Source organism: Panicum hallii, chromosome 4 (assembly GCF_002211085.1).
Source record: "Panicum hallii strain FIL2 chromosome 4, PHallii_v3.1, whole genome shotgun sequence".
In the NCBI taxonomy this organism is placed as follows: Eukaryota; Viridiplantae; Streptophyta; class Magnoliopsida; order Poales; family Poaceae; genus Panicum; species Panicum hallii.
The window spans coordinates 51,843,061-51,909,044 of NC_038045.1; the positions used below are offsets into that span (position 1 = coordinate 51,843,061).

The following is a 65,984-nucleotide window of genomic DNA, read 5'->3' on the forward strand; positions in this document are numbered from 1 at the left end:
TGGACAGGATATCTGCACCAACGTTGTGTTCTCGTAACACATGGTGGACCTCCAAGCCGGAGAACTTGCTTTCCAGCTTGCACACTTCCTGAACGTATGCCTCCATCGTCTCCTTGTTGCAATCCCATTCCTTATTGACCTGCTGAACGACAAGAAGAGAGTCGCCATATACAAGTAGTCGCTTGATCCCTAGTGATATCGCCAAACGAAGCCCGTGAAGCAAGGCTTCATACTCGGCTTCATTGTTGGATACCGCCCACAGGATCTGAAGGACGTATTTCAACTGCTCACCTCGTGGGGAGATAAGCAAGACACCAGCACCCCCGCCATCGAGCTTGAGGGATCCATCAAAGTACATGGTCCAGTGCTCTGGCTTGTCCACTGGGGTTGGGACTTGATTCTCCCTCCATTCAGCCATGAAGTCGACTAGAGCCTGTGACTTGATTGCAGTGCGTGGCTTGAAGTCGATTGACAGAGCCCCCAGTTCCACTGCCCACTTAGATATGCGTCCCGTGGCATCTTGATTATGAAGAATATCCGCCAGCGGGAAATCCGTAACCACAGTGATCTTGTAGTCGTCGAAGTAATGGCGCAACTTCCTTGATGTGATTAAAATTGCATATAAGAGCTTTTGAACTGCTGGGTACCGTACCTTTGACTCGGAGAGGACCTCGCTGACGAAGTAGACGGGCCTCTGCACTCCAAACGCATGGCCTTCTTCGCCTCGCTCGACTACAATAGCGCTGCTGACAACATGGGTTGTTGCCGCAATGTAGAGTAGTAGGTCCTCTTCTGGTAGCGGAGCGGTGAGGATCGGAGGCGACTGGAGATGAGTTTTCAGGTCTTGTAGGGCCCGCTCGGCCTCCTCCGTCCATTGGAATCTGTCTTGGCGTTTTAGGAGCTTGAAGAAAGGTAGTCCTCTCTCCCCGAGTCGGGAGATGAACCTGTTCAAGGCCGTCATACAACCTGTCAGCTTCTGCACATCCTTGACTGTGGCCGGAGCCTCCATATCAGTAATGGCCGTGATCTTTACAGGGTTGGCTTCGATGCCCCGGTTGCTAACAATGAACCCGAGCAGTTTCCCTGAAGGTACTCCAAAGACGCATTTGGTGGGATTGAGTTTCCACCGATATCTGCGTAGACTGCTAAAAGTTTCTTCCAGATCTGTGATCAAGTTATTGGACTCCCTGGTCTTGATGACCACGTCGTCCACGTAGGCCTCGACGTTCCGGTGCAGCTGATCCGCGAAACACATCTGGATCGCGCGTTGGTAAGTTGCTCCCGCATTCTTCAACCCGAAGGACATTGTTTTGTAAGCGTAGGTCCCGTACGGGGTGATGAAGGCAGTCTTGATTTGGTCCTCCTCCTTAAGCGCGATCTGGTGATAGCCTGAGTAACAATCAAGGAAACAAAGAAGGACGCAGCCGGCTGTTGAGTCGACAACTTGGTCAATACGCGGCAGCCCAAAATGATCTTTTGGGCAATGCTTGTTGAGATCAGTGTAGTCGACACACATTCTCCATTCATTATTTTTTTTCTTTACAAGAACGGGATTCGCTACCCACTCTGGATGGATTACTTCTTTAATGAATCCAGCCGCGAGAAGTTTAGCGATCTCTCGTTTGATGGCCTCACGCTTGTCGTGGGCAAACCTCCGGAGGCGTTGCTTTTTGGGCGTGGCCTTCGGGTCTACATTCAAAGCATGCTCGATCAACTCCCTGGGCACCCCTGGCATGTCCGCAGGTTTCCATGCGAATATGTCTCGGTTAGCCCGAAGAAAGCTGACGAGCGCGAGTTCCTATTTGTCGCCTAAGCCCGCGCCAACGACGGCGGTCTTAGACGGATCTCCCTCCTGGAGTTGGATCGACTTGAGGGCCACGCCATCAGTCGACTGGATGCTCGACTTGCTGGCCTTCTTGGAGGGAATTTCCAGCCCAGACTGGGAAAGCTGCTGCGCAGCCGCGAGTACTTCTCCCGAAGCATCTGGCACACGAGTAGTCGAAGCATATTGGATCGCCTCCTGGTTGCAGTCATATGACTTCTTCAAGTCGCCACGGAGGGTGAGCACTCCACCGAGCCCTGGCATCTTAAGAAGCAGATAAACATAGTGCGGCACTGCCATGAACTTAGCTAGTGCCGGACGACCCAATATTGCGTGGTAAGAGGAATCAAAAGTAGCCACCTCAAACTTGATAAACTCGGTACGATAATTCTCCCGCGTGCCAAAGGTGACTGGGAGGACCACCGTGCCAAGCGGGTGCGCCGCATTACCTGGGACGATCCCGTAGAAGGGAGACTTGCTGGGCACCAGCATATCCTTGAAATCCAGACCCATCTTCTTCAAGGTACTGACGAAGATGAGATTGAGCCCGCTTCCGCCATCGATGAGGACCTTGGTGAGCTTGACCTCCGCCACCACGGGATCCAGAACCAATGGGAACTTACCGGGCTCCGAGAAGCTCGTCCATTGATCGTCGCGAGAAAATGAGATGGGGACCTCCGACCAACGGAGCGGCCGTGGTACCGCCGGCTCGACGGACAAGATCTCACGAAGAAGCAGCTTCTGGTCCCTCCTGGAACCGAAATCCTCATCACCGCCGAAGATAACGTTGACGACCTTCGAGGCATCCTGAAACTTCGGATTACGCCCCTGGTCGTCGTGATCGTCATCCTCGGGTTCTTTGTCGGCAGGCTTCTTACTCTTCTTTCCACCACCGGTGTTACTGAACATCCTCCGAAGGTGGTAACAGTCAATGGCGGCGTGGCTAGCGCCCGGATGCCATGGGCACTTCTTCTGCAGGAGCTTCTCGAACTCCTCCTGCGTCGTCGACTTCTTGCCCCGCGAGGGACGATCGATAGCCGCGATAACATTATCTGGCTTTCGTTTTCGGAGTGAACCCGAAAAGTCCCGCTGGCTTGTGTCGTTGCGGTTGTCGTTTGAGCGCCGCAAATTATTATCTTGACGCCGCGGGAACCGCTCCCGCATCTTCTCCTCTTGTTCGGACCAATCGTGCATCATGTCACGAAGGCCCGCAACAGTCTTTGGCCTGTTCCGCCCGAAATCCCTGTAGATGCTAGGGTCGGTGATGCCGTTGTAGAAACAGTCGATGATGTCTTCTTCCGAGATGTTCGCGATAGTGGCGCGGACGTCGAAGAAGCGACGCGTGTAGGATCGCAGGAGCTCGTTACGTTCTTGCTTGCACTGAGCAAGATCATGTCGAGTACCTGCACGAGCGATCGCTCCCTGGAAATTGTCGATGAAGACTTTCTTAAGCCGTTCCCAGGAGTCAATTGTGTTGCTGCCGAGGCTCTCCAGCCAAGTGAGCGGCGCAGGGTCCAAAGCCATCGGGAAGTAGACGACTTTGGTGATATTTGAGCCCCCCGCGACGTCAATGGCTGTGGAGTAGCAACGAAGCCACTGCTGGGGAGCCTGCTTGCCGTCGTACTTGGTGATGCCAATCGGCTTGAAGCCCTCCGGGTACTTGTAGCTGCTGAAACGAGCGGAAAAAGCAGGAAATCGATCGCTACAATCAGTACCTTCATTCTCAACTTCTTCACGGGTCTTGTGCCTGGAAGAAATCACGGTGCGCGCATCGCGGCCTTCATTGATGTGTTGGCGCAGATCCTCCGGAGGGAGTCGATGATGGGCTTGTCGTGGCTGACCCCCTTGCGGTGGCTGCTGCCTCCCGCCAGGGGTCTGGCTCCCGCAAGCGTTGTCGTTGCTGGGTTGACGTCGAGGACAGCCGCCAGCCGCTCGGCTGTGGTTCTGACTTCGACTTTCACCCACACGCTCCCCCCTGATGGTAAGCGCCGGGTTGTGTTGATCCAACTGGATCCAAGCCCTCTGCGCGTACAAGAGTGCTTGACGTACCTCCGGGTCATGGCTGCGCTCGAGGATAGCCGTAACCCTGGCGATGTTGGCCACCGGAGTCCGAAACCCCCGTTCGCTGACGGCGGCGAACTCAGGATCGAGCTCACGATGCATAGATCTCCTACGCTCGTTGGCCCTCCTCCGCCGGATTGTGCGGGCCCTGTTTCTGGCCCTCCGCGCTTCACGATCGGCGTCGTTTTCGTCGCCGACGTTGGCTGTGATCTCATCCTCGGAGACCGCTTCAAAGTTGTCGATGGGAAAATCCCCATCGTCCTCGCCTTCTTCGGCCATCAGCACCTGGCGGGATGAAAGCTCATGAGAACTTTCGTCGACTAGTTCGGTCGACCCCTCAGCCTCGGTGGCCAACGGCCTGCCTTCTTGAAAAGGCAAGGGCTCGAGGTGGGCCACGAGTCGGCCCTCTGCCTCGAGTAGTTTGGGGGGCGTCATGCCCCTCCAGTACACCACGTGCCCCTCCGGCAGGGGGGTGACCACCAGATCACCGGTACCGGAACAACCCGAAGCCCCCCGACACGCGGTGGCCTCAAGCTTTCCGGTCTGGAGTAACAAGTCCAGGTCCTTCTCAGACATGGAGAAGGACCCAGAGTCGTGGGCCTCCTGAAGGTTAGTGGCCAAATCGCACAAACCGAGTTGATATCGGTTGTGCTGGTCCCTAGATTGGAACGAATCCAAACCAGGGGGAGTTGACGCAATACCAGAAGAAGTCGAAGCTAGATCGGACTCCAACTCGATCTGTGCTGTGGAAGCGTGGAGCGGCAAGTTGTCGAGCCCGTCGACGAACTTGTCAAGGTCGCTGCGGAGATCCGCAGCGGAGGTTTTTGGCTTCATGTCGACGAGGAATCGCCGGAAACTGCCCGCGCCATCTGCGATGCAGACCCATGAACCAAAAACGAACGTCGTACCCTGAGAGGGAACTGATCTGATGAATCCGAACGATGCCATCGAGCTCGCCGGTGGATCTTCGACGTGCACCCCTACCTGGCGCGCCAGCTGTCGGTGTTTAACCGGCTGCCCACCGCGGGGTATACCCAAGGTGGTAAGTTTTGGGTGAGGGGACGCCGAGATCAGGAACTCGAAGGTGCAAGGAACACAAGACTTAGACAGGTTCGGGCCGCACGGAGCGTAACACCCTACGTCCTGTATGGTTTTTATTGCCTTCTGTATAGAATGACCCAATGATCTTCTGTTTTGAGGGGGGTCCCTGACCTCCCTTATATATCCAAGAGGCCAGGGTTACAAAGATGCTAACCAACCCCCTCCGAGGGATCACACCCAAACTGATCTCGAGTAGATCCTCTCTGTGTTGGTTAGCTCTATCTCCTATTTAAACGGGATAAACAAGAGATAAACAAAACAAATAAGAGACAAGACGGGCTTAATCTCTTAAACTTCATAATATAATTATTTGAATAGATCCAAAGTTTCACATCATCTCATGCCCTAATGGAAGGCAGCTGGATAACACATACACAAAAGGCTGTAAGGCTCTGGTGCTATGAAATTAAAGGCATGATCATTGGGTAACAGCAACATGATATTTTCCCAAGAGAAAGTGAATGTTCAGTGAAGTAAGGACAAAAATTTACAGTTGAGCAGAAGTCATGCCAAAAGGTTTCCTCATGAGCAATGCATCAAGATGTTATCCTTGAGTGACGAATTCAGCTAAGAACTTTGCAGCCCTCGATTCATACACACATTTGAATTTAACATTCAGAATCATTGGTTTTCATTTTAATTTTGGGATTTCTTTATGCATCCAATTTTAGCTCCATTTTTCTCTGTTTCGCTTCCTTTAGAAATTGATTTTTTTCAGGAATTATATTATGATAAACTAAAAGTCATTTTATCTATCAGTCCATCAAATTTTCAGTGATCAAAAGAAAAAAAGAAGAAGGTGGTGCTAATCGCTGACTATCAGTTCGACAAGAAGAAAGGAGATCCATACATTTGGCAAGGTATAGCATACATTCAGTGAAGATAATACAGTACTTGCCTAATATGTCAGGATCAGCGATCTCTGCTATCTGACCGAACTACCGAAGTTTGAGCATCTTTTTTCTGAATCTCAAGAACAAAGCAACTGAGCAAGAATAATGCAGGACCATGACTTTGGCCCGTTTGGGACAATGCAAATATCTTGGCGTACATGGCCGTGCTGTTGTCCCTCGCAATCAAAATGGGCAAGAACCCCGTTAGCCTCGACGAGATCAAGGGGAGCTCCGTCTCCGTACCTGTCTATCACCAGCACCGTCAGGCATCAGCAGCTTGGAGTACCTACGGCGCCAAATTCTGGCCAGAGCGGAGGCAGGGCACACACTGCGACGGCAAGGATGCCGATTTTGCAAATCAATGGCGGAACTTAGAAGGTATTGGAGTTGAGATACAACGGGAAAATGGGGAGGAGAGATCTCAAGGAGGAGCCAACTCCATTGAGGCCGTCGCCGGACGGGAGGGAAACCCAAGCGGGAGCCGCCATGGTGGGGGAAAGAGTGGAAGGACGTTTTTACAAAATATAATCCGTTATAGGGGTTTTTATGTAAATTATTGGATCGCGATTATTAATCGCGATCCGATTTAGGGGGTTTTATGTAGATGTTGGATTGGCTGCAGGGGATTTTCTGCAAACAAAAAATATCCCGGCGACGGCGAAACCCCCCCGCCGCCGCTGCCGCCACGGCCGGCTGCGGGATCCCATAACCCCGGCTTGGTGCTCAGGCCACCGCCGCTGCACGCACCGTAGTCCTAAGCATCCCGAACGCTGGCCCGCATTCGAACGAGAACAAGGGAGGAGACGAGATAGATGATAGATGGAGGGCGGCGGCGGCGGCGGCCATGGAACTTCACGCCCGCGAGCTCCGGTCCGGTTTCCGCGCGTGCAAACATGGCCAGAGAAGCCATGTCTGAGGTTCTGCGGCTCCACATTTCACTCGGTGATTCGGTGACTCAGCGCAGGCGGGCGTTGCAGCTGGACGCCGCTCGCTTGCAGAGTTGCAGCAGAAGCTACGCGCGATGTAGAGGGATGAACGCTCGAGAGCAGGAGGCGCTGTTGAATGCGAACGCGGACGAGCGAACTGAGCTTGTACAGGAGGCAGAGCAGATAGAGTCATAGAGATTGGTAGGCAAGAAACAGCAACAAGTTTCAGTTAAACCTTGTGCCCTTGGTTTCTTCCCTGTCGGATGTTAGCATGCAGGAGCTGCCTATGCCGATTTGAAGCAACTTAGGGCAATGGTCTACTTGGTGGAATTCCATCAACACATTTCATGCTCCAGCTACGGAACAGAACCGAACTGAACTATAAAAATGGAAATGGTTCTAGCACAAAAGCAATAACCAACATCCTTTTTTATTTATCCAAATCCTGAACAAGTAGGGACATGATGGAAAAGCAGAGCAACCTGCATATGCAGACGGCCAGTGCTTCACTATCTTCACAGGGAATCGATCATCAACCATCCTCACTCCCTGATCCAGAATCAAGTTCAGCTGTTGAGATCTTGACAGTGTCCATGGCTCGTGCCCCTCCGGCGAACCTCTCGAACAGCACCGCTAGGTAGTCCTTGGTCGTCGTCTTCCCGTACCGCCTCGGCCTCTTCTCGTCCACCAGCTCCGGCAGCGGCTCGATCTCCTTCTCCGGGTCCAGCGTGTAGAACATCGCCAGCGACAGCCGGTCGTGCTCCGCGTTCGCCACCGCCCTGTGCACGGGGCTCGTGAAGAATCCGTTGCTCATTATCTGCAAGAATTGCGTGCCCGTAAGGTGTCAAGCAAGCAGAAAGAATCGGAGTAACATAGTCGCAACCTGCAGATACCTCTATTGCGTCCCCAACGTTGACGAGCAACGCGCTGGGAACGATGGGCACGTCGTACCAGACGCCGCCGCCATCGTTCGGCTTCTGCACCTGTAGCCCGCCGACGGTGTCGTCGATGAGGACGACGGTGATCACCGAGGCGTCGGAGTGGGATTTCAGGCCGAGGACGAGGTCCGGCCTGGGGCAGCGCGGGTAGTAGTTGAACCTGGCGTGCGTCATGGCGACGCCCTCGTTCATCATGCCGACGAAGCGGCCCTCGCGCAGGCCCAGCAGCCTGGCGAGGCTGGAGAGCACGACGTCGGCGATGCGCCGGCACCTGGCGGTGTACTCGCGCAGGACGGCGCTGAACGCAGGAGGCCGCGCCGGCCAGAGGCTGCCGACGACCCGGGACTCGGGCTCCACGATCAGGTAGAGCCTGTCGCACCAGTCCAGGATCTGATCCTCCGACAACACCACGTCGTTGCCGTACCCTTCGAACCTGAACTCCTTGCCGTTCACCAGGTTGGAGTACTTCTGCTTCTCCTCAGTCGGGAGGTTGAAGAAACCCCTTGTCACTTGCATCATTTCGGCGAGGAATCCTGGCTCAATTCCGTGACCAACAGCCTGGACAGAGGCTGAAACCAAATCAGCTCGGTCGGATCGATCAACCAGAAAATTGAAGAAAAAGACTCTACCAGGAAGAGGCCCCAGTTCTGCAGAGCGCACCGCAGCTTGGCAACCTCGCCGTCGGCGCCGCCGCCGTCGTCAGCAGCGGATAGACGGCTGAGGTCAACGATAGGGATGGGCTCGGGCATGGCTGCGGCAGCGGCGGCGGCGGGACGATCTTGGTCGCGGACCACGTACCGGCCCGGTGGCTCCTGCAGGCCGGCGGCCAGCTCCTGCACGATCGGCGGTATCTTCCATGGTTGGGCCATGGATGCTAGCTTGGTTGTCAATTGTCGTTCTTGTTGGTCCTCTGCCTCGGGCATCGAACTTTTTCTCAAGCCATGGACGGCACTTTGTTCCAACTTAATTTTAAAGAAAACGGTAGGATATAAGATGCAAACAGCATACAAAGACGCATGAAATATTTGAGCGAAGAAGTTGGAATCCGATGTTGATTGGTAGTATTTCTCCATATCCTCCGTCACCAACGCTATGATTCCCATGAACCAACCACTCAACTAACCACTAGCACATTTTATACTAAATCATTTTTTTATGTGACGAGTATTTGACTAATGCATATGAGATGCACTATGGATCACCAGGACTCTTGGCTTACCGTGACACTACTATAAAAGGAGCCAGAGGCCAAAACCCCATGTAGTTCCAAGAGCTTGTTATGAGGATCGTTCATGACTGCTGCATGATTCATGAAAATTGTGGTTCACCAGCATAACCATCAAGAAGAGCGTGAATGCACGATATTTCCACGGCAAACTTTGAGGTAGCAAAAGCACGAAGAACACTATACTGTAACATGCCCTTGTTATTATTAGTATGTAACAATGAACATACGTACGTAAATTCTACCCTTACGAGCATCTTCGAAGATTGAGCTGGCAAATCTTCCGAACTGACGAAGTCATCACAGTAATTAAGAATAACATACACGAAATGAAATGAATAGGACTAAACCGCTAGGTACCGATGCAAATAATGCCCGTGAAGCAAGACTGAGCTGGGATGGCCGTTGGGACCGCGGAGCAAGATGAACAGGAGGGAGAAACTATGCAATACGTGGCCGTTGGGCCTCTACGGATGGAAGCGGGTATACAGTTGTGTCGTTGGTGGCTTTGTGTGAGTGTATTTTTTTGGCTATTACTGTAGAAACAATACTTAATTTGCAGACACGTAGTGGCCATGTGCCAACAAAATGGTTGCATGTACACATAGAGTGCACTGCTGGCACTTAATTACCAGAAGAGTCGTACGCCTGTACCACCACGTAATCCTCCAACTGGGCAGCTCATTTACGCAACACGGGAGCATTGAAGGGAGCCAGCCCCCCCACGGGACACGCGTGCGTGCGCCCCGTCCTGCACCGTCAGCAGACACGTCGGCGGAGCCGTGCCCCGCGGAGGTGGGCCCCGCGCGTCGCGACCGGGCAGCCACACGTGGGCCCTGCGGAGGCCACGCCGGCTTCCACGTGGACGGCGTGGGGCAGCCCAACGGTAACAAGGGGGAGGCGAGGCGGGTCACGTGGCGCGCACCTGACCCTCACGGGCTAGGCGCACGGCGGCAACGGTCACATACCACCTCGCCTTGACCAGGAGGAGGGCGGCAACGGTCACATCCCGGACCACCCCCCGCCACGCCGCGCCAGCCGTCCGGTCCGGATCTGACGGCCGCGCGCGGGCGCCTCGTGATTCGCGCTGCCAGAACGGCCGTCTCCGTCCCTGGCCCGGGGCTTCTTCTCCCTGCCCCCCTTCTCCAGAGCGAGTGGGAGAGGAGTGAGGCGAGAGAGAGCCAGAGAGAGGGAGAGAGCCAGCCACCACACAACAGTGAGAGAGAGAGAGGAGAGGAGTGCTCATGGTGAGGCAAGAGGAGGAGGAGGAGCAGTAGAGTCGTAGCAGTAGGATCCATTAGGGAATAGGAACACACACAATCAATCATCCCCCATCGCCGCTGCATTGCATCCGATGTTGCATTGTTAGATCATCATCGTCCCCAGCTTCCTGACTTTTTTTTTTCTTTGGTTCTTTTCCGTCGAGTAATGGAGGCGCTGGGGTTCGTTGCTTGCCGCTCGCTGGGTTCCGCCGCCGCCGTCGTCGTCGCCGCCGCGCGGGCTCTGCGGACGGTGAGCCGCCCCGGCATGCTTTCCGTTGCCCGATCTTTCTAGATGTTTTAGGCCGTTCTTTCTCCAAAATACATTCTTTGATTCTTTTGTACTAATCCCCGATTCTTTCCTGCATATACAGCATAACATACACACATAGCCACCTCATAGACATTGAATTCTTTTTTTCCTCTTGTTTTTTACCCAAAGGAAGCTGACCAAATACGTTCCCGGACTAGATCCTCTGGTTTTAGAGTTCTCCTCTTTCTCTTGTACATCGATTCATATACAGCTCACCTTGCAAGATCCTCTAGCAGTAGCCACATACCAGAGAGAGACAGAGAGGGAGAGAGCAGAGTGAGGAGTGGATCAACAAACAGGAGGAGGAAGACGAAGACGAAGAGGAAGCCACAGAGGAGGAGAGGAGAGGACTAGGTTCTTCTTGCCGCAACGCATCCGGCCGCGTCTCCGGGATGTTGGCTGGTTGCTCCTTCTCGTCGTCGAGGCATCAGATGAGCACCGCGCAGCGATTCGACATCCTCCCCTGCGGCTTCTCCAAGCGGAGCAACCGCAGCGACGGCGGCGGCGCCCCGCGCGTCGCGGCCGGAGACGCCAGGAACGGCGGCGGCGGCGCCACCTGCTCCTTCCGCGCCCACCCGGCGCCGCCGGTCACCCAGGCGGTGTCATGGGGCGCCAAGCCGGAGCCCGGCGGCAATGGCGCCGGCGGCGTCTGGGAGAGGAGCAGCAGAGCCGTCAAGCGGGCCCATGAAGAGGGCGCCGGTGAGGAGTATGGAGGCCCCGTCGTCCGCGCCAAGCGGACCAAAATGGGCGGCGACGGGGATGAGGTATGGTTCCATCAACCCATTGCAGGGACAGTGCAAGCAGCCGGCGGCGGCGAAGGCGAAGAGCCAGAGGAAGAGAAGGTCTTCCTGGTGCCGAGCGCCGCAGCGTTCCCCCACGCGGGGCCGTCGCTGGCCGCGGCCAAGAAGGAGGAGTTCAGCAAGTCGCCGTCCAACTCGCCGGCCTCGTCGGGCGGCACGGACGGCGGCTCGTCCGCTGTGCCGCCGCCCGAGCAGCACGCGAGGAACGGCGTGCCGGCGCCGGGGGCGGCCGGGCGGGAGGCGATGGAGCTCGTGGTCGCGCTCACCGCGTGCGCCGACTCCCTCGCCGCCCGCAACCACGACGCCGCCAACTACTACCTGGCGCGGCTCGGCGAGATGGCCTCGCCGGCGGGGCCCACGCCGATGCACCGCGTGGCCGCCTACTTCGCCGAGGCGCTCGCGCTCCGCGTGGTGCGCACGTGGCCGCACCTGTTCGACGTCACCCCGCCGCGCGAGCTCACCGACGGCGCCGTCGGCGACGACGACGCCACGGCGCTGCGGATCCTCAACGCCATCACCCCGATCCCGCGGTTCCTGCACTTCACTCTCAACGAGAGGATGCTCCGCGCGTTCGACGGCCACGATCGCGTTCACGTCATCGACTTCGACATCAAGCAGGGGCTCCAGTGGCCAGGCCTGCTCCAGAGCCTCGCCACGCGCGCGATCCCCCCGGCGCACGTGCGCATCACCGGCGTCGGCGAGTCGAGGCAGGAGCTGCAGGAGACCGGCGCGCGGCTGGGCCGCGTGGCCGCCGCGCTCGGGCTCGCGTTCGAGTTCCACGCCGTGGTGGACCGGCTCGAGGACGTCCGCCTGTGGATGCTCCACGTCAAGCGCGGCGAGTGCGTCGCCGTGAACTGCGTCCTCACCGCGCACCGCCTGCTCCGCGACGACACCGGAGCCGCGCTCGCCGACTTCCTCGGGCTCGCGCGCAGCACGGGCGCCGCCATCCTCCTCCTGGGCGAGCACGAGGACGCCCTCAACTCCGGGCGGTGGGAGGCGCGGTTCGCGCGCGCGCTGCGGTACTACGCCGCGGCGTTCGACGCCGTGGACGCCGCCGGGCTGTCGGACGCGAGCCCCGCGAGGGTCAAGGCGGAGGAGATGTTCGCGCGGGAGATCCGCAACGCGGTGGCGTTCGAGGACGCGGACCGCTTCGAGCGGCACGAGAGCTTCGCCGGGTGGCAGCGGCGCATGGAGGAAGGCGGGTTCCAGAACGCCGGCATCGGCGACCGGGAGGCGACGCAGGCGCGCATGATCGCGAGGATGTTCGCGCCTGGCAACTACAGCGTGCAGGCGCAGGGCGACGGCGAGGGCCTCACGCTCCGGTGGCTGGACCAGCCGATGTACACCGTGTCCGCATGGACGCCGGTGGGCGACGGCGGCGGCGGAGGCAGCACGGTGTCCGCGTCCGTCTCCACCACAGCATCCCATTCTCAGCAAAGCTGAATGGGGGAAGAAGGTTAAGTGAAGAAGAAAGAACAGGGTTTTTCGCTGGTTCTTTTGCTGTTAGTGATCATTCCGTAGTTCATTATACCGTCTGACAATTCTTTTATACATCCAGAAGAACAAACAAAAAAAAAACAAAGGAGAAACAAAGATTCGTAGCTTTTGTTTTATAGTTTGATAGGATGAAAGATTCAATTGTTAGTAGTTGTAATTCTTTATTCTTTTGGCTGCTGAGCCCCCTGCAAAATTAGCTGCATGTTTATGTAGAAGCAAAGGAGTTGTAGATGTTGGCAGGGTAGCTCACAGCGTATATGGATGGATGTCTCCAGTTACAATACATCATATTATTACATGCAATTCTTTCGCCGTATTCGTTTAGACATTTGTAACTTGTAATCTCTGTACCGAGTCAGAAGGAAATGGGATCAAATACTATGGTCTTCATCTGAATTTTTGTTGCTGTCAGAAAGAAGGTATAATTGCTCCTGATCAACTGCTCTCTATAAATGATTAAATGATTAACTGGAACGCCATATGATCCGAGTCTTGGATTGTGCTGCCCCCTCCGTCCATGAACTTGATCCTACTGTTGGAGCGAGATTGTACTGCAGTCACCATTGTGAGGGGCTGAAAGTGCGATGAAACCATAGAGTCGTCATCGCATCATCTTCTTCGTATCTGCGTGACTTTTCATATCTGTTCAGGGTCTGAATGAAACGGAATCAAGTGATGTTTCGTCGTCCATGATGAAGCTGTTGTAACAGAAACATGAAATCCCGGAGGCTATGTGAACTGAAGCCGCCTGCTCTGCCTCCTCTCCACCTACTTTTCCACGGCTTTTGCTTCACCGTTTGTATCCGATCTATCGACAGCTAAAATGTCCAGTGCAGGAGCATTTTCCACCACGTACAAAAGGAATTCAGGCTGGCAGTTGGACTGGATCCTTCAAACACAACCAGTCTTTCGTGTAATTCGCATGGATTTGGCCCATTTCTAGGGTTGCGGAGAATATCAGCGATCCAGTTAGGCCCACCAGAGTTCCCCGTAAGGGATCTGATTCTGATGGTTAAAGCAGAGCCCGTAGGCTAAGTCGTCGTCATGCGTATAATAAAGTCAAAATGACATAATTTGGAACGGAACGAGTACAACAAAAGAGATCGGCTATCAAGCCAAACTGTTCGCCACACAGGCAGCATAGCATTAGCGCAGGTCGTTCCCCACAGGCCACCTGGAACAGGCTGCATATACTGCACCCAAAGAACAAATACGAGCACAAAATCTCATCAGGCTCACCGACCGTGGAATGGATTAACAGGACAGCGTTCCAGAAAAAACACTCCACATTTTCCAAACGATCAGGGCGGCCATACAATGCGCAGCGCGTTAATCCAATAAAACAGGAACCAGCAGCAGCTGAGCAGATGTGCCACATCCGAAACTGATGTGCCTGGAAACTAAATAGACATGAAATACAGACTAGGAAGCCTTTATGCCAGATGGAGAAATATGCAAGCTCTCAAATGTAGCAGCCAGGCCAACATTCGTCAGATCCACGGATTAAACGGCAAAACTGCCTCGAGATACAAATCAGCACATTACAAACAACTCGGCAATAGGCATTACGTCGACAAGTATGGCACAAACGTTTTAACCATCGGTAGTCTATTCTGCCTAGAAGACATCTAGCAAGACCAGGGTCGCGTAGCTGGAACCACTTAGGGCACAAGCTAACGAACCTATCACTGTGCGGTAGCATCTCTGGAACGACGATCAAACTAACAGCATCCCTCATGGGCATTCAACGCGATCAGTCCTACAAAACAGCGATAGAAGCTGTTGATTAACACTATCATTGCCAGATTTGGTCCTTTCAAAAGAAAGGATGAATGGAATGATCAGACTCTCAAATCACCTGGCAATCCGAACGCCAAGCACTTATCGCCTACCACGAGGCCCACCAGGTCCTGAATTCCCCCTTGGACCCGTAAAGCGAGCAAACTGCAGACGCAAATTGGACGAGTTGCGATCATGCTCATCAAACTTATAGCCTGCAAAATCAACCGTGGAGCTTTGTGATTTTCGTCGAGGCGAACACTGCATCTGTATATGTCGTTATTGATAGAAAATGAATTCACAAGCAGTCCACAACACATAGGGACAACACTGAACAGTCTGTTTTAACATATTCTTGCAAGATGCCACAGCTAACTCTGAATTACTTACTGATCTTACCAGAGATGTTGGAGACAAATGTCCCATGAAATCTGGACATTGGCCCCTTTCACACAGCCTTGCCCATTAATCATCTCTCTAGAATAAGATATAGGGTGGCACACATCATGAAGTGGACCGCTCTCACCCTCATAATCACATCATGACGTAATATCCATAACACTAAACTGGTGCCACACGAAGAACCAATTACTAAACTAGTCACGGTATCGGTGAGCCAAGGGTGTCCACAATATTTTCTGCTGTAGTGTTTTTCAAAACATGTGTGTGTCAATATAAAGATGGGAAGCATTATCACATGAAACTGAATCCACCAAGTGGCATAAGCACCAGTGACAAATTGTGACTGGCCATGCGGTGGGAAATTTTATAGAATTTTAGTATGGACTATAAAGGGAAGACCTACACAACTTGATTTGGAAAGGTTTTGGGTGGCCATTCTCCAAAACCAAGGAAGGATATATAGTTTGCTTGAAATAACTGTATCCCATAAGCTGCTCCAATACCGCAGCAAGAGAACCACGGCTGGGCAGTGCAGCTGCAGCCACAGCCACAGCCGGCGAAATAGCTGAAGCGAACGAGTATTAGGTTCGGGCCCTTGGTCTGTGGATCTTAAAGCACAAAGTAGCACTCAGGGGAGAAAAAAGGAGATAGCAAAGAAAGAAAGAAATAGTTACACCCTCCATTCTCTTTTACTTGTCGTTTGGACATTCATTGATAGCCCGCAATAAACAAATCTGACCATTAGTTTTTCTAATAGTATGCTACAAAAATAATAAAATTAACCTCATGAAAATACATGTGAGGACGAATGTTTGCCCTAACATTTCCATATGAAAGACCTAAACATTAATATGTAAAGTGGTGCTAGAAGGTTTTTAAAGGTTCTTGCATGCTTTCTAGGATGACCGCTAAAAGAGAAGGTAGGTTTCAGCTCAGATCTATACAAGATAAAACTTGAGGCATTCAAGGAAAATGGAAGCAGATAAGACCAATACCTGAACACATTGTAGTCATGGTTTTCGACATAGAAAAACAAAGAAGTAACTTTAACATTCGGTATATGACTAAATGCAACCAGAAGTAGTTTAGGAATTAACTTTAACAAATGATTTAGATTCAAATGAGCATAGTTTGGAAAGTATCTGTATATGTCAAGTTCATCAGTTTCACCTTGCAAAGCATCCATGGCAATAGCAGCTTGAGTAGCTTCAGCGAAATCAACAAAACAGAGGACAATAGGGTCACCACCAGGCTGCCAATAGAAAGTAGTAAGAAAAATGAATGAAATCAAAGAAGAGACAAAGGCTTGAAAGAAATCAAATAGTTAGCTTACATGTTTCGGTTCTTTGTTTACAAGCCTAACCTCACGGAAGCCAACAAATGGTCGGAAGATATCTGGGGGAAAAGTGAAGGACCAATAACTAAAAGATCGAGGTCTATCATACTTGATATTACCTGCAGTTCATGCAATGTATGTATAGGGAAAGAGAACAGCAGGAACTATATAGATTTAAGGATACGTGAAACTTCTCGACGTGTACAGCCAGTAGGAATGCCTTCAATGTATAAGGTGTTTGAGGCATCAGGTGGAAGGGGAGGCTCTTGCATTCCACCACCATAACCAATATTTCTGCTATCCATACCCCTTGCAGCCATCATTGAACGCTCATCAACTGGGTAGCCAGCATTGCCTCCCACAGCAGGCCTAATAGGTTCTCCAGCAGGTCCAGCACCATAGGATTGAATTTGCTAAAAAGTTCAAGAAAAGTGTTAGCTGACTGTGTGTTTGAGAGATGATAATGCCAACGACACAACAATTGATACCCCAGTACGCAGAAAACGTTCGTAGGACGCATTAAGAGCCTCGGTGTCTCTAGCAGCACGATACCCTGCCCTTTCTTCATCACGAGGATAATAGCCAGTCATGTCAGGTGCACCAGGTCCATCTATGGAGCGAAAAAATTAGTGGTAAATATAGATTCCAAGCGATACCGTTCACCCAGATTTTTGTGGAACATTTCAATGCAGATCAGGAATTAATGATAATGCTGTCTCAAGCTATTCCGAGTTGCAGCCCAATCTTAATTATTTCTTCCTCTAATTGTAAATGTTTAATCCCTTTCATTTTAAGTATCATATTTTCGTAAAATTGCTAGACCAAGTTCCCCTTTTAAACTGTGGAAATAAGATGGAGTAGCTCCTTTTTTGGTTACAACTTGACAAACAGACTCCGTCATAAACATTAGCTGTGGAGGCACTTAGGCCAGTGTGAATAGAAAGCTTGGTGAAAAAGTACTACGTTTTTAGTCTCTATAGATACTTCACCTTCCTGTTGCAGTTGGGTTTGGCCTACACTGGTGTACGTAATGAATCAATCAAAGTTTCCATACAGTTTGCTCTCACAACTCGCACCAAACAATCGATCCAAAATTATGAGCACAACATCATAGACCACTCAACATCTAAGCTACAGGATGAATCTATCAGTGGGCTTTAGGTGTCATCCTAAATCGGAAAGAAACACATAAGCCTCCGCAATAGGCAACAGCAGACTGCACCACAGCACCACTGAGGCCATGTTCGTTTAATCCCTAGCTGAGAGGGATTGAGGGGGATTGAGGGGGATTTGATCCCCTACAAGTCAGTTGGGGATCTAATCCCCCTCAATCCCCTCTGATACCTCCCATCTCGGGAATAACCGAACAAAGCTTGAAGTGATTGCGACGGATCGCGCAACTAGCCGGGTCCACTCCGGCAGATCCGTGAGAACGAATTCAACACTAAAAATCCGAATCCACCTGCTTCCGGCAGGAAGCCCAAAACAGACATCACCAAACTCACCGCATCAGCGGTGCACATCTCTCACCACCGAAGCAGCTCGGGCGGAAACAATGGAACTCGCGCGATCTCAGGCTCCAGCACGGGCGGAAGCAAACAATCACAGCGCATTGCACGCAAGCCGCGGCAGCGCACACGAGCAGCTAAAACCCTAAGTGCCCGGCGCCCGCTACGCCACGGTCAGATCGAGCGAGCAGGGCAACGGGCCGGCAGCTAAGGGTGCGTTTGGTTGGGGAGCCAACTTGAATGGAATGGCTCCATTCCAACGCGGACGACGACGCGCGGATCAGATCGCGGGGTCGGGCGCGCGGGGCAGAGGCGAACCTGAGAAGTCGGCGGGGCGGGGGCGCTTCATGGGCTGCTGGCCCCCGGCGGGCGCCATCTGCGGGGCGCCGCCCATGCCCGGGTGCGCCCCGGCCCCGGCCGCGGCGGAGGGCGGCGGCGGCTGCTGCTGGCGCGGGTCCGCGGCCGCGTACCTCCAGTACGCGTCGGCCATCGCGGCTGGTCGGTCGGCCCCCGCGGGAAGGTGAGGCTCGCCTGGGAGCGGAAGCGGGAGTTGAAGCGAGGCGAGCGGCGGGAGTGGAGCCGCGGGCACGGACTGGGGAATGACGTGTGGGGGGGAGGAAGAAGGACGCGCAAGGAATCGTGTGCTCTTTCCGCCTTTGCCTTTTTGGACGGGGGATCACGCCGAGGTCGTGGGCGGGCCTGATTGGCTGATTCCACGGCCTGCTGTCCCGTGGTATTTGGGCCTTTGGCCGGCCGTATGGCAACTGGGCCTCAAATAGTGCACAAGAAACGGGTTTTTCTCCTCCCACCCTCTAAAAAAACTAAGAAAAGAGATGGAGCTAGCGTATTAGACAGTAGAATTCAGACACTTGCAGCGCACGTACACTTATTTTTATAAACATACGTATATAAATTTTACTTCTATAAGCATCTTAGAACATTGAGCCGGCAAATCCTCGAGATTGGCGAAGTCACCAGGTATCTTGCTGTCGATGAGAATGTTGTCTACCACTGAAAGCATAACGCCATTAAATTCTAAAATTTTTGCTTTCATTAGTAGTCGAATCTAAGATCTAAAGTACTACTGAGCCTCTTATAACCACTAGGGTACCGTTACTAAAAAATCACCATACTACAGGCCCCTTTCGCTACTAGTTCACATCCTCGACCTTGTTCGCAGCATTGGCATTTCATCCAAGTCCCATAGGAAAGACTCGGTTTTTATCTTTTTCTTTCTTGAACTTAGAAAGGACAGTTGTTCTCCTATGTTTTGCCTCCTTGGGTTTGTGTCTGCGTACTTGTGTGTTCCGTTTGGAGTTCGGAAACCGGTTAACAAAAACTATGGGTGCCGGGCCCATCTTTGATCTTTAGCGAAAGTGAATCTAGCGTTGTTACGACCTCCACTCTGTTTTATCTAACGTAGTAATGTTTTCTCTTCTTCTTTTTTTATCTAGCGTTTTCTTTTGAAGGCAGTGTCAAGATCTTTTTCCACTGGAATCATGGATACAGTTGTTTAAAATCGCAAATATAGTGGGATTGAGGGGAGTCGTATATTTTTCATCCCCTAACAAAAAGATGTCCATGGCATGAAAAAATGGAACAGGTAATTACATTCATGTGCAGGGCTAAAACACACAAACACGCTGCAGTACCATGTCAACGGCTCGACGGCCATGAACGAACGACAGATCGGTCACTTTTGAAAGAGGTCAACTGCCCCCATCCGTGATCATCATTCACCGCAAACCCAGCAGCCCCCGTTGACATTCTCTCTCTCACTCGAAAGCTAGGACGGGACCCACCGGCCGCTGGCTCCCCCGGGCCCCACCACGTGCCCCGACCCACATGGGATTGGCTTCGAGTTACCGTTAGCGCGCCTCGTGTCCTGTTCCGTCCAGGCCGTGCGCGGTGCACGGGGGGGCAGGCGACAGCCAGTGGCGGCACGAGCAGCGGAAGCCCACGTGGCGGTCGGCGAGTGGTGGCCCGAGGGCGTGGCCGTGAGCGAGCGGTAGGATTCGCTGGACGGAGCCGCGTGGATCCTCTGAGCTCACCAGTCACCACGGCTGAGCTGATGGCCGTGTGCCCGCCCTTTGGAGTGAAAAAACTGTCGGGCTAATGACGTAATGAAGTATGTGGTCAAGCACAGCTGTTATGTTTGGTCATGTAGTAATTTGTTTATTGTCCAAGTAGCAGAGAGCTTGTTTACTGTAGTAAAATTAAAAAGCGAAGGTCGTCTTTGGAGAGAAAAAAAGCACAGGTCGACGGGGTCTCGATCACCCAGGCCCGTGCCAGTATTCCATCCTTTTTTTTTTGGTAGAAGAAGAAAGGTCCTCGGACAAGAAGGTCGTGCTCGTGTCACACTTGCATTGGTGCAGTGCAGTGCAACGCACCAACCCGGCCTGGCACCCAGCACTTGGCTAGATTCCTCGCCACACCAAACATATCCCAAAAGAAAATCATTTGTTTAAGGACTGGTAATGGACTTTGAGCTCCAACCGACGTCGCGTCCAGGATCTCAAAGACACCATCATCGCCACCGCCCGGAGAATTGATTGTTCCCCTTGCAGGCCACCGGCAGCAAATAAAGCACAAGTGCTCAGTGCACCGAGGAGAGCTTCTTCCTTTTTCAGTTTTTCTAACAAAAGAAACTAAATGATCACGGACGCATCCAGTAAGATGATGCACCAGCAGCTTGTCCTTGTCCACTTACTACTGCACTGTGACCACTTCAGCTCAGCTATTTCCAGCATCCTTTACATGCATGACCAATAACATCCCCAACTCAAAGTCCTGTACAAGATGTTTGCCGTCGATGATTGTCATAGTTCTTTTAAAAAATTGATTGTCATTGCAGCCTTTTGGCGAGCAACAGCCGTGAATGTACTGCCCAAAAAGCCCCAGCAGGAGCAGCCACATTACACGCACCATTTGCCATCCACTTTTGTCGAGGAGGATCGCAGATTTCCTGAACCGGTTCACCTGACACGACGTCGTGCAGTGCAATGCAAGCCGGTTACTTGAGAGAAAAAAAAAACCATCATGTTTGCTGCTGCTGCCAACCCAAAACGGAAGCAACGCCGCCACGGCCCCAGGCTCTGGATGGCCGCCGTCAGAAGCAAAGCAGCAGCGGCAGCTAGTAGAGTGCGCGCAGTGCCGGCTGCCAGTGGGTCGCTTTCCATCTTTGGTGGCAACCAGGCGGCAGGGCGGCTTTGCTCGTCACGTCCGAAACGGGACAAGCCGTAGAATCAGAAGTGGCGAGGCAAGCCGTGACCTTTTTTTTCCCCTTTCAAAAAAAAAACGTGACGTTTTTTTTCCTCAGGGGCGCCACGGTTCTGATTGGTCTGGACATCCGCTTGAGGGATCGGAGGGGCAACTTGTAGTGCTATCTGTAGCTACTTAAACCGATTCATCATCAGCAAACCAGAAAAGGTGATGCGAATCAGCAAAAACTAGCACACTTGCGCTAACAATTTGTTAGGTTACCAATATATATATATATATGATAGGAGAGGTTGGGCCCGGTTTCTTGGGTTCTGCCGTGCAATTTGCGTTTGCGTTATTGTTTGGAGAACTTTATGGAGGACATAATTCTGGTTCAACTTTGCATACCCCTCCCCACCCCCCCCCCCCCAAAAAAAAAGAATTAGGAACTCTTTCCTGAAGCAACTTTGTCCAACAACATTTGATTTTTTTAAAAAAAAAACATTGGATACTTGCATATGATCACCATTTTTTTAAAAAAAAAAGCTATGTCAAGCAGAACCTAAATGTGACTCCTAGCGTCAGGAATACAACACGCACAAAAAAGCTAAAGACGTAGCGAAATTAAATAGTGTAGCTCATAAACATCACGGTTTAGTCTGGAGCACCCCACTTGAGGGTGGGGAGGACCAACTTGTAGTGGTGGATCCTTTAAACTAAATCCAAGAAATCGAAAGGTCCATGACAACCAGAACAAACAAACTTGCATCGCCAACTAAACTACATAATTTGAGAGATTGGGCCCGGGTTCTTTCTTTGGCTTCGCTACGCATTTGTATTTGCATTAGTGTGTGGGGGAACTTAATAATGGAATGATTTGGAACTTTGGCTCCTATTCATTTAGTATATTATTTTAACTTTGCACATTGCCCTGTATTCGGGCTATTTTTTTTTGCCGTGACAATGCCAAAATATATATATATATATTTTAAAAAAGGATTAGATAGCCGCTATTTAGTGCATTGCCAATCAACAGTCTTAAAAAGGTCCTACTATATATGTCAAACAAAGCCTAAAAGTGACTCTTTTACAATGTCAACTTTGCGCATGAGCCTATTCCATAACTTCTTTTTTTTTTTGTCGTAATTGTTGGGGATGAGAACTCATAAAAAGCATATACTTTTTAGAAAAAAAGATTAGATACTCACTATTTTGTGCGTTACAAATGAAACAAATCCTCCACGAATACAAATACAACGCCAACAATGGGAAAAAACTTGGAGAAACTAAACAGCAAGCCCATGAGTCGGCACAAACCAAGCATGCCACTTGCTAAACCAGGGCACGCTTGTTCTACACTACACATGAATATAATCCAGCATCCATCCATTCCAGCCTAGAGGACAGGTGTACTGAGCAACAGTAGTAACAGACCGAAAGCAGCAGGGAAGCGGGAAAAAATTACCCGAACAGGATCGCAGGCACAGGCGTGCATGTGCCGTTTTTAACTAACGGTACGGCCGGGGCAGCAAGGCAGGGGCACCAAATCCCCAAACGTACAGTTCACTCTGAAGAAGAAACACTGCACCTAATTTGAAAGCGAACCCGACCAACCACATTAGAACACTAAATCCTAAACGACCCCCAAATCCTACACATCCTATCTACAAGCTCATTAACATATATATATATATAGTATTATTTTTTAATTGAAGACATCAAGTATTTGGTGATGGGGTGTAGCAAATTAGTAGACAAGAGCAACCCTCCAAGCTTACCTATAATAAATGGAAAGAAGGGCGTGAATAAGCAAAGCTTACCCACATGATTAGAGGCCTAATTACGCTGCTAATTACCACTCGACTCCCTCTCTAATTCTTCTACCACGACTAGCAGCACAGCTAGCCCTATCAAAAAGTGGGGGCGCCTCCCCACCAACGGAACAGACAGACAGACCAACACCGTGACCTCTCCTCCCCTGTCTCTCTCCCCCTCAAGCTCTCCCTCTTCCTCCCTCCCGCGGCGCGGCCGAATGCCGCGAGCTGGGCGGAGCTGACCCCGCCGCCGGCGACTCCGCTCGGCCGCCGCCGCAGCGACGTGGGTGAGTCTCTTCCTCTAGTGTATCTGTATATTCGAGGCCGGATGCGGCGGTTTCTCCGGCAGTTTTTCAGTCCGTCTCGGCCTCTCGGGCGAGACGCGGCTCGATCTGCGCGGCCTCTCGCCCAATCGGCTCCGCCGGAGCTTGCTCGGGCGGTTGGCCGCGGGCTCTGCCGCCGCCGCGCCGGCCGCGCGGGTTTCGCGGGCGCCTGCGCGCTCCCCGGGCTGGGAATTTTGAATTCCGAGTCGGTGTCCGGGTCCCGAGCCCGCGGGGTTTCTCGGTTTTTTTGTTTGGAAAGATTTTTTCTTTTTTTGCGGGACAAAGCCGCGGTTTTGGGGGCTCCGAGAGCTAAAGCTTTGCGTTTTTTGTTTCTTGCTTGCCTTTCTCGCTTTCCTCGCCGCAGATTCGGCTGCCGAGCGCGGAATGCCCGCGGAGGGAGGGCACTGAGGCGCCCAGATTCGGGAGCACGGGAGCCTCGCTTCGCCGGGGCGGCGGAGGTGGTTTGGGAGCGGAGGCTTCTCCGGATTCCAGCGTGTGGGACCTCAACGCGATGGCCGCCGCCGGCTGCGTCGGCGGCGGCGGCGCCGAAGCCAAGTACAACTCATACAAGGCGCCGGGCTTGCGCGGGGCCTTCCTGGAGGCGGCGCACGTCTCGTGCCTCGAGGACCGCTACGCGCTGGGGCCGCAGCTCGGGTGGGGCCAGTTCGGCGTCATCCGCTCTTGCTCCGACCTGGTCACCGGCGAGGCGCTCGCCTGCAAGTCCATCGCCAAGGATCGCCTCGTGTCCCCCGACGACGTGCGGGGCGTCAAGCTCGAGATCGAGGTCATGGCGCGCCTCTCGGGCCACCCCAACGTCGTTGACCTCAAGGCGGTATACGAGGACGAGGACTCCGTCCACCTCGTCATGGAGCTCTGCGCCGGCGGGGAGCTCTTCCACCGTCTCGAGGAGCGCGGCTTCTTCTCGGAGCACGAGGCTGCCGTGCTCTTCCGGTACCTCATGGAGGTCGTGGCCCATTGCCACAGCAAGGGGATCGTGCACCGGGATCTCAAGCCGGAGAACATCCTCCTTGTCAGCAAGTCGCCATCATCGCCTATCAAGCTCGCGGACTTTGGCCTCGCCACCTACATCCTGCCTGGTACAGTTGGTATCTGATCAATTCTATGCAAGGCGCACTTTGTCAATGCTAGTCTTTGGGAGCTAAAATCAGAAGAATCTGGGTTTTTTGTCAGGTCGAAGCTTGAGCGGCATGGTAGGAAGCCCGTTTTACATTGCGCCGGAGGTGCTGTCCGGTGGATACAATGAAGCTGCCGACGTGTGGAGCGCCGGGGTTATACTCTACATCCTCCTGAGCGGCATCCCGCCGTTTTGGGGGAAAACCAAGTCGAAGATCTTCGAGTGTATAAGGTCGACAGAGCTGCGGTTCCCTTCTGATCCATGGGATAGGGTTTCTGATTCAGCAAAGGAGCTGGTCACTGGGATGCTACGGCGCGATCCTAGGCAACGACTAACCGCCAAGCAGGTTCTAGGTGAGACATGGATTCATCCGTTTTCGTCTTTTCGAAACCGCCAATTTTAATTACCTGCCCTCAATATCTTTAGCTCGATTCATGATTCCTGACTATAAATCAGGACATGAATTCATCCGTTTTCGAAACTGTCAATTTTAAATACCAGCCCTTTTCGTGCGTCAATATCTTTAGCTCAATTCATGATTCCTGACTATAAATTCAGGCAATTGAACTGGCGACCATAGAGATAATCGAAAACATGGCTAGCCTTGTTTAACCCCTCAACAAATTTTGCCTTGTTTACGTTACAAATTGAGTAAAGCATTGTAGCTTCTCCGCTAAGCAGTGTGCTAGCGCCAGCTCAAGCTGCTGGTTTTCCTAATTTAATCTTGCAAGGCTGGGAACAGGATGAGTGTCATTGCAGTCATCACCATTCTGTGGTAGGGTCATGTTCTGGAAGATCCACTCCTACCGTACAGAGATTTTAAATTCCCCTTCTCTTCGCTCATGTTACTTTTTAAGGTTGCTGATTCATTCTTCCACCCTTCATGGAATCTGGTTTGGTTGGTTGTCATAGCATCATTTCCGGGCCTTACTGTACAGATCAGCCTGTTGTCAATGATGGCTTCTCCCCATTTTGTAGTAGCTGTTCACCATGTGGACTTTTATCTAAACAAATCTTCTTACGCAGAGCATTCGTGGATGCAAGAGCACGCGGACCAAACACAAGATTCCTGCAGCCATTGCCACGGCATCGGCCTCAGGAGGGAGGACCTCGGCTCGTGCTCCTTCTCCACGCCGCTGGCGACGCGGAGCAGGGACGTGAGCTTCAACACTGGCGGCCCCATCGCCTGCCAGGGCATGTCGGATGACGAGGCGTGCTCTCCCACCTTCGCCTGCAGGTCGTCCTTCTCGGCATTCGTCCCCGACATGGCCCCATCTTGCTCGATGTCTGGGTTCTCGTTCGGCGAGGCGAGCGAGCTCGGTGGTGGCGTGGCGTTCCCCACGCCGCCGGTGGCTTCCATGCCGAGCTTCTCGTTCTTCTGCGCGCAAGAATGCGGCGAGCCCGAGCCGTCGGGGTCACAGGGGGTGTCGGTCGCTGCTGCTGCTCCTTCCACGTCTCGGAGGATGTCAGAGGTGATGGGGACGGCGAGGCCTGTGACGAACCAGTCGCGGGGCGCCGGCATCAACAGCAGGCGGAACCACACGATCGGCGCCGGCGAGCGGGAGCCCCTGGACGTGGCGGTGGCGGAGTCCGTCATACGGTGGGCGTCGTGCACGAACCTGTCGACGACGCACTCGCTCCGGGCCTCGCTCGTGTGCTAGCACTTGGTTCCCTCGAGAGTCCTTCGGCCGCCTTTACCTGTAACGCGATGCAAGCTGAGTGTTGAGATGAGAGTGACAGTCAGAGGTAGAGAATGTAACCTGAAACCCGATATATATGATGTTGTTATAGTAATAGTAGTAGATTACCGAGTGATGTTCCTCAGTTCCTGCATGCTGAATGAGATGTGTTTTTTTTTTGACCTTGGTCACCGCATCGGCGTTTTTGGAACTCTTGAAGAAATCAGTATTCGCTTGCAAATGCACCTAAAGCTGTCTTCTAATCTAAGCGCCTTCTTGACATGCGATTTTGTCAAGATCCATAAGAGAGGCAACGAGCTTGTAGTTGGTGGCGGGCGGAGCCTCCTCCACTAGCGCATTTCGTCGAACACCAAATCCATGGTGAGCCAATGGCAACAGAGCGTTTTGAACCGAAGTACTTTGTCGATATGCTAGGCACCAACATGAACAAAAAATCTCCCAGATTCACAGGATTCAGGCAGTTTATATATTTACTAAATCCATGGTTGAATCAACCTGTGTGCATCGAATAAAAAGATTACTGAAAAGAAATGCACGGAACAAGATTTAAGTGATTAAATATCTACTATACACGGGAAAACGATAAAACGAGTTCGTTTCCGGGCGCGGGCGGCGGCCTCCCTCTGAAGCGCTCGCGCAATTCGTCGAACGCCGCCATGGCAGCCACCGCTGACGCCGCCGACGAGGCCAAGCTCGAATCGTTCCTCCAATGGATGCAGGTAAGCTCCTCTCCTCTACCTCCCCTGCACCCAAAACCCAAAATCCCGACCACTCCCTTCCCAACGCAGGCCAACGGCGCCGACCTCCGCGGCTGCACGATCCGCGCGTGCGGCGGCGGCAAGGGCTTCGGCGTCTTCTCCACCGCCGCCCCCGAGCCGGGCGCCACCGATGGTAACGCTCCCCTCCTCTCCCCTCCCTTCCCGCAATCGAACAAGGCTCCATCAGGGTGCTGAAACGCGCGAGGCTGCGCCGGTGCAGGGGTGGTGATGGTGGTGCCCCTCGACCTCGCCGTCACGCCGATGCGGGTGCTGCAGGACCCGCTCGTGGGCCCGCGGTGCCGCGCGCTCTTCGAGGAGGGGGGCGTCGACGACCGCCTCCTCGTCATGCTCTTCCTCATGGCCGAGCGGCGGCGCCCTGGCTCGCTCTGGAAGCCGTAAGGCCGCGATTCGCATTCCCCCGCGCCTTCGCATCTGAGTTGTCTGAGCCGTGGTTGAAGTGCTGGGTCACTGCGTCTGTAGGTATTTGGATATGCTTCCAAGCACCTTCGGGAGCTCCCTTTGGTTCAGCGAGGAGGAGCTTGCCGAACTGGAAGGGACGACTCTATACCGTGCTACGGTGATCCAGGTTCGTCTGTGCACACTGGTGCTTCTAGACTTTTACTTGGGGATATTGGGTGGTTATCAAGAGAAAATTATTATTTCAGAGGAAGTCGATGCAGTCCTTATTTGATGAGAAGGTTAAAGGTCTCGTTGAGGAGCTTTTACATGCCGATGAGTCAGCAAGGTTCGTATTGAGTCGGCGCCATTTTGTTCTTATATTTATTCAGCAAGCATGCTGCATGCGACGTCTAGTTTAAATCATATTATGTGGGTCCTCAATGCACGGCATTGTACCGCATCCTATTTTACAGACAAGATTCCTGCAACGACATTGCATAACTAGTGTTTTCTGGGAGCATCACTTGCTTTTGTGTGATGTCAAGAGTTTCATGATCATCCACGGTGTTTGGAATTGATTCATGGGAAAACTTATGAGGCATGGATGTTGAATCACAAAGGTGTCATTTATGGAAAGTTTATACCTTGTTTAAGAGGCATGGATTTTAGTTTATAAGGTGTTCAAAATTCGTTTCTACTGGGGGTTTATGGTTACCATTATAGTTTATTGACTTGAGTCTATTTTGACCTGAATAGCCTTTTTCAGCTGCCCCTTCTTTTTCCCAAAAAAAGGGTTCCCAACTTTTATAGAAAGCATATCAATTTTGTACATGTCCACCTGAATTGCTGGGGTTACCTCCGTTACCTACCTCATCTAGTCCTCAATACACTAACAGATCTTTTGTAAAGGCTATTTGTATGTATGTTAATGATCCTATTGGCTATTGCATCTCTCATGATTTTATGGTTATTGATTACACTTAAGACCCATCAATTCACCAATTAAGCATCATTCAAATAATGGCACACCTATGTATGCCCTCATGCCTTTTGAATTTCGCTCTGACTGCAGTGTAATAATGCTGATGATTCTTCTAACTCTGTACGATGCATCGCCTCTTATGCTCAAATACTTGCCTGTTGTATGCAGCCAAGGAATTGGTGCTAGGTCCTACCTGCCAAGCTGTTTCTCTTAATTCTGCATGTCATCAAATTATGAGTTAGGTCTTTCTAAAATATTTTCAGTTATTTGGTTTATTAGGTGCATGGGTATCTATTTATTAGGTGCCTGGTCATTGTCTTTATTTCTTTAAATTAAGTTGCTAGGAGCCTGAAAACTGACAGAAGGTTGCATCAGGATTATAAGCAAATAAATATTGACTTAATTTCCTTCTGCCATCTACTATTCTACTCAATTAAGTGCCATTTGGCTCTCTTTTCCCAAAACTATAAATATTTCATCACTTGGGATGACAGATTATATTATGATGAAGCAAAAAGAAAAAAAAGGATTTAGATCATTCTTTCTTTATTTTACTCCCTCTCATCGAGTAAATTGGTGCTTCCTGGCCTTCTCTCCCAAACTAAGGCTCATTGCATTGCTGTAGCATGTTTGCTGAAAAATGTACTCCTTTTGATCTGGCTTGAAACTTTCTGGTTTGTTTAATGCTAACGCTATGAAAACTGTTATGCAGCTCAACTGAGGTGGTGTTTGAGGACTTCCTTTGGTATGTATAATTATTGTTTGCACTAAAAGTGGAAACGACATAGTATAAACTTCACTTGTGTCATTTTGCCATCTTAATTGATCTTGCCAATATGTGGACTGTGGACAACCCTGTATTAATAATAATGTTGTAAACAATACATGGGATTAGAGAACCTCCTCACACTGAGGGCTGGACGTACCTACATAAATCTGACAAAGACAAAATCCTCAAATACAGTAATCAAGAGAAGAAGCAGAAGGATCTTCTGTTGATACTATGTTAGTGTAGATTAGTAGATTAGTTAGGTATCATCTGTTACAATAGTATAACAAATAGGAGTATATTTTCACCAGAATTAGTAGTCTTGCAGGGAGTAGAGAACCTCCTCACACTGAGGGCTGGACATACCTACATAAATCTGACAGACAAAATCCTCAAATACAGTAATCAAGAGAAGAAGCGGAAGGATCTTCTGTCGATACTATGTTAGTGTAGATTAGTAGATTAGTTAGGTATCATCTGTTACAATAGTATAACAAATAGGAGTATATTTTCACCAGAATTAGTAGTGTTGCAGGGATATACTGTTGTATTTTCAAATCTACCATGGAATTGGATGTTCTATGTAGCAACTTACATAAATGAATCGTCCAAGCCAAATGAGTTATTACCGTATTAGTCATGCAAAAAAGTTTAAATGTTTTGACATCTAGCACAGGAGCTAGGGAATCTGTCATCTGTGTACTTGAAAAATGTGAAGGTGTCAAGGACTAGTTCTTTCCACAAATGTACAGAATCAAAAGCTTAGGAAAGTCTGAAAATGCCATATAGACATCCCAGTTTTCCTGTATCCAGTTCCTTTTCATTCTGATCAGCATTATGATTCATTGACAGGGCAAACTCAATCTTCTGGACTCGAGCACTGAACATACCATTGCCTCATTCTTATGTTTTTCCGGGGTTATGTGGCGATCAACACACAAGAACCGACGATGATGTTTGCGATTCTGGTCTCCCTGCCCACCAGGTCAATTTCAATCTTTCCAACCTAGCACACTTACAATTTTACTTTTGATCCAATTCAATCTGTTATCAGGACTAATCTGCAAATTTACTGCAACTAATGCTATCTCTCATTTTGGGATTACATCTGAGGGATCAAATTCTTTTTTGTTGCTGTGTCATGTATATATTGTTTTTAGTTATTTTTTTTTAAGAAAGTGACTCAAATTTCACAGATAAACGACGGAAAAATAGTAGAATGTAATGAAAGTGTGCAAGAGAAAAACTAAATAACGATGTTGCTGAAGTAGCATTGGCTTCTAAGTAGATTTCATTCTACTATTGTACAGCAATGCATGGCATTTTTTTGAAAGAGACTCGCATCTGCAGAAGACCACGTTAGTCTCATTCAACGCTTTCACTAGTTTAGTAGGGATAGTATCTTCTCCTAGTCCATACTAGCAAATCATCTTGGAAATAAACACGAAATACTAAAAATTAAGGTGCATTGAACAATTATCAGGAAGCCGTATGTAAGGAAATAGTTACCTTGAAATTGTAGAATGACTTGTATTTAGGAACAGCATTTTTTAAACCAAATTTATTGATACAATTTCTGAAATAAGAATAACATCAATTTTGGAAGTTATGGCTAAAATGGCTTTGCCACTTGTATATGTAGGCAAATCTACTATGACCACCATCAAATGTGCCTCAGGATTGTGGCAGTGTTTTGAAATTGAATTCAACATTTTGTCATGATCTTGAGTCTGAAGCCATTTTGGAGGAATATCATAATTGTAATTGTACCTATATGCTCAATTGTTTTTGCGTCATTTTCCTAATATAGCAATAGTTCAAGAAACTTCTTGAGACTCTGTTATACAATGTTCTACCAAAATGCTTGCTTGTTTTTGGCAGGAAACTGACGTCAAAGCTAAGGATAGTACTGCTGATGAAAATTCTAAACCAAGTAACACGGAGTCGATTTGGGTTGAGGGCCTTGTTCCAGGAATTGATTTCTGCAATCATAGTAAGAGTTCTAAACTGAATTCTTCAAGTATGTAATCTAACAAAGGTCTTTTAGTAGGCAGAGCATTCGTATGTCTGTTTTTCGATAAGAAATGCCTGTGGGTGTATTTGCAAGGAGTTATATGAACTATAAATAAAGTAAATATTTATCTGTCAGGCTAGCATCAGTTCCCCCCTATTCTAAGCTAGTTTGATTGTATTCACTAGATGTAAAGGCACTGGCAACATGGGAAGTTGATTCTGTGGGAAATGCTACTGGAGTTCCTGCTTCGATGTACCTTATGCTTGGTAACTTTTATGATCCCAACTTTTCTTTTCATTTAGTTCTCCAAATGATGAAGAATCATGTGTCTTTCCTTTAAGCTGATATTTTTTTGTAAAAGATAATGATCGTATTGTGATTAATTGTATGTATTCATTTCTTTCTCAAGCTGACAAAAGTTCTGTTGAGGCTGGAGCAGAGATCTACATAAATTATGGCAACAAAGGAAATGAGGTACTACTCACATAAATATGTGTAGATCTAGTGTTAGTGTGTTATTAGTTTATCACGAATCTTTTGTTCTTCTTTACTAGTTTTCCATTTTATGATACTTGCTATTGTATGACTTGGATTGGTCTATTTGTCCTGCATATTCTTATTTATGCTCTCTATCACACTTTTTTTCTAATATTAGTACACGCAACCGTGATACATGTCTGATTGTCTCCTATGGAACTATAGGATCCCTTACCGAAATTTCTTTTGAGCCGTATCCTTGGACCTTAGTTACAATTTGGACAAAATAATCAAAAAGGGATAAAATCTCAAATGAGTGGTATGCACTTCTTGAAGATTCTGTGGCCCTATTAATTCGATTGGTACATGGATTCAAAGATCCTTAGTTTTTTATGGATTTACTTCTCGCGCAAATGCTAAACTACTACTCTGGATTTTACAATAATCATGCTTATAAATGAAAATTTTTATGCACATCCATGTTTAACAGTTCAACAACTAGTGTATCCTTACTGATGAAAGTTGTATTTTGTATACTTACAGGAACTACTGTACCTTTATGGATTTGTGATTGACAACAACCCTGATGATTTTCTCATGGTAACCCTCACAATGATGTATGGGCTAAAAGTTAATAATTTTATAGGGCATGTTTACAATTTATCTTTTGTGATTAATAAATAAAGGTCAGGGCTCTTTTGTGGGAGGACATGCATGTAGTGTTAGTGTGAACATTGTGACTATTAAACTGACCAAGTAAATGTTTGGTAATTTTTCAAGAGAGGGAGGGAGGGAGTTTGGCTTAACGTTATGTGGTACCAACTCACTATATCAGTTGAAGGTTTAAAGGAAAAGATGAAATGATGCACTAACAGTATTTTTCTCATTCATTCCAGAGTCCATAGAGCTAGGAATTGAAATTTCATACAATGGCAGGTCTTTGTCTCGTCCTTTGTATATATTAATTAGAAACTTTATGATTATTCGATAGGCTGCTTGAAAGGCTTCGTGTGGTTTCAGGATCAGATAGTTCACGCTCAGTATTGTCCCTCTTGTGGCATACATACATAAGATGTATCTAATAAAGCAAGCTCTGGTCTACTTGATGTCTTGATGTAAATGCAGGTTCATTATCCTGTGGAAGCTCTTAGACAGATCCAGTCTGCTGATATTAAGATGAGACTACTGGAGATACAGGTACTGCCAAGTGATTAGCCTTCTCCCCTATTTATGCATTGCTTTTTTTTTCCTCGAATGCGCAGGAGAACTGCGCATCAATATATTAAGAAGAATGAAAAGGGGGGTAAAGAGCCCCCAAAACAAAAACTGTTACAGGATTTAAGGGTCTGTAACACACCCTAAGAACACACTATAAGCTGTCTCTCTCTCTCTCTCTAGAAACTAAGGCAGGACCAGACCACAAGACCTGAAAACAAAAACTAGGAGGTAGGAGCCAGGGCAAGGAGATGAGACACTCCTCAGAGCCCCTGCTACTGACCACTGTTGTGCTTCTTCCCTAAAAGCCAAGATGACCCGGGTTAAGTTGGGAGTCTATATTGCTTCTATTATGATATTTAGGTGCTGCTTACCCATAGACACCAGGGTATTTGGAATTGCCTAGTAGTAATAAATAGTTTGTGCTTATTAGTTACCTTACATATCTGAAAGAAAAAACCTGTGCCCTTTCATATAGATCGAGACATGGTATGTTTTCTGCTTTTGATTGTTAATTTTGTATAAGATTTCAAAAATTATCTATGTTCAGGATGGCTCAAGACCATGATGACTACACTTACCGGTTGAAGCCTTCTTACCATCATGAATTTCACTTAGTTTGCATTCCGTATTTGCAGAAGGGTGAATTGAGATGTCTCCTACCCAGAAGTTTGCTTGATAATGGATTTTTTGGTATTCATTCCAGTGAAGATAAGGATAACAAGAAAAATATCAGTCCTTTTTCTAGTTATAGTTGGAGCGGTCAACGCAAAGTTCCATCATATCTCCACAAAATTGTTTTCCCTCAGGAATTTATGAGTACTCTACGTACGATTGCCATGCAAGATCATGAGCTTCAACAGGTCGCTTCTTTACTTGGAGAGGTTAGTGCTTTTTCACTCTGTATTTTGAGCCAAGAGTTGACTCTTAAGACTATCACCTTGGTATTTAGATTCAGACTTTATTCTTGAGGCATCATCATACTATGCTTGCTGCAGATGCAATGCTCAGCGCTTCCTTTTCCTTCACTATTTATGAATTCTATAACATTGTTAAAAACCTACTGATTGATCTGTTGATAACTGTGTACTGTATTTTCTCTAAAAAAATAACTGTGTACTGTAAATTGCTGCAGATGCAATTATGAGTGCTTACTTTTCCTTCACTAATTATGAATTTCTATAACATTGTTGGAAACCTTCTGATTGTCCTATTGATAACTGTATACTGTATAGGCGCGTAGTTTCTGTGCATATAGGTACGTTTTCATAGCTATCTGTTGTGCCAAAATGGCAGAATCCTATGTAGTATTATTTAGGCATGTCTTGTTAGCAGGCATCCTCCTATGGCTTGTAACTGGAATCCTTGGGTTCCAAAAATCTGAAAACTAACTAGCATTGATGCTGGGCGCAACTCCATAGTTTATTGCATATATCTATTGTTTTTGGCAGCACAATGGATGATATTTATTTCATGTCGTTTGTCTGGAGGCACTAATTTTTGGCAGCACATCCATGATCCTTAGTTTGTGTCATGAAGTCTGGATTCATGAATAGGAACTTTATTCATTATGGATGTAGTAAATAATCTTGATGAATTGTGTTCCAGAAAATATTGATGAAGCAGTTGTGATCTCAAGTTTTTCAGCAATATTTTCATTTTCTAGTCTAACCTTAGCATTCACATAATTCTATATGGCCTATTCAACTTGCGTGTAGGTTTAAAATTGAACAGCTCAAAGAATTCATTCTGGATGCATTGCATCTAGCCTGGAAAAAAACGACAAATCATGTATTATGCTGGCAAATTGATTTCTAGGCGTTCGCTGAATTTGTTCTTGCAAGGTTGGATCTAGTGAAGATAGAGAACCATCTGATGCAGAGATCCAAAGTGCTGTTTGGGAGGTCTGTGGTGATCAAGGGGCACTGGGTTTGCTTGTGGATCTTCTTAGGGTCAAGTAATGAACTCATCTTTTTATTTTCCCATTGGTGTATTTTGGATCATATAGCTGTATCTAGTATGGCATCACGAATAACCCATAGATCACTCCATTCATTTTGCAAGAATGGCTGAACTTGAAGAGGGCTCTGGAACAGAAGAATCTGACACGCAACTGCTTGAGGAGTTCTATTCCATTCATTCAGAAGGCTACGTGAGGTGCAGATGAATTTTTGGTTTTGCTCAACAGATAGTTATTTTAATTTCAATATCTTAATTCACATGCATGTATGTTAATATACTTGTTTCCTGCAATGTACTACCGACCACTGTTGAAAATGACTATTTTGGGATAGAACTTGGTTTTGTATGGAGGAAGTGGTCAATAGTGAATAGCCCGAAATATCGAAGACATGGAGTAGAGCACAACTTTGTCTATAAACATCTTGTTTCATCATAATTATATGCAAAATCTTTTCCTAATCTGTTAACTATTAACATTGTTTTCTTTGTACTTTCTCGGTGGAAGGGATGAGAATAGCAAAAGGAAGTTGAAAATAAATAATCGTTCATGTATAGTGTACCGAAGAGGGCAAAAGCAGTTAACAAGGTTGTTCCTGAGGGAGGCAGAGTATCTTCTGGAGCTTTCTGCAAAAGAACAGACCTAAGAAACCTATCTGGTCTGCAAATTTAGAGTTGTCGTGGAAGATAATGTCCAGGTAAGTGTAAATATTTCAATATACAAATGTAATTTGTTTTATCATTTTTCACTGCATATTTTGCAGTAAAAGTCATTTTCTACCTTGAATAACAAAGCATACTTTCTATGCTCCCTAACTTTGCTTGGGATGCTTCATTGTTGTTGCTGTTGATAACTAAGCATGCTTTCATATTTTCTAGGATTGTCCATTTCAGTTGATATGTCTTACCAAGGTGATCTCTTTCTTCCAAGGGGAAAAAATAGGCTGTTTTGGTTGTTGTTTGATCTTAGTTTCCTCATTTAATTTGTGTGCCTAAAAATATGTGCCTAGGTTCCCCTATTTTTTGGGCAAAAATGCTCTTTGTGTTATGATAACAGTGCTAGTCAAAGTCTTGTATCCCATTTCACATACTCATGGTAATACAAAAAAATTGCGACTCTTCTTGGAAAGCAGTAACATTTTTTTTTTGAACTTCTGTACCTCATAGTAAAACAAGCTGTCAAGTGTTACTATCTACAAAGTTCTCATGCCTGATTTGCTTCAAAGTTATTCCTGAAATCGCATGAAAAGAATGTACAGTAATCCTTTTAATGATTGTGAATCAAACTTATAACAATTGCGGTGATAAATGGTTGCAATATATTTTCTAACTTGTTGACGCTTCTGTTTTTTACAGGCTTGCGGCAGTTTAGAATTGCAGAATTGTCAAGCTAATGCTAGTATCCGCACTTGATGGAGTATGACCAAAAGAGGCACCTGGCTGTAGTAATAGTTTGATGGGGGTTCTGACGACCTTCTCTGAGCACGGGAGGGAGCTATCAGGTGGCGAAGTTGCATTAGGTCCAGGTCTCCACCATATATCCTTTCCGGCAACAGCATAGGGGTTTTATTATTTATTTATCTCTACTCAGGAGGAGGCTTGCATTGCATTGGAGTTGGATTATTCTTTACCGTATCAGGGTAGCATATTAATACTTACCATATTATCGTCTTCGTATACACTGTACTGGGGGTGTTTGGATCTCAAGGTATAAAGTTTAGTCTTGTCGCATCGTCACATCGTATGTTTCGATACCAATTAGAGAACTAAATGAACTAATTATAAAACTAATTGCGGAAGCCTAGGGCTAATTTTCGAGACGGATCTATTAAATCTAATTAATCTATAATTAGCACATGTTTACTGTAGCATCACATGGGCCAATTGTGAATTAATTAGGCTTAATAGATTTGTCTCGCAAATTAGTCTATTGGTTTAGGGGCTATGCAATTAGTTTTATCATTAATCTACATTTAATACTTTTAATTAGCAACTATGTGACAGGGCTAAAAATTTAGCTCTGCCGGATCCAAACAGAGTCCGAGTATACTTCATTTTAGAGGAGGGTGCACGTTTGATGTCAATCCTTCAGTTTGATCCCGGCACTCATGGTGCAGAAGGGACAGGAGCATGGCTCGCTTCATGTGAGGACATCCGCTGCTCTACTCCATACCCGTGATGAAACCGAGTTTGGTCTCACAAGTGGCTCAGAAGATCATTCCTCTGCTTCGGAAGGCTCTGCTCCGGTTGGCTTGTAGCTTTATAAAGTTGACCTGAGAAACTTGCTGGGCAGGCGCACAGCTGCCGCCGCCGCCGCCGCGGCGTCGTGCCCTTCCCTGCCTCTTTTCTCCGTTCATATCACTTGAGATGTGGAACCAATTGTTCTCAGATGTTTTTGAGACTGGTGTTTATGCAGAGCTCACTACACTACAAGCGTGCGTTTCAGACCCTGAGATGTCATTCTACATTCAGGTGTGCAGATGCAAGTCAGCAAGTGGCGAGGTGGACCGGGATGGGAGGCGCCCACATGGCTGTGACGGTATGGAGAAGCCACATGCGCGGCCCTGATTCCGTGAAGATTCAATGGATCCTGACCGGGCTGCAGCTGCGGCCGAGCAGAAAGCAGCAGGTTTGTCCCGCGCCGCCCGCGCAAACGCGTCGCCAGGGCCGGTGCCGTGCCGATATTTTAAATTCCGGATTAGGCATCGCCTGACACCACCGTCGTTCCTTAGGCACGCGCTAATCGCCTGCCTGATTCCCGATCAAGTATCTTAAGCTGAAAGCTCGCAACAAGTCGCACGTGCGAGGAGCGCACCGGAACTTGTGCCGGCTCCGCCGTGGATCCCCGCCGCCCTTCGATAAGATCTTGTCCCTCCCCTGGACGGGTTCACGCACGTGACGTGAGCGCGCTTGCTCAACAGCTTATCCAGTATATGTCATCATCCAATGAACTGACCTCGTCAGCAGCATGGGTTGAAGCTGAAGTCCTGGGGGGAGGATGAGCATGGGCTCTCACCATCCACCTCCGGTGTGCTGAAACTAGCGAAAAAATCTGCCGGTTTCGCTTCAAAAAGAAAATTATATAGGGGTGCCAATTAGTGCCATTAAGGCCATCACTGATCCAAAATATACCATATCTTTTTATATATAAAAAAACTCTTTCAGTTTTTACAGACCTAAAAATAAACAGAAAAATGAAAAAAAGAGCCCAAGCGCTGTTCTCGTTAGGCGATAAGAAGACTAGATGATCGATTTAGGTTCCAACTGAAAAATTGAGGTAAGCAAGGCAAAATTCAGTAAAAATACTAGCCAGATTGCATTGACACATGTAGTTAATTTCTTTCACAGGCACTCTTCTCCCATGAAGTTTACTACACTGTTACTGCTATTTGAGAATACAAAGAGGAAAATGGAAAAAATAATATGTAGGAAAAAGAGGCAGGAACTAAATCTATTTGTTTTCTCTCTTTTTCTTCAAAAACAAAAACTAATATGACGAAGAAACAGGAACTAAATCTATTTGTTTTCTTTCAAAAAATGCTAACTCTAGGCAGAGTTGGTTTTCTTTATTTCCTCCCCCCAAAAGAAGAAGCGCAAAAGTGCTTTTTTGCAGGCCCTTTGCATTTCCTCTCGCTTACAAACTTGAATTTGAATTGAACATCCCTCCAAAAAAACCCCTATCAACTCAGCTTCTCCTCTTCCAATCTCCTATGCTTGAGACTTTAGAGTAGCAGCTGAATTTATCCGGCTTGAAGCTGCTCCATCCAACTCAGTAGTAGCTCCACAGCGTCATGTCGCTGCCGCAGCCCGCGGCGCCGGCGCCGTCGTCGTCCGCGTCCACATGCCAGCCGGCCTGCCAGTCGTTGCCCCCAACGGCGGCGGCGCCGCCCATCCCGTCGTAGTAGTACGGTTGGTCGAAGTCCATGTTCCCGCACATTGCCGCGTAGTCGTACGGCGCGGCGTCCTGCTGGTGGTGCATCGCCATCGCCATCGGGGCCGCCGCGTCGACCCCGGACGACGAGGAGGCGACCGCCGCCGCGGCGTCCTGCTGGGCGGAGGCCTCGGCGAGCTCGATGGCGGCGCGGCGGATGTCCTCGGGCGTGGCGAGCGTGGCCGGGTCGACGCGGAGCAGGCGCGCGGAGTCGGCGAAGTTGAGGCAGGCCGCGCGGCCCCGGAGCGCGAGCGCGGCGACGTCGTGCGCGCGCGCGGCGGCCTCGGCGGTGGCGAAGGTGCCGAGCCAGATGCGGGACTTCTTATTGGGCTCCCGGACCTCGCAGACCCAGCGCCCCGCGGGGCCGCGCCGCCGCACGCCGCGGTACACCGGGTGGCGGGTCTCCCGGAACTTGGTCCGCCCGGCGGGGCGCTTGGGCGGCGCGGACATGACCGTGGCGTACTCCTCGCCGGCGGCGGCCTCCGGCGACTCCTGCTCGTCGTACTCCATGTCTTGTGATCTTGTCTAGCTCGAATTGATCTTGGTGGCGATGGGGTCGGCTGGTGGCTGTTGCTTGCTCGGCGATGGAGTAGGAACGTGGCCTGGTTTATATAGGATTTGGTGAGGGGGGGGCATGGACATGGAGGGAGCGGGAGAAGTTTAAAAACCGGGGCGCGTGGCGGGAGATGGAGGTGAGCTGGAGGACGGCTGGTTGCGGGCGCGGCGTCGGGATTTGGTCGGGCAGGGAGTGGAGGCGGGCGTGGGGGGCGGTGGCGAGACGGCGGGGAAGCCGCGTTGGCGTGAGCATGGCGTCAGAAGGGATTCCTTAGCCAGGTGGGGTAACCGGGTAAGGAATGCAGCTCGCTGCGGATCGGGGGTTTTGGGGTGGAGCCCGCCATGGCAGCGACGGGGGTGGAAGGGAGGAAGGGAGGAAGCAGCTGCGGTGGGGAGTGGGGGAGCAGCTGGCCACGTGGAGATGGCGACAGGAGCTGGCTTTTGGTTTTGGGCGGCTGGGCTCAAGGAGTGGTATACTACTACTATAGTATAGTCTAACGATGACCTGCTGCTGTTACCATCTTGACTGATTGACTGACACCTTCATTCAGGCTTTAGGAGGGTAGGATCTGAACATGATACAGTATGCTGTCCGTATGAGGTGGTTTTTTTGGACGATGGTCCCTGCACAGTTTGGAGATCTTCCATCGTAAGCTTCGAGAGAGGAAGTGTTGTTATAAGTATCAGATCAGATATATATATATATATATAAATATATATAGCTGTAGATTTATGGAAATCTATATAATCGAGTCGTGAATGGAGGGCTGATCGAACGGAATCCAATCAAAATAAAAGTTAAGATTGGGATCCAGTCGCGTTCGGTGCGACGTGATGATTGATGCATACTGCGGCGACCGGCGGGCGTGCGCATGGGCACGTGATCGAGGGAGGCGGCGCCCAGTCCGGGGGTTCCGTCGGGTGGCTGCCGCTGCCATGCGCCCATGCCAGCTCGGAGACAACGGTTGGCCGCCCGTGGCGCCGCCCGCGGAAACGCGTGCTAGTCTCCGCTGCGTCCTGTCCTGGGTGCGTGGGCCGGCGCTCGCTCTACCCCGATCCGGCGGCCTGCAGCCGCGCGCGCGCGCGCACGAGGCAACTCCAGCTCTCCCCTCTCTGTCCTGTCTCAGCCGTCGCCGTCCGGACCGATTCAGCGGCGCGGTTGCGCATCCGCTTTGGATTCTGCCTGCCGCCACCGGTTGGGGTTGGGGTTGGGGTTGGTTTTGGGCCGACAGACAGCGGCCGCCGGGGCCCGGGGCTGCCACGTGCTGCCGCCCGAGCTCCCGCTCCTACCTGGGAGTGGGCGGCCTGACACGTGCCTGTCCAGGTGGGACGCCTGGAGCGGGGAGCGGGTCGACTGGGCCCAGGGTCGACGTGACGTGGCGGCCGTGCCGTAGTCGTAGCTCACAGTCTGACCGGGTGCGTGACGGGGACCGGCGGCGAGGCACGCGTGGATCGAGGGTTGGGCCGCAGCCCGCAGGGGTGAGTGAGGTAGACGACGATGACGGGCACCATCCATCTTCATCCCATGTTGGGTGTTTGCCGACCGTGGTCGGTCGTCATCCGCTCGCTCTCAGCGGCGACCGGCTCAACTCAACGAGCCGACTTCCATCCAAATCCGCTGCGGCCCGCCGGCCATCTCGTCGGACGCGCGCGGCCTGTTTCGCCGGCCTGCTACCACCACGGCCCGCTTGGCGCTTCTCAAGAGGCTACCAAGCCCACCGTCTCTTTCGCCTTCTGCTTCCAAGCCTTCCCTCCCCCGTCGCCTCACAGAGGCTCCCACCATGAACAGCACGTGAACACGCGCGCGGCGCCGCCACTCCACGGCCCCGGGTCCCGGGCCGGGAACCCACCATCTTCCCACTGCTCCAGCATCACCAACAGCTCCATCAAAGTACGGAGTACTAGTTTCCAACACGGACGAGGCCGTTGCAGAGTCGCGCGTCGCGCTGCGTTCCGGCGTGCGTCGCCCGGCGTTCCGAGCGCACGCCGAGGCCACGGCTGCGAGCGCACTGCGGCCGGTCTGCGATGGTCTCTGCGCGACGCGCGCGCACGCGGCACGCCGTCCGCTTCCGCCGCCGTGACCCGGCTCCGCGGCGGGTGGCGATGGAGGCGGCAAGGGGCGGACGCCGGAGGGTATTTGATTCACCGACCGGGGTGGACGGTGTTTCATTTACCGTCCACCCCCTAGGTGCCTGGGAGCCGTCCAATCTGTATTTCGCGATTGAGATTGAAAGCACAGAAACCTGGCCGGGAGGCAGATCGTGCCGCGACGGCGACACGGCCCGCCAAAATGTAGTTGAGCATGTACATCGCCGACGTCGCCGAGGGGCGCCGCCGCTGACGTCGCCAAAGTACAAGGCCTCCGCCGCCGCCACAGGACCTCGCCGCAGTAACACAGTCTCCCAGGTCAGAGCTATGCGCGAGTACACATCCAGGTGCGGGGACATCGCCGACGTCGTGTCGCCTCTGCGTGCACACACGCGCCGCCGGCATCTTTCCCCTCCTCCATAATCACCGCCTTCGACTTACCCTGTCCTCCATCCAAGTAGCTTCCAACACGGCGCGGCTGCCAGCGCACAGCGGCCGGCCATGGTCGCAGGCCGTCCACTTCCCGCTGCCATCTCCCGGCACTGCTATATCGTGTTCCGTCAGCCACCGAATTGAAATGTGGAGCCGCAGACGCAGGACCTCAGCCATGCCTCCGGTGGGCATGTTTGCACGCGCGGCGACTGGACCGGAGCTCGCGAGCGTGGACTTCCATGGCCGCCGTCGCTCTCCATCCATCATTTATCCCGTCTCCTACCTTCTTTTCCTTCGTCCGAATGCGGGCCGGGGGTCCGGCGCGGCGCGGGGGGGGGGGGGGGGGGGGGTGCCACGGTGCCGGGATACTTTTCTATATTTGCAGAAAACCCCCTACAGACAATATTTATTTACTAAAACCCCTTATATATTCATAAATCCCCCAATCGCGATCCGATTATTACAATGAACCCCCTAAAATGGATTATTATTTTACAAACAAGTCCTTCCGTGCTTCCTCCACTATGGCAGCACTGTCTGGAGCTTCGCCCCGTGCGGCGACGGCGTGAAGGCGTGAAATAGAAGCCGAAGGAGCACAGGCCGCCTCTAGCTCCACCTGCTTCGCCATCGCCGTGCGCTGGTGCCGCCGAGGGGCGCCGCTGACGTCGCCAACGGAGAAGGCCTCCGCCGCCGCAGCCACAGGCCCTCGCCGCAGTAACACAGTCTCCCAGGTCAGAGATATGCGCGAGTACGCCGCCAGGTGCCGGCGCATAGCCGACGTCGTAGTCCTGCTAGTCAGGCTGCTGGGCCTGCACGAGGGCTGCTTCGTCGTCATGATGAACGAGGGCGTCGCCATGACGCACGCCAGGTTCAAGTTCAACCACTACCCGCGCTGCCCCACGCCGGACCTCGTCCTCGGCCTGAAATCCCACTCCGACGCCTCGGTGATCACCGTCGTCCTCATCGACGACGCCGTCGGCGGGCTCCAGGTGCGGAAGCCGAACGACGGCGGCGGCGGCGTCTGGTACGACGTGCCCATCGTTCGGAACGCGTTGCCCCGTGCACGGGCGGTGGCGAACGCGGAGCGCGACCGGGTGTCGCTGGCGATGTTCTACACGCTGGACCCGGAGAAGGAGATCGAGCCGCTGCCGGAGATGGTGGACGAGAAGAGGCCGAGGCGGTACGGGAAGACGACGACCAAGGACTACCTAGCGGTGCTGTTCGAGAGGTTCGCCAGAGGGGCACGAGCCATGGACACTGTTAAATCTCAACAGCTGAACTTGATTCTGGGACTAGTGGTGAGGATGGTGTAATCGATTCCCTTTGAAGATATCCATCGATCTGTTTTTCGACAAGCTAGAAGCTACTGTGAAGTGAAGCAGTGGCCGTATGCATTTGTAGGTTGCTCTGCTTTTCCATCATGTCCATGTCTACTTGTTCAGGCTTTGGATTAAGAAAAAAAGGTTGTTGGTTATTGCTTTTGTGCTTGAACCATTTAATTTTAATAGTTCAGCTTTGTTCTATAGCTGGAGCTGAAATTCGTGGGGTGGAGCTCTCCCAAGCAGCCCCGTAATCAGCACTGTTTTTTCTTTACGCCTTTGAAAATGTGATGCGCGGCCATAAGAAAAATGTGATGCGCTGATAACTAAAACTAGTTCTATTGAACTCATTATGATTCCTCTAGTTCTATTGAATTCAATATGATTCCTGCAGCAAAAATAGAAGATCATTTTTAAATAACAGCTTAATGAATTAAAAGTGGAGTTGAATCTGGCTGCAGTCAAATAACAAGTACTAAAACTAAAATTAATACCTAACTTCGGATGTCGAATCCAAATCTTGGGCACCAATCAGGGTGTAAAATCCTTACTATAATGCATCATTGGAGGATAATATTTGATCCACTGCTCATGAGCAATGATGCCATTTAGCATCAGTTTTTTGGTCAACTGAAATTTTGGTTCTCAGTTCACTCAATCTCTTCATCTTGTTTTTTGTGAAATGGCATGCCCTTTTTTTCTTGAAGGAAACTATGGCGACCCTTAGGTTGCCTGAACTCTTATTGCAACTGAAAAACAGAACACTTACAACGTATCGCATCCAAACAGTAGTCATTTAAAGAAGCAAAAGAGCTACAAAAAGGAAGAGTACAGAGGAGTAACAAGAAGAAAGGGAAACAGGATGCCTATTCTATACTGCACTCTAAACAGGGAAGAAGTTCTCCATTCAACTAGCCTCATTTTGTCCGCCGAAGGTTTTCAGCATCTATTTGACCAGAGAAGTAAATCGTCTCGGCATCGTCTGGAGATTTTGATATTTGCTTCATCTTCATGCCTGAACATTTTGGCATTACTACACTTCCAAATGTTCAACCAGATGCAGGTCAAGACTGTACTATTAACTCGTGAATTCCAAACTCTGCAAGCGAGCGGCGTCCAGCGGCTTCGTTGGCCATGTTTGCACGCGCGGCGAATGGATCCTCAAGCCTGCAGTGCGTTTTCCAAACTCTGCACTCTGCTCGCGGGCGGGGAATTCCATGGCCGCAGCCGCCGCCCTCCATCCATCATCTATCCCGTCTCCTCCCTTTGTTTTCCTTCGAATGCGGACCAGGGGTTGAGGATGCTCAAGCCTGCAGTGCGTACAGTGGAGGCGGCTTCAGAACCAAGCGGTTATGGGAGCCCGAAACAGGCAGAGGCGGCGGCGGCGGGGAGTTCGCCGGGATACGTTGCTGTAGAAAACCCCCTACAGCCAACCCAAAATTTACACAAAACCCCCTAAAAAGGATGCGGTTTATAATCGCGATCCAAATATTTACATAAACCCCCTGAATCAGATCGCGATTACCAATAGCGATCCGGTTATTTACATAAAACCCCAAAAATGGATTATATCTTTGCAAACAAGTCCCTCGGCGGCTCAGCGCTGTCTCCACCATGGCTTCCCTCCCGTCCGACGACGGCGAGAACACGGAGTTGCGCTTCTCCTGGGGATCTCTGTTCTCCATTTTGCCGCTGTATCTCACTTCCAATCCCTTCCAAATTCCGCCATTGACAGCCCCAATCAACATCCTGGCTGTCGCAGTGCCGGCCGGAATTTGGCGCCGTAGCCCGTAGGTCCTCCAACCTTGCTGGTGCTGGTGACAGAGAGCCAGAGAGGGACGGAGATGGAGCTCACCTTGATCTCGTCGAGGATAGCTGGGTTCGTTGTCCATTGTGAATGTGAGGGACAACAGCACAGTCATCTACGCCAAGATGGAGCTCATCCTTATCTCGTCGGGTTCATAGCCCAATTTGAGAGACAACGATTGTAATGTCCTAAGAGGAGCAGACCGTCATAGTCCATGGTCCTGCATGCCTGGTCTGTTCTTCAGATTCAGAAAAGGATCTTCAAACTTGGGTTAGATCAAGCAATCTGACTGATGTTTGCATATTGGGCACATTTGTGTCGGCTTGTAGCATAGTTGGGGGGAAGAAGGAAGAGACTAACAGCTGGCTACCTACCACACTTTTCTTCATAAGTTCCAGGACTGAGCAGCACCCCGGTCATCTTTTGCATGGCATAAGCTACCACATCTTTTATCATTCATGCCAACTGTAGACCAAGCTTGCAGTTACACATTGCCGCGGCACTAATTATCCGCCCTTACTTTACTCCTCTGTAAAAAGAAGAGAATTTCCAATGTGCATTGGTTGCATTAAGGAAAGATTCAGGTCAATGAAGCTGAAGAATTCAAGTGCCGTTTACCGGCGGCTTCCGTGGCTTGCGGCCAATGAAGCCCCGGAACTGAAGCCAAGGAACAAGGCGGCAACAGGTTTGACGTCTTCTGATGTTTCTTCACCTGGAGGGAATGGGCCGCAAGAGAAATGCAAGGCATCGTTCACAGTTCGCAAGGGCCATTTCTTATTTCGTGACAACTGATGACAAGTCACGGCACCGCAAGCTACAACTTGGATCGTACAATAATCAGCCACAAAGGACTATAACCAAGTCAACAATACAAGTGTCTACCAAAATATGCTACACGGAGAGTTTCTTCCGGATTTATTTGTTGTCGTCGATGCCATCAGTAGGGGATGGAGACACCAGCTGCCCTCGGCTACAGATCGCATCACTTGCTCTTGGGTGGGCTCGGAAGCAACTGCCAAGGAGAGCGAGAGAGAGTCAGAAGAAATGAGACTCGAGCTTCGGGTTCTCCGGCGAGTGGCTCCGAACAGAGAGCGAGGAGCAGGGGAAGTGTTTTGGTACCTGGTAGCAAGCGATCAGTGAGCTGGCGAAGCCGAACGCCCCGGTGACGCGGGGGGTCACCTTCTTCGGGGCCAGCTGCAGCAGCCCCACGGCAACAACTATGTCCAGGCTCGACTTGATCAGAGCAAGACGCCGCTCGTTGGACTTCTGCAGCTTCATCCGGTATTGCTCGTTCTGGCGTAGTCATAGGCATACAGCTGAATATTTCGATGAAGAGGAGTATGGAAAAACAGTTTCATCAAGGACTTTTATTTGGTCAAGCTGAAGGTACCTTGTACAACTCTTGGTGCTTAAGCTCCTTCTCTAGCTTCTTCATCGACTTGGATAACCGTTGGAGCTCAGCAAGCTATACGATTAGGCACGAGTTATTTCTACACATGTCCAAAACCAGATAACCATACCAACACTCAGAACAGAACAATAGAGAACCGCCGTACCTCAATAATGGTTGTACAGGTATTAGAACCGAGGAAGCAATAGAAAGCTATCCTGCTGAGGAACTCCGCTCGCTCCTTGTTCTGTAGAAATAGTTGGATTATTATGTCTCCAATATTTTGTTTGTCACCATATAAATACCAGTACTCATTATTGTATGAATTTTTTTAGCAGATGCAATGGGGCGTAACAATTATGTGTCAATTTTTCTTTGTTTTTTGGAGTACAAAAGGTAGGGCAAAACTCCAGTATATCAAACTCTTATTGCATGACGATATAAAAGGAAATTCTCGAACCTTGTATATTCCTGTCCTCCCAGCCCACACAATTTGATCCAAGAAGAGGAAAGTTGACAGCATTGCATTCTTCGACTGGGAAGTACATGAAGAAAATCAATCAGGAAACTTCATAACAAAACCAACAATACTCAGCTGAATGAGTTGCCAAAGGAAGAATGCAATGCCACCTTCAGCAATCAGCATACCTTTCCGAGTAAGATCAGTGGAAGTGGAGTTCCTTTGGCAGGAGGACTAATTAGAGCATGCAGGTCATTGACAAACTGTACAAGTGGTAGACACGATCACAAATCATGCAAAGATTCAAGTTTGATTCCTTTCAATTTGCAATCTGTACTAAGCAAACAATTATAAAGCATACCTTAAAAAGCCTGAAAACTTTCCTAGCTAGACTAGTTGACTTGTCGACGTTCTGCGCAGGCCCTGGTTCTCCATTACTCAGAAACTTTGATCCATACTGTATAGCTCTGCAGATCTTATCTCTTGCTTCAGCCTTGTTTAGGTACAAAATGACCAGAGCAAGATCCCCTCTCACAGTGTCCAAAGAAGTCATGGTGTGAATTCAGTATCTGCAAAAGTGAAATTGGGTCAAAACTACAGTAGTGACTCAATTAACATCACAATGTCAGAATAGGCGTGCAGTTAAAGCACAAAACGAAGAACTGAACCTGAAACTTTTTTTTTAGGGCAGAACTGAACCTGAAACTAATAAGGTCTGATAACAGATAAAAGTGATGCGGGTTCAGTCCAAGATATTCTCTGCGCGCTTGCATACTGATACAGGGACAAATTCGTAGCATGGACAGACGGTCGATGCCCCAGATCGGGCGACGGCGTGGGCCTCGCTGCGGCGAGCTGGGTGTAAGAGGCAGCGGCCTGAGCCCTGAAGCGCCAGCAGCGCCGCCACCAAGTACGAGCCGTGCTTCCCCAGCCCCATCCATGGTGGAGAGTAGTGCTGTACAGGTCGGCTGGACATATCCGATTGTGCCGTCAACGGAACCCAGCCGCCGCCCGCGGCCGCCACCAAGACGGGTGTCCGGCGGCCAAAGCGACCAGGAGAAGCAGCAGCAGCAGATTCGGGCGCGTAGCGGCGCGGCGTGTAGCATAGGAGCAGAGTTTGGGGAAAATTGGGAGGCAAGCAGATTGAGGGTGGCCATGAGGGGTCTGGCAGGGCAGAGATCCCTGAATCTTTGCTCTCTTCCCGCGGATAGAACCCTAACCTCACACCGAATTGAAACAGCGAAGGTACCCAATCGACGGCGCAGCCGAGGCTAGAATCCTCGCATCAAACTCCGGAATTCCTACGCCGCGTACAAGGAACCGGGCACCCATCTATCTGCTCCACCAAATTCACCCACAATCCCCCGACGAAAATTCGATCACCACGGTCCAGGGGAAACGAAGATTGACTACGAACGCAGAGTTGCGAGCAATCGAGGCGTGCAAGAAACCTCACCTGCGCCTGCGAATTCGGCGAAACAACCGGTGCGCCTGCCTTCCTTGCTGCAGCTGCTACTCGTTCTGCGGGCGATCAGTTGATTGGGACAGGGATGGGTAGTACAACAAGACCCCACGCCTCGGCACGTCTCCCCCCTTTAAATATGGTTATCGAGCAGGTAAAACGCTAGGCGCACAGGGAATGGAACGGGCTACAAAACGTGCCCTTCTTTCTTCTTTTCTTTCCTCGTGCGTAGAGCGTACGGTCAGTTCGTTCGTGTGCAGATAAGACATTTATATTGGAGAAACATGAGATTGATTGTTTATAATTTTTTTTTGTAAGATAGAGTGTAGCCTATGATACATATGTACATTGTCGTCCCTCCCGCCAAACAAGATCGTGGAAAACCGTTTGTATTATATTCGATACTTATAAGAAGACGAGTTGTAGGGTGCTTCGTCGTCGAGTTTTCGTAATGTTGCTGGTGATTTCAGAACCCTCGTTGCCTGGTTGTTTTTGTTATATACGAGCTCTGCTCCACTTTGGCACTTCTATTATGTATAATTCATAAAGTCGCACCGTATTATGGCTAAGCTAGCGTGACCAGCGACCACCATACAATTCCATGCGAGTTTGGTTGTGCGCGTAGCATATACGGGCAGAAATGGCATAGTGGATATCGTAGCACTCGCGCAAACCCACGAGAACGAACTTGGTGGGCCCCTGCTGACAAGCAAGGCCTCCTTTTTCTCCAGTGGAGGAGGCCCGTGTACAAAAAAGGCCCAGATCGTGCATTCCTTCGGTTCGTAGGTAGGTGATCACGGCCCATCTTGGCATCTAGTGCAATCCGACTGCCGGGCTTTTAGATCTCTCCGGTAAATTCAAGCAGGGGAAGGGAAACAGGTGAAAGCCCAAGGCCTTCTCGATCCCCTCCACCTCTCTCTCTCTCTCTCTCTCTCGCGCGCGCTCGCTCCCCCCCCCCCCCCCCAACCTCCCTCTCCACCCCAGCCGTGCGTGTAGGAGCAGGCATACGCATGGACATGGTGGCCCTCTGAGAAACAGAAACTGGGACCTGACCTGCCGCGCGTCAATGAATGAATCGATAAATAATAATTCTGGAGCGCCGCGAGATCTTGATCCAGGAGCATCATCAGCACCGCAGCACAAGGCCGATGATGAACGCGGCCTGTGGGCGGTGGACCTGCCACGGCAAGAGGCCAACGCCTCCTACCAATGCGGTGCCAGGAGCAGAGCAGAGCAGCATCTGGAATGGAACCCATGTCCGTCTCTCTCGCCGCTGTCCTTTGTCTGTGTCGCCGGGCCGTTGGCGGCAGGCCTGGCGCCGCGCCTCGTCCTTTCGGCATGAAGCCGGTTGTCCCCTACCTCCAGCCACGATCGCTGTTTGTTGGTGCTGCTGCCGCGGCGCCACCGGCCGGCAGCGCGGGCCTTTCGCCTACCTGCCTGCCTCGCTCCGATCCGGCACTGTGCCTAGGCTGGCTGCCGCCGTGGCAGCATGCTTTTGCCTGCGCCTGGTGATGTGGCCTGGCCTTTTCTGTTCTGGTCCTGTGGCGGCTGTTCTGTTCGGCGCCAGGGGAATCTGTGTCGGCCTCGTCGAGGGTTACGTTTCGTTTCCATGGCCGCGTCCTGCTACTAGTCCTCCTCTCTATCGTTAACAGGATCGGAGGTCTCACTCGCTTGGCTCGGAGCAGTTGGCTTGTGCGCGCAGCGGCAGCGTGCCGCCCGGACAGCAGGGTCGCGTACGTCGTCGCGCGGGCCGTTCTTGATCTGGAGGGCACCGGCCGCCGATCGGTCCTGGGAGCTGGGGTTACTTGCCTCTCTTTCGGTACCCGTCGTCGATCGTTGCTAGGAGTATGTCGGACCCTCAACCACCGGGACGCCAGGCGAAAGCCACGGCGGCAGGTGGTGCTCCTTGCAGCCCCGCCGCGGCCACGAACTAACGTCGTTCATCCTGCACCTAGCAAGCGCTGCTCGAACCGATAGATAGACCCATCCGCTGCAGCCCGGCGGACGGGCACATCCGTAGCTTACCTGCTGGTCGGCACGCAGTTCGTTGCTGCTCTTCTGGGAAGCCAAGCCAAGGCAAGCTGCCCGGCCTTGCCACGTAGTGTTCCTTCCTCCGTCGCGGTCGCTCTCGACCCGGGACGGAGGACGCCGACCACCGGACAGCCCCGCGCACGGGTCGCCCTGACCCCTCCTCCCCCTGGGTAGCAGTAGCATAGGCTCATAGCCTAGCCTTCCAGTCCCGGCCCGGCCGCCGTACGCTGCCACCGCCACGCCCATGCCCCCTGCCTGCCCCGCGCACTGCACCGGCGCACGGGCGCGCCAGCCGCCAGCAGGGAAACGGCCGCCGCGCGTGGTGCGACTCGCGAGCGCGGGCGCCGAAACAGGGGTCGTCGCCCGCGCGGGCACAAAAGCAGTGGCAGAACCGTGACCGCGGGCAGTGTCGGCGCGCCGCCTTCCTCAAACCTGCGTCTGCGTGGCGGATCCGGCCTGATTTCCACGCCATTCATTGCCGGAAAAAAGGCATGCTGCTGTATACTAGTAGTCGTTCGTGTGTGCGTGGCCTCCTTTTGTGGCCGTACATGTTTCCCCTTCCGCTCGTCGCCGTCGGCTCCGCCTGTCTGTCATCCACCAATCGAAGCCATGGCCTCCAGCGTGTCTAACACTGGTCCATGTTGCCCATTTCAAAACACTGGTCCAGCAGCCCAGCACTGCACCGACGCCCACGACTTGCACAAGTCAGGTGTGTTCGTTTCCTACCTCTAAATTTTAGATCCATCATATCAAAGAGAATCTTGTCATTTAGAAGTATTAAATAAAGTCTAATTATAAAAATTTTTGCACAGATGGATGCTAATTCACGAGACAAATTTAATGAGCCTAATTAATCCATAATTTGCCACAGTGATGCTACACTAATCATCTGCTAATTATGGACTAATATACCTCATTAGATTCGTCTCGCGAATTAGACCTGGGGTTCTGCAATTAGTTTTGTAATTAGACTTTATTTAATACTTTTCTAAATGATAAGATTCTCTTTGACGTGACCTCTCTAAACTTTAGACCCCAGGAAACGAACGCACCCTCACTCACAAACCATGTCAAACAACAAGACAACCGCTCGCAGCCCTCAGCCTGCGTGCTCGACTCCCTGCTAGTCTGCGCTGTACTGTACTGTACCACCCGTGCTACAGGTCGCCATGGCAGGCTTCAGAAATGCCTGCATTTTTTGCATCTTTATTTGGCAAGAGCTGTCTGCACGGATGATTGATCGGTTGGTTCATGCCAGACAGACAGCCATGAGGATTCGAGTGAGGAGGCATCCTCTGCGTCTTCCCTCTCCTGCTCTCCAGCCGGCACCGCCCGCCGGGCATAGCATCGCGCCTTCTCGGACAATTTCATTGGATTATATATATTTTGGGTTACTCGATCGCTAAAAAATTAATAAAATAAATTAGAATAGTATTCTGCATAAATAATTTTGGAGTGGAAATAAACTAGAGCGGCATACTATGGAAATTAACTAGCTGATAAAAATACTATTAAATACCTACTTGCATCCTTAATTCTGTCCGAACCAATCCTCCACAAGACTTAACTACCAAGACAAACAACAAGAGCTTCTTTAGGAGGGCTCCATCGGATATCCATTGGAGCGCTTCTACCGGGGGATGGTGGGAGAGCCGGAGATGTTTTGCGGTGGGAACACGGTGCTAAAGAATCCAGCTCCGCCTGCTCCGGCTCCGACTCCGTCCACTCACGAAGCCCTTCCAAACGGATCCCAAATCATGCTCCCTCCTGCCACACATACCGCAACCACAACACATATGCTCGCTTGCTCGATCGATCCCTTCCCCTCGTTCCCAATTCTTCGCACCGCCGCTGCAAGCCTGCAACGGCAACGGCCTGCTCCTTCCTGCTAACCAGCCAATAATCACCTCCTCAATCATAACACACCCCTCTGTCTCTCTCTCTCTGATCGGTGGTTGTTGCTTTGTTAGTTTTATTTTTCTTTCTTTCATTTGCTCGTCAGGTTAGCAGCACACAGCACAGCACTGAAGACCAAGTTGCTGCTGCCGCCAGGACCCTGCCGAGCGAGCACTGAAGCATCTCGCTACATGTGTGTTTCCTTCCTCTTGCTTTTCAAGCGAGAGAGCGCGAGCCCAACAAACAGCTCGGACGGATGCGAACGGCGCGGCAATAAAGAATTCAACGCCGCACCAACCCCCCCGCACCACTGTTCATCAACTCTGAAAGGGAATCAAGCCTGACAGATAGGCGCCAACTAACGCAGCAGCAACAACAGCAACAATAAAAATATAATCTTTTTTAATTTTTTCTGTATCTTATTAGTATTATTAGTATTCCTTGTTACAGGAGAAAAAGAAATTCTGCATCCACCAGTGACTTGAGCAGTGACCACTGGCTGGCCAGTCCCCTCCCAACCTCTCAGCACAATCTCAAAAACAACAGTACAACGCACGTAGTATTGCTAGTATCAGTATGCCATGGCTGTTTGTGTATAGGCAGGCAGGCATGGCTGGCTGCATTTCTTTCTTTCAGAGTTCAGACACCCAATTGGAGACGGACAACCCTTTTGACTCGACTTATTCCCAAACTGTTTGAATACACTTTCACTTGCCCTAACCAACCCTCTCTCTCTTTTCTCTCTCTGAATAATATGCACACAAAGAATCTCAAAAACATTATGGTGAACAAGAAGAAGAACTGAAAAAAAAAACTCTCACATGCATCCTCACATGATGAACTACCACCGGCACCATACCATGCGACGCGACGCGACGCGATGCGTGGCCAAGCAAAGCAAGCAAGGAAGGTAGCTCGATCGCTCGATCGCTAGCCCAATCATCGTCTCATCAAGGACACGCACGCATGCTCATGAGCCCTATCAGATTTCCGCCGGGCGCGGGTGCAATCCTTGGCACACAAGCATCGCATCTGCATTCCCCTTTCGCTTTCCCATTTCCCTCGCCTTTTGCGCTGGTGATCGTCGGGGTGGTTGCCCTCCCCCGTCAGAAGAGCATCCAGTCCAGCCGGTTCGTCGGCGGCGCGCCGGAGGACGCCGTCGAGCTCACGGTGGTCGTGGAGGACGCCGAGGACGTGGACGGCAGCGACGACAGCAGGTCGAACATCTCCCACCGCGTCTGCCCCGCCGCCGCCCCCGGCTGCTGCTGCTGCTGGTGGTGATTGTACTGGTGCTGAGGCGGCGGCTGCTGCCTTGGTTGCTGCTGCTGATGCTGCGCCGGCGGCTGATGCTTGACGGCGGCCTTCTCGCCGGATTTGCGGATGATGGCGGCGTTCTTGGCCGCCACTGCGTCGAGCGTCTCCACGTACTTCTGCACGCGCTTCACCTGCAACGCGTCGATTCAATTAGATTAGATGAGCCGCGGCATTCAAGGCGGGGAAGAAACCAGCCGAGCCCAATTGATGCGCTGCTGAGCTGCGCGCCGTGCTGACAGGCCGGATTACTATTTACCTGCATCCGCCTATGCGCCTTGACGTCGCCGTCGGCGACCACCGCGTCGAGCTTGAGCAGCTCGTTCATGAGCAGCTCCGTCACCTGCACCACGTCGTTCTCCGCCACCTTCTCCCCCTTGCGCACCGACGCGTCCAGCGCCGCCACCTGCCAACCAGAGAGAGAGAGAGATTCACAGGGGAGCAGGTCAACTCCTCTGTTCCGCTCTGTTCCTGCTCGCCACCCGATGGGCTCGGAAAAAGATGCAATCTTGGGATACGGTGGGTGGCAATGCGGGCCACCGACGGAGTGACGGACGGACCTTGGGCGCGAGCTTGTCCACCTCGGCGGTGACCGCGGCGACGGCCTTGGCGGCCTTCTCGAGGTGCCCGTTGCGGCGCTCCTCGATGAGCCGGCGCGCCTTGGCCTCGGGGTCCTCGACGACGACGAGCTTGGAGCGGTCCTTGACGCCGGCCATGTCCAGGAACGCCTTGGAGTCGCGCTCCTTGTCCTTGTACAGCACCTTCTGGTCGTCCGGGTGCAGCCCCGTCTTGGCCGCCACCAGCTTCTTCAGCTCCCCTGCACCACCATCCAATCCGAAAACAGTTAGGCGGTTGCCGGCGGCCGCAGCAACCTCGCCGGCTGGCACCGAACCAATCGATCACTGACCGAAGGACGCCTCGGAGCTGATGTAGATCTCGTGCGTGACGCCGGCGTGCTTGACCTTGACGCGGATGGTGGGCACGGGCTTGACGTTGGGCGACGGCTCGTCGTCCGGCAGCCCGCCGCCCCGCTTCTGCACCAGCATCCCGCCAGGCCGCACCTCCCAGACCTCCTCCGCCGGCACCTTGCTCCCCGCCGACGCCGGGGCCACCGCCGGCGCCGCCTCCTTCACCGACCCCAGCTTCGCCGGCGCGCCTTTCCTCGCCTTGGGGGTCGCTCCCAGCATCCTGCCCCCTCCTCCTGCTCCCTTTCCAAGCTAGTACTACCAGTCTACTAGCTGTAAAGCTCGGGGGTTGGGGGGCGCCGGGCCGGACCTTTGACCGAGGCGAGAACGAGCAATGGCGCGCCAAGGAAGCACGAGAGCTCCTGGGGCAGCGAATATGAAGGCCGCGGGGATCGGAGGGGGGATCCGGAGGAGGAAGGCGACGGGCGGACGGACGGACGGACGGATGGATGGACAGCGAGGAGGATGAAGAGGAGAAGCAAATAATGGCGAGAGGCCGATGAGGAGGAGGGGGGAACCACCGCATGGACAAGGGGAATATATACGCCAAATAGAATAGCGGCCACTGACCACATGGCGAATACATTATCACCATCACCTCAGCTCCAAATCTCCAAAGGAAAGGAGATCGAGGAGGAGGAAGACGATTCAAAATCGCAAACCGTTTTCTAATGAATCGGTTTCTGCATAAACCTCGCTATTATTTCGGCCTGGCCTGATCGCGACCGCTTTTAATTTCATTTTGTTCGTACAAATAAATTCGATGTATACCCGCAAAAAAAAAAATCGACGCAGCTGTAGAGAGAGGGAGGGAGGGAGGGAGGATGCGTCAGTCCAGTCGGCACACACTGCAGCACCAGCCGCTTAGCTAGACGCTAATGGCGCCATCTGGCGATCACTGTTCGTTGCTTCTTATTTTGTTTCAGTTTGTATGGTTGGTTTCGGTGCTACTTCTTGCTCGTCTTGATGCTACCTGCCTGAATTTATTTATGTATGATTCTTGTAAATAAACATAAAGGAGATGGAAGGATCCTGAGGCCTGATTCGTTTTCGTTTGGTTGGACGTTGAATCACCTAGCTAGTGTCGGCCGCTCTGCATCTGCTCCTGCTGCTGCTGCCAGCGCTTCGTAATCACACTACGCCTTTTCCCCAGCGTTTCATCTCACCTGCTAATCGCGATGCGCCCCGTGCCTGTCGAGACATGAACGTGCCAACCATCGTCGGTAGAAATCCAGGCATCATCAGCATCGTCAGCAGGTAAAACATTTGCAAGAAACAAAAACAAAAAAGAAACTGACGCAACGGCCACTGCTTTTAAAACAACTTTTTTTTAAAAAAAAGAAAACTACCTTTGAAACAGTTACAGGTACTCTCACGGCATCAGCAGCAGGTAGTTGAGCGAGGTTCATCGGCTGATGATGAATGAGGTGGTGGGAATGCAGCGCACATGCGGATGGGATGCAGCTGGTGGTGAGGTCGTATTAGCAGTGCATTATTAGCGCCGGCCGGCCGGAGCTCGAGCATGATTTGGGTTTGTTTTGTTTGTTGGCTCTGGCTCTGCCTCTGGCTCCTCTAACCACCCCGAGCGAAGAAGAAAAAATGCGGGGTTAATTCGGCTTTGTTCGTCGACTGATGGGTTGCCTGGCAGATGGAGTGGCAAGAACAAGCAGCAAGATTTGCAGGGATAGGGAATGTGCGTTGTGCCATTGTGCGAGAGCAGAATCACGAACTAACCCATCTTTTTCTTCTTCTTTTTGTCGAGAGGTCTTTCCAACAGAAAAAAAACCCTGAATTGATGTATCTCCGTCAGGTTCAGAGAAACTAGCGAGCATCGCTTTTGAACGCTGTGTATACTACTAGAGAGCTGTGCAAACTTTCTGGTTGCAATGCAATGCATGCAGATGAACACAAGCTTCTGGACGCGATCCGATCTGCGTGCTGGTGCTGCTGGTACGATTCTGTACACGGCCGAGAAACCCGTGTCAAACCAGGTGTCGCCATGGACATGGTTACATTTACGGGCCAGCAGTGGGAGCACGGAAAGTGAAACAGTGCAGGCCGATCAGATCAGACGGCAGAGCATTATGTATGCGGCGTCAGTCCGGGTCAATCTCCAATAATGAAACGCTCGAGTGGTATGGTACTACACGGCAGCACGCTCGCTTAAAATGGTTGGATCCCTACCGTTACCTGAACAGGGCGATGGCTCAGGAGCAGCTACAAGTACTACTAATGTACTGTCAGTTCTTTGAGTTTCCTAGTTTATTTATGTTACGCACCATGCTGTCAAATCATACTTTACCGAGCTTATTAACCGTATCCGATCATGTGGGTGGCAAGCCTGCTCCCGAGGTAAAAAGAAGAAGAAAAAACTAGAATCATTGCTGAAGTTAAACTCTAGCTTTTTTTTTGCCCCATCGAGAATCTGAAAGAGCATTAAGAAAACAGTCATTCAAGCTGCTGCAAAAGCAAGTTGGCGTGTTGTGGTGACTGGTGGTAGCTGAAGGCTGAAGGGGGGAAGCTGACAGTCTGCGCTCCACCGACAGTCAGGGGGTGTCGCACGGTCCCCACGTGGGGCTGCCACGCTGGCCGCCGCCCCTCCCCCTCCGTCCACCGGCCGCCCGGCCCGGCGTTGACCGCCGAAAAAGACGCTGGAACCTACCACCTTCCAGTCTTCCACGCTCTCGCTCGCCGGCGTTCCGTTCACTCGCAGATGCCGGGGATCCCATTCCAAAAGGAAAGAGAGAAAAAAAAATGAACAGCCACGTTTCTGCACAACTGCCCCGCCCGGCTTTGCTTTTTTGTTTCTTCGAATTCGGATTTCGATCGATCCCTTTTGCTTTCAGAAAACAAATTAAGCAAAATGCAGTCAGTTTGTCACCAATCCACATGCGCAGTTTGGTGTGCAGTAACCACTCTTTCGCCTGCAGATGACCATCCAGTGCTCGAGGATGAATCTCAGCTGCTTTAATTTTTACCCCCATGAAATTAAAACATCAGCCTGAGATCTTGAGAAGCACGGGGGTTCATCAGTCGCCGGCTAGACGACGGCGAGCGGCGGTTGCTTGCTGGTGCATCCAGATCCAGGCATGCGGGTGCTCCGATCCCCGTGTCTCTGCAGCGGCCTCTACCTGCGGCCACGGAATCGGAATGTTCCCCGGGCCGGGCGTCGTCGGCCACGCCAACCAAGTCCCAACGAATCGATCGAAAGCTCATCCCAACAATGGCGCATGCTAACCTGTAGCTTAACACCGACCGACGCTGGCTACGCGAGCACATTATATTGGCATCAATCACAACGCAAGCACTGCCGGTGCCAGACGAGCTCGACGGGATAGCATATGGTTAGGGAGTCATGTCAGCAGGAAAAAGACAAGGAGTTGCATGTATGATATACGCATAGACCACAAGAGAGGTCGCAGGCGTTATTATCTACTCCTAATTGCGAAGCGATCATGGCATGGTATGGGGAATCAGCGGCGGCGGCGGCGGGAAGGCCGGTGCCGCCTCCCTGTCAGCCCATGTCACTCGCTCGCCGTCGCCGCCGACCGACCCACCCCAGCGCGCGGCAGGCGCGACAGAGAGAGAACGAAGCTGCTGGCTGCTGCCGCCGTGGAGGATCGGAGGAGAGCAGCCGGGCAGGTGCCGAGTTACCCTCAGCTCGCCACAGCGGCCTACAGCCGTGGCGACGGCATCCGCTCACCTAACCCTCCATTCCTCCACATATACTGACAGCCTAGGTAGAATCTAGTAGATTTCTGCTGCGCCTGCAAGCAAGAGTGATAAGTGCACGCTCGTGCCATCAATCGTCTTCCCGTCGTCGATCTCGTCATGAGTTCATAGATGTTACTACCATGAATATGAATGAGCTGGCTCGTGCGCAGAGCTAATGCTACCACCCCAAAACTTGCCCTTTTGTTTCCCTAGGCATGGACGACGCATGGTCCATGGGGACGGATCACGAGCTTTCTCAAGAAAGATATGGAACGACATAAATGTAGCCCGACCATGGCTTTACCTTTCCCATGGCGGCGAGGCGAATCCATGGGCCGGGGACGACACAGAGAAGGGTTCGGTAGCTCCGATCCGTCTTCCTCCACTCCATCAGCAGGCAGTAGGCTTGGAATAAGCAAGCAACCAATCATTGGCGCGGTACAGTTCGGTTGCTGCTCCCAAGCGTCATTGCAGACTTGCAGTTGCAGGCCAATAGACCGACTGTACAATTAAGTACAGTTGGCACTTGGATCCTTCTTCAGCTGCAGGCCGGTGAGTAGGTCTCTGGCAGTGTTCATGCCGTCTGCATGCAGGATTTAGTATGAGCTAGCTGATGAGGCAGCATGCAGGATCGGTGCTTCTAGCGTTCTAGGGAGCTACCATGTGCTGCATGCTGAGCATCGCCTCCCCATTTGTCAGCTCGTTCTGCTGGCCAGTGCGTGGTTACAGCAAGCGATCGTGCATGTGGAGAGGACACTGTGCTGTCTGTGCAAAGTCTTCTTCTTCTTCGTTCCCTCTCTCTCTCTCTCAAGACAGCTGCTTGCTTCCCTTTTCTAAGCCCAACTGGCCGGTGAAAAGTAAAGGTTAAGCCACTGGATCGATCGACCTCCATCGGCTGCACCGATTCCAGTGCGGAACTACTAGCATGCATGGTCTCGCATGCCAGCCTGACCAACGACGCGGACACATGCATGGGATTGTTTAACCGATGCGCGGCACGAGTTTCAGACCCCGGATCGGAACCGCGTGCATGTTCATTCAGATTGTTGTATTCTGACGGCCGGCCGGTCAGAGGGAGCGGATGGATGCAGTCAGAGGTCAGAGCTAGACGGAGGATGAGGGCTTGTTGCTTTTTTTTGGGGGTCTTGTTGTGGATCCCAACACACAGTACAACATGGATGGATGGATGATGCATGGTTCTGATCTGTGCACATCTCTCGATCGGCATCCCCAGTGTGTGATCCGCAGACCACGGTGTGTGGTGTAGTTGCTTTTGACCTTGGAGATGATGCCACCGTTCCGGACCAATGATCAGGTTCCGACTCCCCGGAGGCTCCACGATGCGGTGCTCCAAGCTGGTCCTCACTACTCATCAAACATGCTGGGCTCTAGTTTCTTAGGACAAAGTAGTGATGAACATGGTAAAAACAAGCTGTATGATTTGACTTCGGAAACCATATTTATCCATTGCTACTTTGCAAGCCGGAAACAAAAGTCAAACGTACCGTAAATTTAGCAATCTTATAGTTCATACATCTCGGAAAAAGATCTATTGTCTATCCTCTTTCGTTTCCATTCATTGTCACCCATGAATTTTCACTTCCATTTTTAAGTTCATCGCGCAACTTAATACAAAGATTTGTAGGTCTTTTGTGTATTTGAGAAAAATAAACTCTCTTTAGAAAGAACAAAGAAACAGTACCCGTTGGCAACTCCGCTTGGGATGTAGCGGTGTTTTTTTTTATGAGGGAAGATGTAGCGGTGAGTGCTTGACAATTTGACGTGTGCTTACCGATGGCCCAAGAAAAGTGAAAAAACACTTCCTGACACCGGCCCATGAGAACCCTGTTTAGGCCGACAGAGAAATGGGGGTAGTGAAGCTGGTACCGCTGTGGGCGCATGCTCCCAGACCGTATGGGCCTTATTTTCGAAATTGGGCCTAACGTATATACATGCTCCCGGGCTCCAACTGATGCAAATATTCGGCCTATTATAAGTCTAGCCCATGTCGGTGGACTCGGCGGCCTAGTCTACGACCCGATCTTGGCTCCGACCATGCCGGGCTGAGCTGCACTTGCACCGCGCTCCGTCGCCGCTGCATGCTCCGTGGCCCGCCGGATCATCCCAGACGACCCGGTTCGCCTGGCGCCACGCCGCCATGCCTTTATAACCGACGACGGCACGCGCGTCGCATCTTCCCACGCAGCACATCGATCGCGTGCTGGCAGTAGTGTCAGTCCTGCGCGCCGCGAACTCGCCCACGATCTGAACCCCGCCATGGCCGACGTGCTGGTGGGCTCGGAGCGCCGCGTGCTGATCAGCGGCTACGGCCTCCCCACGCCGGCCCCGCCGGCGCCGCCGGAGAGCCTGCTCGGCCGCCTCGACCAGATCGATCTCCGGGTACGTCGTTCTCGCGCGTTCGCCCACGATCACGTTTGCAATGCCGACGATGGCACGATGCGATGCGCTATAAATTTCCTCACTCTATGCATGTTCTGTGCGCGCGTGCAGTTGCGGCAGCTGGAGGAGCAGCGCCGGCCGGCGCCCGCCGACGACGGCGCGGTGGTGCGCCGCGCGCCGCCGCAGCACCACCACACCAAGTCCCTGCCGTCGGCGCTGCAGCACGTGCAGGTGCGGGGCACGCTCATGGACCGCCTCAACCTGCTGGAGTCGCGCATCAGGCAGCTCAGCTGCGAGCTGGACCTGGACCTCGGCGGCAAGGCCGGGGCCGGGAGCTGCGCCGCCGCCGCCCAGCTCGGGCTGGGGAGCTCCTCGTCCGTCGCGCCGCCGCCGGTCGAGGACCCCGCGTGGTCCGACACCGCGCCGATGTCGGAGCCCTGCAGGGACCCGGCGGCGGTGATGATGCCCGCACCCGCCAGCAAGCCGGCGGCGGCGCCAGACGGGAGCTGGAGCGCCGTGGAGATCCTGCAGAGGGGCGCGCGCCAGCTCCACCGCAACAAAACCAACCAGCCGAATAAGGTAAGCTCCACCGTTGCAAATTACAATGGCGTACCCAGTGTGACCATACACATTGTTTGATCTCTCCTTCAAGAAAATGAAAATCGTATTGCTTTCTGCACATTGATCCAGAAGTTGAAAATCTGAACTTTCTCTTTGAAGGTGAAGAACGTGAAGGAGGCTAAATGTGCGTGCCAGAAGGAGAAGAGGAAGACGGAGCGTGGCCGGACGAGCAGGAGATGGTTCACTGTCGGATGCTGAAATTTTGCCCATCAGGAAGACGAATGGATGAACTGATTGATCTTCACCAATCCATAGAAGCTATAAATATAAATTTACTTTTCTGTAATTTGGTTTCTCCTTTGTTTTCCACTTTCGCTCTTCTTTCATATGTAGCGGTATACAGGTTTGTATGGGTTTATCATAGCACTGTCTAGATGCAATGTTAATTTGTCTTGTCCCAACTGATTGCTTGGAGTAGGGATGTAAGTTATATATTTTGGGTTATTGGATCGACCCAAAATATTGATAAAATGAATTAAAATGACATTCTGCGTAATAATTTGGGAGGAGAAATGAACTAGAGTGACATGCCATCGTAATTAATTAGTCAAAAAAGCTTTTCTAATCGGCGCACGCCTGCTGGCGCGACCTCCGAGAGCATGCGAGTTTCCTTTTAGGAAACTTTTCTCATCCCCAACTTTCTAGTTTTGGAAACTTATAGCTTATACACATAAATTTTACATATAATTTTTTCCAAACAGCTTCTTAAGGAATAATTTTTCAGCTCAACTTTCATGATATATGAATTTTCACGTATAACTTATTTCAATCAAATTCTCAGAAGATATTTTTTAGCATAACTTTTCACGACATGCAACTTACTCCCAAGTATATGTATAACTTTTTTTCAGAAAATTTTATCAAAAAGATTTTTTAGCATAACTCCCGAGATAAGTTCTTGCGCAACTTTTACGCATAAGTTCACTATCCAACTTTTCGAGAAATATTTTCTGCATAATTTCAATGAAACATTTATCAAACAAAATCTTGTCAGGTGACAACATAATAGAAGGCAAAAATATTGAAAAGGGAAAAAAGATAACACTTGGTTTAACAAAACTCAAAGCTATAAACAATACGTTTGCCCATCAGAGCATCATATCCGTGTGCACTAATAAAATATTAGATGACAATAGATTTCAGTGCATATATGTATGTCTGAGACCCCGGAGACCCTCGTGTACAGACACAAAAGCTAGCCTGTCTCAGCGTCTCGTCGCGCGCTGGCAGAATTGAATTTGTTTAAAAAATACTATTAAATACCTACTTGCATTGCATCGTCTGCAATGTTAAGCATCCTATCGATCTCCCCTTTAATCCCCTTAAAGCTTCCTGCTGAACTCACAGTCCAATTCAATTTCTTCAGAGTTTCAGGGCAAAGACCCTGGCTTTAAGAGACAAGAACATCGTTTTCAAGTCCAATTCGTCGAGTCATTCCAAGCAATCCGTTGAGTCAGTCGATGTGCGTCACAAGTTTGAAAGGCCATGTAAACTTCAGCTAGGCGCCAGAGAGATTGCTCTGATGCTAGTTTTTCTTTTTCTTTTTGAAAGGAAGATGATGCTAAGTTTCAAAAAAAAAGAATAAAAGAAAATATATTGATCTGATGCTCTCCGTTTTCTGGAGACTGAACTGTGTGAGTGGCTAATGCACCTGCAGAATGCAGAGTAGCAGTTAGGACAAGCCGGCCGCCGATCCTTGTCGTGACTCGCCCGTGAGATGACATGACAAGTCGGTCCACGAGAAGGGAAGCGAATGCATCAGCAGACGGATCAGATCTACCTGCCCCTGCCCCAACAAGCAACCTGATGCTGATAGCCTCCACCTCTGCTCAATTGAATCCGCCCGCCTCTGCTGCTTTCTTGCTCCCTCTCCTCACTCTCCACGGTCGATCGATCCTGTAGAGACACCCGAGGTGCAGTGCAGTTCAGCTTTAGCATAGGATCGGAGGAGGTAGCCAGACCGAGGGAGCGGGTGATCGAGATGGCTACGGGAACGGAATCGCCGGCGGCGACCGCCGCAGCCGCCATGGCGGACCCGTCGTGCCCGCCGTTCCCTCTCCTGGAAGAGGAGGGGCAGCACGAGCGGGAGGAGGAGGAGAACGTGCCGCACGGTGGGGAGCTGGAGCTCCCGACGGTTGACCTGGAGGCGCCGGGGGAGGCGCTGGCGGCGGCGTGCCGGCGCCTCGGCGTCTTCCGGCTCGCCAACCACGGCGTCCCGGCAGACCTCTCGGCGCGCCTCTTCGCGGTGGCCCGGGACCTGCTGGGCCGGGCGCCGTTCCACAACAAGCAGGCCCAGCCCGGCTACTTCTGGGGCACGCCGGCGCTCTCCTCGCTCCGCGTCAGGGACGTCAACTGGGTCGAGGGCTTCCACCTCACCCTGGGCCGAGATCACCAGCCCACCGCCGCCGCCTCCTCGCCCGACCTCGCCGCGCTGGCGGACCTCGCGCGCGAGTACGGCGCGCACATGGCGCGGGTGGCGCGGACGCTGTTCGGCGCCCTCGCCGCCGCGCTGGGGCTCGGCGCGGGCCAGGCGTCTGCCTACCTCGCCGAGCACGACGGGTTCCTGCGGGCCTACCGCTACCCGCCATGCCCGGAGCCCGGGCGCCTCGGGATGGAGGCCCACACCGACAGCTCCGTGCTCTCCGTCATCAGCCAGGACCTCGTCGGGGGCCTGCAGGTGCTCCACGGCGGCGCGTGGCGCGACGTCGCGCCATGCGGCGGCGGCGGCACCGGCACGGGCAAGCTGCTGGTGAACCTGGGCGACATGGCGCGGGCGATCAGCGGCGACGCGTTCCGGAGCGTGCGGCACCGGGTGGCGGCCAGCCGGGGCGACGAGAGGCTGTCGCTGTGCTACTTCGCGTTCCCGCGCGATGACGCCGTCATCAGCTGCCGCGGCAGCAGGTACAGGCCCTTCACCTACGCCGAGTTCCGGGAGCAGGTGCAGGCCGACATCAAGGCCACCGGATCCAAGGTCGGCCTCGAGCGCTTCCTTGTTCACCATTGATTTGTCCCGTACTCTCGGTGAAGAAGGTAGTACGTGCGCATGTGGAGTACGTAGTAATCTCGGTGAGACTTTCTGCTAGTGAATTCAGAGCTGTAAAAGCGAATTACTTACTGCGTCTCAAATTACTTGAGAAAATATGAAAAGAGTACTCATAACTCCAGTAATCTCCCATTAAGCATGTTCAGGGTTGCATATATAATTTGAACAGCCACGGATATGAATTCTAAATTTCTACTAATCAAATCTTACAAGATGTTCAAACTCCAAACAGCATCTTCACTAGAGACTAGTGGGAGAGAGAGTGATCAACCGAGCACGACCAAACCAGAAGCAACAATGGCGTTCGCTAACGCTATGCTGCAGAACAGCAACTACCGTCCATCCAATAATAGCAGCGCCCAGGTGGCCTGGCAGGCGCGGCCGGCGGTGGAGCGCGCGGCTCGGCGGTTGACCGGCCTCTGGGCACCGCCATAAACATAGCTCCCGGCCGGCGCGGCCTGCTTAAACTTGGCACGCCGCTGGCCACCATAACCCGCCATTTCACGCCCCTCCCCCTCCCTCTCCTCCGATTGGGCCCACCAACCAGAGAGAGGGTGAGAGGGCCCCGCCAATAACCGCCCCCCCCCCCCCCCCCTCCTCCTCGACGCCATCGCCACCACCGTTCCTCCGGCCACCCGGCGTCCGGCGGCCACCACACCACGTAGTAGCGGGGGGTCCTACGTGCTGGTCGCGCAGTAGCCCGGCCACGATGCGCCGCGGGGCGCTCCCGCTGGCGCTGCTGGCTGCGCTGGCGGCGGTGGCGGCGGTGGCCGGGCAGGGCCGGCCCGTCACCGACAGCGGCGCGCAGACGCCGCCCACGCCCTCCAGCTTCACGCCCAAGGATAACTTCCTCATCGACTGCGGCGGCACGGCGCCCGTCACGGCGGGGGGCAAGTCCTACAAGACCGACGCGCAGGCCAACCACCTGCTCGCCGCCAAGGACGCCATCCGCGTCGCCGACGACAAGGCCGACGTGCCCTCGCCGGTCTACTCCACCGCGCGGGTCTTCAAGGAGGAGGCCGTCTACAGCTTCCCGCTCGCCGTCCCCGGCTGGCACTTCATCCGGATCTACCTCTTCCCGCTCAAGGGCGGCGACGTCGACCTCGCCTCCGCCACCTTCAGCGTCGTCACCGACGACTACGTCCTGCTCCACAGCTTCACCCCGGAGAACAAGCCCGTGCTCAAGGAGTACCTCGTCAACGCCACCGAGAACCACCTCGCCGTCAAGTTCCAGCCGCTTACGGGCTCCGCCGCCTTCGTCAACGCCCTCGAGGTCGTCAACGCCCCCGACGAACTCATCACCGACTCGGCGCTTGCCATCGCGCCGCTCGGCGAGACCAGCGGCCTCGTGCACGACGCGTACCAGGTGCTGTACCGGCTCAACGTCGGCGGCCCGGCCATCGGCCCCGCCAACGACACGCTCGGCCGGCGGTGGGACCCCGACACGCCGTACGTGCAGTCCAAGGAGGCGGTCAAGGACGTGTCCGTGCCCACCAGCACCATCAAGTTCCCCGACGGGACGTCCAGGCTCGTCGCGCCCACAGCGGTGTACGCGAGCGCCGCCAAGATGGCGGACGCCGACGTCGGGAACGCCAACTTCAACCTGACGTGGAAGGTGGACGTGGACGCGTCCTTCAGCTACTTCGTCCGGCTCTTCTTCGCCGACATCGTGAGCAAGGCCGCCAACGACCTATACTTCGACGTGTACATCAACGGGCGCAAGGCCATCTCCGGGCTGGACCTGTCGACGGTGACCGGCGGCGAGCTCGCGGCGCCCTACTACAAGGACTTCGTGGTGAACCAGACGGTGGCGACGGACAAGCTGAGCATCCAGGTGGGTCCCATGGGGCAGGACACGGGGCGCATCGACGCGCTGCTCAACGGCATCGAGGTGCTCAAGATGAGCAACTCCGTGGGCGCCCTGGACGGCGAGTTCGGCGTGGACGGGCGCAA

The 65,984-nt window shown here is 51.7% G+C and overlaps 12 protein-coding genes across 15 annotated transcripts in view; 7 read left to right on the forward strand and 5 right to left on the reverse strand.

The window, feature by feature from the left end:
* Nucleotides 1–7,224: 7,224 nt before the first annotated feature.
* LOC112890759 (protein SRG1-like) lies at nucleotides 7,225–8,668 on the reverse strand. Its single transcript, XM_025957615.1, has 3 exons — nucleotides 8,371–8,668; nucleotides 7,697–8,299; nucleotides 7,225–7,620 (listed from the first exon to the last, which is right to left on the reverse strand). Exons 1-3 carry the CDS (start codon nucleotides 8,662–8,664, stop codon nucleotides 7,336–7,338), a joined length of 1,182 nt encoding a protein of 393 aa, XP_025813400.1. The 5' UTR covers nucleotides 8,665–8,668; the 3' UTR covers nucleotides 7,225–7,335.
* A 1,463-nt stretch (nucleotides 8,669–10,131) lies between these two features.
* Nucleotides 10,132–13,231, forward strand: LOC112889834 (protein DWARF AND LOW-TILLERING). Its single transcript, XM_025956608.1, has one exon. The coding sequence runs from the start codon at nucleotides 10,931–10,933 to the stop codon at nucleotides 12,779–12,781; it is 1,851 nt and encodes a 616-aa protein (XP_025812393.1). The 5' UTR covers nucleotides 10,132–10,930; the 3' UTR covers nucleotides 12,782–13,231.
* A 1,011-nt stretch (nucleotides 13,232–14,242) lies between these two features.
* On the reverse strand, nucleotides 14,243–18,485 carry LOC112890883 (nuclear speckle RNA-binding protein A-like). Its single transcript, XM_025957754.1, has 7 exons — nucleotides 18,179–18,485; nucleotides 16,841–16,962; nucleotides 16,537–16,765; nucleotides 16,350–16,411; nucleotides 16,187–16,268; nucleotides 14,694–14,829; nucleotides 14,243–14,594 (listed from the first exon to the last, which is right to left on the reverse strand). The coding sequence occupies exons 1-6, from the start codon at nucleotides 18,348–18,350 to the stop codon at nucleotides 14,717–14,719; spliced, it is 780 nt and encodes a 259-aa protein (XP_025813539.1). The 5' UTR covers nucleotides 18,351–18,485; the 3' UTR covers nucleotides 14,243–14,594; nucleotides 14,694–14,716.
* Nucleotides 18,486–23,002: 4,517 nt separating this feature from the next.
* Nucleotides 23,003–26,157, forward strand: LOC112891100 (calcium-dependent protein kinase 17). Its single transcript, XM_025958030.1, has 4 exons — nucleotides 23,003–23,162; nucleotides 23,563–24,295; nucleotides 24,390–24,686; nucleotides 25,360–26,157. The coding sequence occupies exons 2-4, from the start codon at nucleotides 23,710–23,712 to the stop codon at nucleotides 25,992–25,994; spliced, it is 1,518 nt and encodes a 505-aa protein (XP_025813815.1). The 5' UTR covers nucleotides 23,003–23,162; nucleotides 23,563–23,709; the 3' UTR covers nucleotides 25,995–26,157.
* Nucleotides 26,158–26,594: 437 nt separating this feature from the next.
* Nucleotides 26,595–36,405, forward strand: LOC112891099 (ribulose-1,5 bisphosphate carboxylase/oxygenase large subunit N-methyltransferase, chloroplastic). Of its 4 annotated transcripts, none has more exons than XM_025958026.1 (17): nucleotides 26,595–26,752; nucleotides 26,822–26,924; nucleotides 27,012–27,186; nucleotides 27,272–27,377; nucleotides 27,457–27,536; nucleotides 28,885–28,917; nucleotides 29,794–29,926; nucleotides 30,823–30,934; nucleotides 31,141–31,221; nucleotides 31,365–31,429; nucleotides 31,976–32,032; nucleotides 32,558–32,629; nucleotides 33,286–33,531; nucleotides 34,492–34,604; nucleotides 34,712–34,804; nucleotides 35,165–35,304; nucleotides 35,963–36,405. In XM_025958026.1, exons 1-16 carry the CDS (start codon nucleotides 26,690–26,692, stop codon nucleotides 35,277–35,279), a joined length of 1,647 nt encoding a protein of 548 aa, XP_025813811.1. In that variant the 5' UTR covers nucleotides 26,595–26,689; the 3' UTR covers nucleotides 35,280–35,304; nucleotides 35,963–36,405. The 4 variants fall into 4 exon arrangements, with proteins under 4 accessions (XP_025813811.1, XP_025813812.1, XP_025813813.1 ...); XM_025958025.1 differs by having other exon boundaries at nucleotides 26,596–26,752; nucleotides 35,115–35,304; nucleotides 35,963–36,343; XM_025958027.1 differs by lacking the exons at nucleotides 35,165–35,304; nucleotides 35,963–36,405 and having other exon boundaries at nucleotides 34,690–34,804.
* Nucleotides 36,406–36,806: 401 nt separating this feature from the next.
* LOC112890650 (1-aminocyclopropane-1-carboxylate oxidase 1-like) lies at nucleotides 36,807–42,925 on the forward strand. Its single transcript, XM_025957503.1, has 2 exons — nucleotides 36,807–37,235; nucleotides 42,144–42,925. Exon 2 carries the CDS (start codon nucleotides 42,353–42,355, stop codon nucleotides 42,923–42,925), a length of 573 nt encoding a protein of 190 aa, XP_025813288.1. The 5' UTR covers nucleotides 36,807–37,235; nucleotides 42,144–42,352.
* Nucleotides 37,936–39,324, reverse strand: LOC112891101 (dehydration-responsive element-binding protein 1C-like). Its single transcript, XM_025958031.1, has one exon. It carries the CDS (start codon nucleotides 39,045–39,047, stop codon nucleotides 38,376–38,378), a length of 672 nt encoding a protein of 223 aa, XP_025813816.1. The 5' UTR covers nucleotides 39,048–39,324; the 3' UTR covers nucleotides 37,936–38,375.
* Nucleotides 42,926–45,488: 2,563 nt separating the features above from the next.
* Nucleotides 45,489–48,179, reverse strand: LOC112888438 (peroxisomal membrane protein 11-5). Its single transcript, XM_025954652.1, has 8 exons — nucleotides 48,045–48,179; nucleotides 46,950–47,157; nucleotides 46,777–46,851; nucleotides 46,589–46,663; nucleotides 46,295–46,375; nucleotides 46,129–46,203; nucleotides 45,858–46,031; nucleotides 45,489–45,750 (listed from the first exon to the last, which is right to left on the reverse strand). The coding sequence occupies exons 2-8, from the start codon at nucleotides 47,139–47,141 to the stop codon at nucleotides 45,721–45,723; spliced, it is 702 nt and encodes a 233-aa protein (XP_025810437.1). The 5' UTR covers nucleotides 47,142–47,157; nucleotides 48,045–48,179; the 3' UTR covers nucleotides 45,489–45,720.
* A 4,333-nt stretch (nucleotides 48,180–52,512) lies between these two features.
* On the reverse strand, nucleotides 52,513–54,857 carry LOC112890814 (BAG family molecular chaperone regulator 3-like). Its single transcript, XM_025957674.1, has 4 exons — nucleotides 54,196–54,857; nucleotides 53,849–54,105; nucleotides 53,548–53,694; nucleotides 52,513–53,422 (listed from the first exon to the last, which is right to left on the reverse strand). The coding sequence occupies exons 1-4, from the start codon at nucleotides 54,473–54,475 to the stop codon at nucleotides 53,084–53,086; spliced, it is 1,023 nt and encodes a 340-aa protein (XP_025813459.1). The 5' UTR covers nucleotides 54,476–54,857; the 3' UTR covers nucleotides 52,513–53,083.
* A 5,387-nt stretch (nucleotides 54,858–60,244) lies between these two features.
* On the forward strand, nucleotides 60,245–61,186 carry LOC112888675. Its single transcript, XM_025954957.1, has 3 exons — nucleotides 60,245–60,367; nucleotides 60,479–60,946; nucleotides 61,088–61,186. Exons 1-3 carry the CDS (start codon nucleotides 60,245–60,247, stop codon nucleotides 61,184–61,186), a joined length of 690 nt encoding a protein of 229 aa, XP_025810742.1.
* Nucleotides 61,187–62,744: 1,558 nt separating this feature from the next.
* Nucleotides 62,745–64,117, forward strand: LOC112889749 (gibberellin 2-beta-dioxygenase 8-like). The gene has a single exon (XM_025956521.1). It carries the CDS (start codon nucleotides 62,970–62,972, stop codon nucleotides 63,990–63,992), a length of 1,023 nt encoding a protein of 340 aa, XP_025812306.1. The 5' UTR covers nucleotides 62,745–62,969; the 3' UTR covers nucleotides 63,993–64,117.
* A 623-nt stretch (nucleotides 64,118–64,740) lies between these two features.
* LOC112890651 (probable receptor-like protein kinase At2g21480) overlaps nucleotides 64,741–65,984 on the forward strand; it is a 2,836-nt gene continuing 1,592 nt past the window's right edge. The window contains exon 1 of the mRNA XM_025957504.1: nucleotides 64,741–65,984. This exon is cut by the window's right edge and continues 1,592 nt beyond it. Coding sequence (XP_025813289.1) covers nucleotides 64,741–65,984 — 1,244 coding nt within the window.

Bases quoted from the DNA above. Each gene is read 5' to 3' on its own strand.
- LOC112891099 (XM_025958025.1), top strand. From the start codon at position 26,690: ATGGCAGCCACCGCTGACGCCGCCGACGAGGCCAAGCTCGAATCGTTC. The intron at 26,753-26,821 runs GTAAGCTCCTCT...TTCCCAACGCAG, and splicing joins CGTTCCTCCAATGGATGCAG to GCCAACGGCGCCGACCTCCG. The intron at 28,918-29,793 runs GTATGTATAATT...ATTCATTGACAG, and splicing joins GTGTTTGAGGACTTCCTTTG to GGCAAACTCAATCTTCTGGA.
- LOC112890650 (XM_025957503.1), top strand. From the start codon at position 42,353: ATGCGCGAGTACGCCGCCAGGTGCCGGCGCATAGCCGACGTCGTAGTC.
- LOC112890883 (XM_025957754.1), bottom strand. From the start codon at position 18,350: ATGGCCGACGCGTACTGGAGGTACGCGGCCGCGGACCCGCGCCAGCAG. The intron at 16,963-18,178 runs GTTCGCCTCTGC...TTCGCTCCATAG, and splicing joins CCGCCCCGCCGACTTCTCAG to ATGGACCTGGTGCACCTGAC. The intron at 16,412-16,536 runs GTATCCTTAAAT...CTTTTCCCCCAG, and splicing joins TACACGTCGAGAAGTTTCAC to ATATCTTCCGACCATTTGTT.
- LOC112890814 (XM_025957674.1), bottom strand. From the start codon at position 54,475: ATGCTGGGAGCGACCCCCAAGGCGAGGAAAGGCGCGCCGGCGAAGCTG. The intron at 54,106-54,195 runs GTCAGTGATCGA...ATGGTGGTGCAG, and splicing joins CAGCTCCGAGGCGTCCTTCG to GGGAGCTGAAGAAGCTGGTG. The intron at 53,695-53,848 runs GTCCGTCCGTCA...TCTGGTTGGCAG, and splicing joins TGGACAAGCTCGCGCCCAAG to GTGGCGGCGCTGGACGCGTC.
- LOC112890759 (XM_025957615.1), bottom strand. From the start codon at position 8,664: ATGCCCGAGGCAGAGGACCAACAAGAACGACAATTGACAACCAAGCTA. The intron at 8,300-8,370 runs GTAGAGTCTTTT...GCCTCTGTCCAG, and splicing joins AGAACTGGGGCCTCTTCCTG to GCTGTTGGTCACGGAATTGA. The intron at 7,621-7,696 runs GTATCTGCAGGT...CAATTCTTGCAG, and splicing joins ACGTTGGGGACGCAATAGAG to ATAATGAGCAACGGATTCTT.
- LOC112888438 (XM_025954652.1), bottom strand. From the start codon at position 47,141: ATGACTTCTTTGGACACTGTGAGAGGGGATCTTGCTCTGGTCATTTTG. The intron at 46,376-46,588 runs GTTCGAGAATTT...CTATTTCTACAG, and splicing joins GGAGGACAGGAATATACAAG to AACAAGGAGCGAGCGGAGTT. The intron at 46,032-46,128 runs GTACCTTCAGCT...TGACTACGCCAG, and splicing joins AGCACCAAGAGTTGTACAAG to AACGAGCAATACCGGATGAA.
- LOC112891101 (XM_025958031.1), bottom strand. From the start codon at position 39,047: ATGGAGTACGACGAGCAGGAGTCGCCGGAGGCCGCCGCCGGCGAGGAG.
- LOC112889834 (XM_025956608.1), top strand. From the start codon at position 10,931: ATGTTGGCTGGTTGCTCCTTCTCGTCGTCGAGGCATCAGATGAGCACC.
- LOC112891100 (XM_025958030.1), top strand. From the start codon at position 23,710: ATGGCCGCCGCCGGCTGCGTCGGCGGCGGCGGCGCCGAAGCCAAGTAC. The intron at 24,296-24,389 runs GTACAGTTGGTA...GTTTTTTGTCAG, and splicing joins CGCCACCTACATCCTGCCTG to GTCGAAGCTTGAGCGGCATG. The intron at 24,687-25,359 runs GTGAGACATGGA...CTTCTTACGCAG, and splicing joins AACCGCCAAGCAGGTTCTAG to AGCATTCGTGGATGCAAGAG.
- LOC112889749 (XM_025956521.1), top strand. From the start codon at position 62,970: ATGGCTACGGGAACGGAATCGCCGGCGGCGACCGCCGCAGCCGCCATG.
- LOC112888675 (XM_025954957.1), top strand. From the start codon at position 60,245: ATGGCCGACGTGCTGGTGGGCTCGGAGCGCCGCGTGCTGATCAGCGGC. The intron at 60,368-60,478 runs GTACGTCGTTCT...GCGCGCGTGCAG, and splicing joins TCGACCAGATCGATCTCCGG to TTGCGGCAGCTGGAGGAGCA. The intron at 60,947-61,087 runs GTAAGCTCCACC...TTCTCTTTGAAG, and splicing joins AAACCAACCAGCCGAATAAG to GTGAAGAACGTGAAGGAGGC.